General features: G+C 41.9%; 7 protein-coding genes, 1 long non-coding RNA gene and 1 pseudogene across 12 annotated transcripts in view; 7 read left to right on the top strand and 2 right to left on the bottom strand.

Annotated features, from left to right (window-relative positions):
• Positions 1–20,546: 20,546 nt before the first annotated feature.
• On the top strand, positions 20,547–31,478 carry LOC133884591 (glutamate-1-semialdehyde 2,1-aminomutase, chloroplastic-like). Of its 2 annotated transcripts, none has more exons than XM_062324057.1 (3): positions 20,547–20,727; positions 29,612–29,785; positions 30,214–31,478. In XM_062324057.1, the coding sequence occupies exons 1-3, from the start codon at positions 20,674–20,676 to the stop codon at positions 31,279–31,281; spliced, it is 1,296 nt and encodes a 431-aa protein (XP_062180041.1). In that variant the 5' UTR covers positions 20,547–20,673; the 3' UTR covers positions 31,282–31,478. The 2 variants fall into 2 exon arrangements, with proteins under 2 accessions (XP_062180041.1, XP_062180040.1); XM_062324056.1 differs by lacking the exon at positions 20,547–20,727 and adding an exon at positions 28,620–28,908.
• LOC133884592 (uncharacterized) lies at positions 20,734–21,976 on the top strand. Its single transcript, XR_009903136.1, has 2 exons — positions 20,734–20,899; positions 21,035–21,976. It is a non-coding gene; the product is annotated as an uncharacterized LOC133884592 (long non-coding RNA).
• LOC133884590 (disease resistance protein RGA2-like) lies at positions 21,317–25,983 on the bottom strand. The gene is made up of 2 exons (XM_062324055.1): positions 22,490–25,983; positions 21,317–21,736 (listed from the first exon to the last, which is right to left on the bottom strand). Exon 1 carries the CDS (start codon positions 25,907–25,909, stop codon positions 22,514–22,516), a length of 3,396 nt encoding a protein of 1,131 aa, XP_062180039.1. The 5' UTR covers positions 25,910–25,983; the 3' UTR covers positions 21,317–21,736; positions 22,490–22,513.
• Positions 31,479–33,239: 1,761 nt separating the features above from the next.
• Positions 33,240–35,784, bottom strand: LOC133885092 (transcription factor HBP-1b(c38)-like; annotated as a pseudogene).
• Positions 35,785–42,542: 6,758 nt separating this feature from the next.
• On the top strand, positions 42,543–46,089 carry LOC133885555 (myb family transcription factor PHL7-like). 3 transcript variants are annotated; one of them, XM_062325282.1, is made up of 9 exons: positions 42,543–42,772; positions 42,970–43,030; positions 43,111–43,168; positions 43,939–44,153; positions 44,534–44,610; positions 44,692–44,734; positions 44,821–44,878; positions 44,988–45,057; positions 45,403–46,089. In XM_062325282.1, the coding sequence occupies exons 3-9, from the start codon at positions 43,149–43,151 to the stop codon at positions 45,718–45,720; spliced, it is 801 nt and encodes a 266-aa protein (XP_062181266.1). In that variant the 5' UTR covers positions 42,543–42,772; positions 42,970–43,030; positions 43,111–43,148; the 3' UTR covers positions 45,721–46,089. The 3 variants fall into 3 exon arrangements, with proteins under 3 accessions (XP_062181266.1, XP_062181268.1, XP_062181267.1); XM_062325284.1 differs by lacking the exon at positions 43,111–43,168 and having other exon boundaries at positions 42,547–42,772; XM_062325283.1 differs by lacking the exons at positions 42,970–43,030; positions 43,111–43,168 and having other exon boundaries at positions 42,550–42,772.
• Positions 46,090–51,068: 4,979 nt separating this feature from the next.
• Positions 51,069–52,740, top strand: LOC133885602 (leucine-rich repeat protein 1-like). Its single transcript, XM_062325331.1, has 6 exons — positions 51,069–51,304; positions 51,785–51,856; positions 51,965–52,108; positions 52,193–52,264; positions 52,372–52,443; positions 52,547–52,740. Exons 1-6 carry the CDS (start codon positions 51,069–51,071, stop codon positions 52,614–52,616), a joined length of 666 nt encoding a protein of 221 aa, XP_062181315.1. The 3' UTR covers positions 52,617–52,740.
• A 7,607-nt stretch (positions 52,741–60,347) lies between these two features.
• Positions 60,348–63,439, top strand: LOC133885658 (SNF1-related protein kinase regulatory subunit beta-1-like). 2 transcript variants are annotated; one of them, XM_062325396.1, is made up of 4 exons: positions 60,348–60,789; positions 62,295–62,476; positions 62,580–62,739; positions 62,898–63,439. In XM_062325396.1, the coding sequence occupies exons 1-4, from the start codon at positions 60,613–60,615 to the stop codon at positions 63,213–63,215; spliced, it is 837 nt and encodes a 278-aa protein (XP_062181380.1). In that variant the 5' UTR covers positions 60,348–60,612; the 3' UTR covers positions 63,216–63,439. The 2 variants fall into 2 exon arrangements, with proteins under 2 accessions (XP_062181380.1, XP_062181379.1); XM_062325395.1 differs by having other exon boundaries at positions 60,351–60,789; positions 62,577–62,739.
• Positions 63,440–64,945: 1,506 nt separating this feature from the next.
• On the top strand, positions 64,946–66,170 carry LOC133885538 (uncharacterized). Its single transcript, XM_062325266.1, has 2 exons — positions 64,946–65,754; positions 65,857–66,170. Exons 1-2 carry the CDS (start codon positions 65,082–65,084, stop codon positions 65,937–65,939), a joined length of 756 nt encoding a protein of 251 aa, XP_062181250.1. The 5' UTR covers positions 64,946–65,081; the 3' UTR covers positions 65,940–66,170.
• A 3,412-nt stretch (positions 66,171–69,582) lies between these two features.
• Positions 69,583–69,838, top strand: part of LOC133884558 (calmodulin-2) — a 2,615-nt gene continuing 2,359 nt past the window's right edge. The window contains exon 1 of the mRNA XM_062324012.1: positions 69,583–69,767. Within this exon, the coding sequence (XP_062179996.1) occupies positions 69,692–69,767 (76 nt within the window). The 5' untranslated portion in view covers positions 69,583–69,691. The remainder of the gene's footprint in view (positions 69,768–69,838) is intronic.

The raw sequence follows: 69,838 nt of genomic DNA, 5'->3' as shown, positions 1-69,838 counted from the left end.
ATACCGTTTGCTTTAGGATAGAACATTTTTATACTCTGATGTGAAGTAGTGGCTAAATCTTCCAACCATTAGGCCAGTTGGCTCACTTAACTAAATATATAGGGAATAATAGAGTTAGTTGGTGATTCGTCACTATGTGGAAATTGTGGTAGTATTGAAATGAGGCAAATATCTTTCAATGAATCTAGCTGATGTTTGAGGTTTACCGAAATCAATCAGTTATCTAGGGAAGTAGGAAAATTGTTCTGACTAAACAATCTAAAAAATAAGGTTACGTATATAAAAACTTTTTGAAAATTCAGTCATATGATCTTTTAAGATAGATTGATGCATGGATTGTATAATGGTTAAAAAGCACTGAACGAAAAACTCTTTTCAATGAAATATCAGTGTTATGGATGGGCAGTGAAAGAGATGTGCTTATCTATTAACATGTCATTGGAGCCTCAGCAAAATCACATGTTTGTGCAAAAGAAAGATACTATACAGCTGATATGGTTTAGCAGTGTTCTAAGTTGATATGTTGAAATTGTTCATGGCTTGAGAAGTTATGTATAATGCATCATGTGATCCTCTTATTCATGCTGAAATGATCCGTGTTGTTTGGTGAAACTGGCCCTACGAGAGTGCTTTGGTGCTTAAGGTTAATGACATATGCTCATTTGGTTAATCCCAATGTTGTGTACTTTAAATTTTGAGCTTTACTTTTAGTGGAATGGAGCTAGGGAATGGATATATATATTTTGTGCTTTGTTATTTAATTTTAGCACATTCAAGTTTGAAATTGTACCTACAGGGTTGAATAAGAGAGTATGTTGTACAACTTTGTGCCTGAATTTTTTTGCGCTAAACGTGCACCCTGGGTGCCATAGTAGTTTATGTTCTTAGGGGTCGGACATTTGAGTGAATTATCTATGCGTGGGAAGAATTTGCCTGTTAAGCGTGGTTGCACTTGGACAACAAAATGTTGGGTCTCCCACCAACTGGATCATTGATGCAGGATTGAAGTGTTATCATTCTTTCCTTTTCTATTTGTGTCTTATTCTTTATCTGTTAAGTAATATATATTTTTGGAGGATAGTGTTTTTATGCCACTGATTCTAAGGTGCAAATATCAGATGCAGATTTAGCTATGTATAAAATTATGTTTGCTACTTTTGAAGTAACAAAGCTATTTGTCTGTAAACTATTGCAGTGGCTTGACCAATTCTAACTACACAGAGCTGTGAGTCAGTTGTATAAGAAGTACAAGGACCAGGGTAAGTATTTAATGTTTTGCCTAGTTTATTCTTTCATTGTGCAATGTATCTTTTGTGTATGCTCAGTTGCTCATATAGATTATTTCCTTTATGCCTAATCATGATCAATATTGTGCTAAATGTTGCTGTCAATTTGATGTGATTTCAGGTTTCGAGATCCTTGCTTTCCCATGCAACCAGTTCGGTGGGCAGGACCCTGGCACTAATGAGGAGATTGTCCAGTTTGCTTGCACTCGCTTCAAGGCTGAGTATCCAATTTTTGACAAGGTAAATTGAGCACATTACTTCTTTCTTTCTTCTTTGTATGTTCCAAGCTGAAAGAAACAATAATCAACTTGACTGTATGCAATGGCTGTCTATGACCAGTTATAGTCCTTTGATCAATTCCATTCAATGTTCTAAATAGCTACCTATAGCTGTGCTATACCTCCACTATAGCTGTTTTGGACCCAAATACTAAGCTATGAGCCAATGTTTCGCTATATCTGCTACGAGCGCTATAGCTCTAAATAGCTCCGCTATTTGCCGTATCTTGTAATAGCTCCACTATCCAATATATGTATCCATAGGACAAAATAATAAGGTAATTTGAATTTAAATTTATTAAAAGTCTCGAATACATTTCTTATAAGGTTGGACTATGAGAAAAACATAGCAAGATGTCCGGTCTTTCTCTTTTTCAATACTCTGGCTGCCTGGCATTCATATTTGACATTTTGGATTCTAATACTATAGCTATAGCTGCTGTAGCTTTTTTCCTTCGCCTTGCCACACGCAAAAATTCCAGAGTAGATGGACCATAAAACCCTTCAACACCAATCTCTAAAAGGTGCACCGGGTTTATAGACTTAACATAAGATGCCATCTCTTCTATCCATGCCTACAAGGAATCCTAGTATTAAACAATGTTTAGTGAACAAAATTAAAAGGAAGACAGAACTGCACCAAAGTAAACTCAAAATAAGGAGCTGCAGTGTGTCGCCTGATGGATCTGAAGGGCAGCATGGCTCATTAATCAGCTCCCAGGCAAGACGCAAGAATGCTAGGATCATCTTTGTAGGGCACATTTGTGATAGTGTTTATTTATGTCAAAATAGCCTAAGAAGTGAAAGAAAAATGTAACTGCAACAGTAAGGCATGACAGAAGGGTGAGAAAAAAAATTACATAAAAAATGGCTGCTATTAAAAACCCAATTCATGATGCTACGAATATGATGAGGTCTATTTCTCCGTTTTGAGACACATAAGCCGAATGTTTACCTCAACAAAAGCTTTGTAGTAGCTTTTGATTGTCGGATCAGGGAAGAAGTCATCATGAGAAGTAAGATCCAGCCCAGCCTCCTTTCTCCACCTTACTATTATGCCCACCCATTATGAGAACATCTCTAGCAGTTTTTTTTCACGAATCATATTCTCTTCACGAAGAGATTCTCGTTCATTTCGGCACTCTAACGGATTTTCTTCACGAATTGATTCTCTCTTATTCCCTCTATCCGAGATTTTTTTTTTCCCTTCACGATTCCCTCCGAAGTTGTTAGAGATGAGAGAAAATAAAGAGAATAAGAACTAGAAAGGAGATTAGAAAGAAAATAAAATGAATGAAATATGGTTAAAGATGATCTAATTTTCACAGTTATTATACAGCGACAGTATCAACCTCTTTTCTGCTTTCTTGCCTCGCTGATCACGAAATCTAATGCCTGACAAAGATGGCATACTAAGCTCAGTTATCAGTAACTGAAACTACTACACGGAGATCAGCTGTTGATTGAACGATACAAAAATTATATTGCAAACGATGGAAGATAGCAATTGTACCCACGCCCCGTGCCATTCATACTAGTAATTATACCATTTACATCAAAAAGCAGTGTGCACGGCATGCTCGTGAGAAGATGAAAAAAAAATGATAAGACCGATTCAACAAACCATTTGATCAAACACGGGCACTGGTCCACGCATTTCGTCAAACAAGCGCCGTGCACAGCCAAGGGGGCCGCGCTCACCTGAAATACCTCTAAATATTTTAGAAGATAAATATATATCAATTTCTATCTAAATGTGTTTTAGATTCATCTAATATGTCTACTTTACCGTTCAAAGATTTGCAACCTATAATTAATCATAGCAAACTACTATATGAAAGTAAACATGCAAAGATAAATTACAAGAAGTAAATACGAAAATGTAAAAATGGTAGAGAGAGTTGTTTCGCGAAGGAAAACTTGTGTCGTCGAGTTGCGTATTATAATTTTGAATGTAATATTACAGATGTACCAGTATACAAAGTATACGAAAGACGAAAGAATGTAATAATCAGAAACATGTTAACTTTATTCATTCATTTTGAATTCATAAAGTACAATTTCTCTCATTATACATATTACTCCATAACGCATACGCTATCTGACTATCTTCATGATCTGGCGATTGCTTCGTCTTGGTTCGTGGGGCTTCGTGAACCTCTCCGGTTAATTATGCCTCTTTTTGGGCTACCTCTAATTAAACTATGTTGACGGTCATTATATCAAGGTCGTCTATGAATCTGTAAGGTTGTAGTCACACGCAACAAAGACTAAACAAGGTAAGCATTAGAAATAAAGCAATAAAGAATATAATAACAGTCTAGCATGAGTTTTTTTTTTACTATTTTATGCATCCCGGTTCATCATCAGCTACATATGGCCTTAGAATTATATATGTAAGAAGAGGTAGGTTAGGAGCGTAGCACGACGCGTGGCTTCGACCGGAAGCGGCAGCGAAGCCACAACCAAGAGCTCCGACGTCGTGCTTCGCTCACTAACTCTCTTCGGGTCTCGAACTTGTCCTCATCGGCCATCTCCAAAGACAACAGGCAACGTGTCACAAAGGCAAAAGCCACACAGGCAAAAACCACACAGACAAGGGTGAACATTGTAGACCACACAGACTCCTGCCACAATGACACATATGTTTTCTCTTATAAGAGTTATCGGCCCACCACACGGCACTACACCACAAAGACAGGGTAATATGAAAAATTCACGAAGGCATCAGCCGCAAAGGCAGGGTAATCACATAACAGTCAAGGGCAGGCAACAGCAAGCCACGACTTTGGAAGGCAACAGTAGAGGGGCACCATTCAATATCAGAGCCAACACTCCCCTCCTGCATAAAACACATCAGAGCCAACAGTAATAGGCCGCAAGCAGCACAAGATCGAATAACAGGTGCTATTGCCAATATAGTCCTCTGAACGTCTCTTTCTCGTAACACATGATCAGTAACACTACCTTATAACAAAGGAGCAATGGTATTAGCAGCTATATTCTCATGGCACCGAATACCAGAACTGAATAGCAAGCCCAAACCACAAAAGAGGCAGCACCATCAGGATCATAGATCATAGATCATGCAAGTGCCAGGAAACAATCTAGTCATCACCGGCACACATATAAATGACAGAAGAATCACCCAACCAGGACCGAACCAATCTTTGGAGCACCAGGCCCTGAATCAACTAGCCGCTGGATCAAACAGAAGAGGGCTGCAATCAATAGTAGCGGCAACACACATACGGCCGGAGCACACGCTACAACGGCATGAAGCCGGAGCGACGGCACGCAGCGACGCTTGGACAACGAGATTAACCGGCGGCCGGGCTCACGTACAAGCGCAATGGCATCCAAATCCAAACCATAAATATATCGTCATGACGATAAGGCTATCATTGACTCGTGGCTAATGAACCCGGAATTCATTAGCATATGATCGGAGTACAAGACTTTGACGGCGCACAGCTGAAACCTAGAGCTTCTTACGGGCACACGGTCTGAGCTCAAGCATTCACGGCAGAAGGCCGGTCACAGAGACACCACCTCGGCACGAAGGCCAAGCATCACAGAGCAGAAGGGGGAAGCACGCGGCACGGCCAGAGCACCGGCTACGACGGCACGGTCGGGCTAAGTTTGATGACATGATATTTTACCTTGCTGATGGTGATGATGTGGGTTGTAGCTTGACCGGGGTGCAAGCCCACCAGCTCTGGTGGCAACAGGGTGACGTGGCCTTTGGCCGTGTGCGGCCAGGCCTTGGCGCCGCATGGGACGGCGCGGCCACGGGCGGAAACCCACTGAGACGGCGCCGCCACAAGCGTCGGCAGGGCCACGGGAGGCGGGGCCTCCGGCCCTCTTTCTCCTCTGCCCTCCGCCTTCTTCTTTGGGCGGCCAGCAGGAACCACGGGAGCAGGGGCAACAGGGCCTCACGGCCGGGCCTCCGGCTCATCTGCGCCGGCGGCTAGCAGGGTTCGGCGACGTGCGGGAGCATGGCGCGGCGGCAATGGGGCTCGGCGGCGCGCAGGAGCACGGCGCGGCGGTAGCATGGATCGGCCGGCATCAGCTTGTGGGCGGCGAAATCATCAAGGGCTACGGCTAGGGCTTCGCCCCAACTCACCTCTGCCCCCTCCCTGCAGATCGAAGTTGACTCCTTTATATAGGCAGCAGTACTCGGGATCGATAGGGCTCAAATCCGTTGAGATTTTGAAGGGATTACGATAGGTAGAGATAGAGTTTGTTGGGGGATTCTGTTTTGCGCGGATTTGATGCGATTTGGTGGGCGATTTGTTGGAGATAGAGGCGGAGGGAGGCATTGCTGCTGTGTTTGGAGTATGGAGGCGGGACGGTTGGGAGAAGGAGCGGCTGGAGCTTGAAGAAAAGCCCCTCCTGGGCCGGTGCGGCAGGAGATAAGTCGGCCCATGCGAAGAGAAGAAGGGAGGAGGGGTTGGCTGGACCGGCCCAACAAAGAAGCACCCTCCTGATCCGCTGCAGAGAAATGAGAGGGGAGAAAACACTTGGGGTGGGATAGAAATGAAAGCCCACGCTGCTTTTCTTCTTCTTCTCTCTCTCTCTCTCTTTTATTTTTACTTTTATATTTCCATATTTGCACGTATATGTATAGCTCCTCTGTCATGCCAAAATGATATCATACCAGAGCAAACTCTGTATAATAGATTTTAGTCCCGAAATATCAATGATATAAACGCCACTCTTAGTTTATATTGGAGCAGCCATTTAAGTTATAGCTTCTGAACGGCACCAAGTCACGACCCTTCAGCCATCATGGCCTCAAATGTGTAGAGACACCAAGGTAAAGGCTTCTCCACAAGTCTCTCTTTCAGTCACTTGTCATCTATCTTTATTTTGAAGCTTGATCCAACAAGGTAAGAGTATTCGTATCCTCATACCAGTGTTTTGTCACCGCTCTACATCAAGTTAGAGGGTCAACAAGAATGAGCCACCAAGACGGTGCTGGCGTACCATTTGGTACAATGTAGGATTACTCTTTGATCCATTCTCTAGGTAGCAACAACTCTCTTTAGATCTATTAGCACTAATAACTTTCTAATCTTGTGTTTAATTATCTTGAATGATCACATTTAGCACTTTAGTAGTTTGGATGTTTTCTCAAGTGTCTATAACCTTCCCTGAACTTCAGCACATCCAAATGACCAAGTGGGGTGTATTTATAGCCTCAGACCCGCGCACTAGTCGTTGTACCAATGGTCGAAAAAACTATAAACACCGGATTATCCGGTGTCAACAACAATACAAGCACTGGACAATCTAGCATGCACAGCAGTAGAAACTAGCCGTTGAAACTCTACTTTCATTTTATGAACATTGGAGTATTTTTCTTTGTGAACACTAGAGCATTTTTGTGAACACCGGGTTATTTGGTGTGCACACGATGCCAACCGAACCATTTTGGAGCCCTCTACAAAATAGTCCGGTGTATTCATTTTCTGAACACCGAAACATCCGGTGTGTATTAGAAACCATTGTAAAAATTTTTGAACACCGGAGCATTTTTTTTAACACCGGAGTATTTTTCTTGTGAAATTCGGAGCATTTTTTGAACATCGGATTATCCGGTGGCTACAATTTCAGCATAGCATCAATATATATTTTAAACATAAATTTTCGCTCCGAACTTTGATTTTGATGATCTTAAATTCTATGAAAAGCTTGTGAAAAGCTCTACACAATTGTATAGAAATCCATCTCATTTAACCACATCAAAATTTATGAAACATGTTTAATTCATTTCTCTCTTTGTCCCAGCTTCGATAACTTCTTTTTTGTTGCATCTATAAAATCTACTAAAATATATACTTAACCAACATGTTAGTTTAATTAATTATATTATCATTATAAACATATTGAAATAGTCATGTTCGCTATAATAGAGACGACGAAGTACATAAGTCAGTAGGTGTTGAAGATATGGACCATGAAGGGGCGCTCTAATGCCGACAGGTGGAGGCTTCGGCGTTCCACTACTGCCCACTCGTCGGCGTCCGACGGCATGACGGAGAGGGAGGCAAGACGATACGGATAGGAGAACAGGAATTGATCACACGATAAAGATCCGACGGCACACATTTTCTTGCAGACGTGGATAGCCTCCCTGCAAGCGGTACTACCGCGCTCTAATAGAAAGACTAGTGGCTTGCGCGCGCCTTGGCGCGCGGGCGAAAATTTGTAGGTTGATGATGATAGAAAAGAAAATAAAAGGTGTTTTGGTTTGAGTATGGGAATAGTTGAGGTTTATAAGCTGGAGGATTTGGTTTTTATGATTGGTATTATAGTTGTTTCGAATACTGTATGATATAATCGTTTAGAGAGTTTTGATGGTGTATGATTTAGCATGTTCAAGCTTGAAGTGCAGTATATGATATTATGTCATATGGAGTATACACAGCAGCAGGTTCCATGACGTTTTGGTTACAAAATGCTAGATAGTTTTATAAAGCGGTACATATGATGATTCTATTTTTTATATCAGTGGTGCTAGCGACCTAGTTAATCAGGTCATTACAACACTGCGACAGTCAATCGGATTGCATGGAAACGAGATGGATTGTAGTTAGTATTAGAGATGCTTATCATACAGGACGTTTCAAAAGATAGGTGTAGTTATGTTTCCAATATATACATCTGATGGGTGGAAGTTGATATGAAGCAATTACGTGGACCCTAGGTAAATGTAAGATCACACCCTGCTTATATCATATTTTTTAGCAGGCATGTGTCTAAGTGTAGGATGCAGACACTTAGCACTCTAGATAGCACAGGCTCAAAAGCAATCCAAAAGAAAAACCGGCTTCTTTTTGTGGCAAAAGACAAATACTTCTTCAGTGTGTGAATAATGCAGCTTTATTGGTTAGCTGCAAATGAAAGGTGAAGTAATGGTTAGTTTTTTAAAAAAATTTGTTTGGCTTGTTGGTGGTGGAGAAGTAATGTTTGTACCAGTGTTGTGCAGGTGACGTGAAGCGGCTACTGAGTTTCATTAACTTTTGGTTCTGGCAGCTTTGAGTCAGGAGGCGTGACCTGGTGAGAAGAGGTTCTGCACAGACAGAATAATGCAATAATGTTAATATTGTGATTGTCTATGAGAGGTAGTATGGGGATTTTTGTAGAGGAGATATTCTGGCCTGTACTTTTTGGTTGTTGATTGTGGTTGCGGGTGATCTGTCAATCTGGCATTGCTGCTTTTGCTCTTCTTATAGCTTATATTGGTTTCCTACAGAGATAAAAAAAAATTGTAAGGTTCAAAGTAGGTGTATGGGTTTTGGTGGTTTGAAATAGATGTATGTATATAGAGGGTTTATAATAAGTTTCAAAGAGCACAAGGTATATGTACCTTTGTTGCATCTGGGCTTTCTCGAAAGAGCTTTCTTTTAGCACCAGAGTGGCTAGAGGCATCAGCAGCATCCCTGTTTGACATGTGAATAAACAGTTGGTTGAATATGTGGTGTAGTGACAATAATAATACTTTGGTATATGTTGTTGTTTTATACTTACCAAAGTTCAGATTTCTTGGATGTTGATTCAGTATGGTCCAGTGAAGGGGGAAGTGTCTGAAACAATAGTGTAGTATGGTTAGAATATATGTTATTAAGAGGATATTATATGCTGTATGAGATTCTAAATGGATCATAAAGGGAAGTGGAAGCTTATATTGTTTAGTAATACGTTTCCAGTGGCTGTTCTTTGAGTATCTAATGGTGTAGAAGTCGTAGTAGACTTTGATCCAGATGGAGGAGTAGCAGCAGGTGGAGCAGTATAGGGGTCAATGTGATATGTGTCAGTATGGATACTTGGTTTGGACATCAATGACTCTTGCTGGGTGCTTGAGTGAATTGTCCTTTCAGGATTTAATAGCCCTTTGTTTTGATTGTTTCTTAGTTGTGGGAGTGTATGCTACCTCCCATAGGCAGCGATGATAGAGTTCACCTGGTATGATTTCTGCGGGCTGTAGTAACTTTGATTCGTTAGGGCAATCGCAAAGGTGAATTTCAGCGAAACTATAGCTGCAATGTCCGGTGGGGTGTCATTTGCAATTCTTGTGGCTCTTAGGACTTGTTGAACTGGTTTACCAACTATGCGCTGTCCAACTTCACCAAAAGCAACCATTTCAGCTTCAGCAGTGCCGTCATTTGCTATAAAGCATAATTTGTACCTGAAGTAATAGTAATTGCGTTGTTTAGTGATTGATATAAATTTGATTTGAGCAAAAAATAGATGAAGTAAGAGTAGGTGTCAGGTACTTGAAGCGATAGCCTGTGCAAGAACATGCGCTGCATCTATATCCGGTGCCATCTGGAGTGCAAGCTCGACTGCATCTGTTGCATGATGCAAATCACCATGCTATGGTTTGAATCAAGTAATGGTCACAGTGCAGCGACATCCATTTTCCTATAATCAAATTTTTTCAATAATTGTTAGGCAACAGACATAAGGGAAAATACGTAATTAACTGTGATGTATTATTCTAAAGGCACTATGGGTTAGTATTGTAGAAGGAGTAATCATCGGGATAAATAATAGCAAGAGTTGTATATATGATCCATACCGAAAAGTCGTATGGATTCATTGTTTGTAAATCCTAGAGCTGCTTATCTTCGAGTTGAATTAGTTTCAGTGTGGATAGAGCTTGCTTTGCGGAAGTAGGAGTGCGTTTGATCACCAATTGTTGGTTCTGGATATTGTGTATAGATGTTCGTAGGATAAAACAATAACGAGGAACATATTAATGTTTAGTGTTATAAAAGAGAACATCAAAAGGATATGAATTATTGTATGACAGTACAGATTTACGTATGTGTTGTAGAATGGTTCATCTTCTGGGATTAAAGGATTGAAATACCAGCGACATGCCGTGTTTCCACTTAGGTATTCTTCGCCTATTAAAGTCGAATAATTAGAGTTAATGATGTATATTTGTTAGTAAAAAGTATTTGTTGCAAGAGGAGTTGTTATTACCTGCAAAAGTTTTTATGAGATTGCCAACAACAAGAATGACAATCGGTGTAGCTTGTTGTTCATTATAAATTTCATCAATGGTAAACTCGGTGGCTCGCTGTCCCCACAATGTTAGTTTAATCTCAACATTGCTGTGTGCGAGTAGAGTAGTTTATTCATGTGATTCTATTGATTGCATGTATAACAAACTGGTAGAAATATTAGTGTATAAGTTTCCAAGGAATACATTTCTTACTTGAGGTCTTTAAGGATGACGTCTCTGCTTAGAGTAGGAGTTGACTGATTCGCAAGTTGTATGAAAGATGCGTCTGAAACTTGAGTAACGATGCCAATCACATCTGCAATATCCAGCATCTAGTTATTTGAAGAACTTAGAAAGGAATGAATATACAGAATTAGTAAATGATGGTTAGCAATGATACAAACCCAGGAAATTCTTGTTTTCACCAGCATAATGAGGTAGTTTAAGAAAAGGTGTGAGGTTGTAGACATATCTTGGGAATGTTTATGTGGATCTCTTGCTGGAGTTATCTTGGTGTAGCAAGTAAATTCAATCATATAAGGTGCATCAACTGGCCTGTACATGGATTTAGAATTGGACACTCTGAAGCGGCTCATAACGTAGATACCACCTTCTTCAAGCAAAGGATCTTTCGTTTCTATTTCTGAGTTTGGTATTTCAGCATATATTGCATTACCCTGTAGTTAACATTTTGATATAAGTATTCTAAATTACCAAGTAAGTATTCTATATATATACATGGGAGTTGAATAAGTATTTTAGATTGCAGGGTGAATATTGTAGAGGTATCCATGTAAGCTAAATAATGGTTATATAGCTGCAAGGTAAGTAAGAAATTATGGCAGTATCTGTTCATCTGCAGGAACAAGGTCAATGTGGGCTATTGGTCAATCGTCGATGCCACCACGATACTCCCACTTGCGTGAGACACGTGCACAGATTGTCCAATGTTTGGACTTTGGATGCAACGTCGGGAGAAGATCAAATGGTGTGTTGCGATCCTGCAGATGTGTTATTCAGAGATGTCAGCTTATAAGAATTAGCATGTATTACAGAATGGGAATAAAGTGTTTGAAGCAACTAAATTTCAGAAACACTCCTGTATACAACCCTGTGAGCTGTAGATAGCCATTGGAGTGTTTGCTTACCATATGGATGATTGTATCCAAGTAGCACTGATTTCTCAGTGTGTAGCAATATAATACAGTGTAATGTGATTTTGGACAGCAACATATGTAGCTTTGTGGTGTCGCAGCAGGATTGAATCTTCTTCAAAAAATTGACATTGAAAGCCATATTCACATAGAAATTTTCTACGTGTGCATAGATGTAGGAAGAATAGACTGTAGGACTTCTTTATAAACTATATTCCGTGTAGTATCAGTACACCTGCCATCATTGTCCTATATCAATATCTTAAGACCATGTTTAGAAGTTACACGTGAAACAGCCACATATAGGTGACCATGGCTAAAAACTGGATTTTTTAAGTAGATGCCTACTCTATCAAGCGTTTGACCCTGGCTTTTATTAATGGTCATGCAATAGCATATCTTCACAGGGAATTGACAGCGTTCAAGAACAAAAGGAAGATTGGAGTTTTTCAGAGTTAAAAAGATATGAGGAACGAATATATTTTGTCATGTGTGTGTGCCAGTGATGATTTGTGCTTCAATAATTGTATCACCCATGGCTGCCACTATCAAGCGTGTTCTGTTGCATAAGCCACTAGATTGATTCAAATTGCATAGCAGCATTATTGGAACTCCTATTTTAAGAATCAGTTTATGCTGGGGAAAATTGTTCCCGTTCAACGAATTCAAAAACTCAACAGGGTACAAGAGATCATATGAATCATGGACACCCTGTGCCTTAGATATTTTGTCACAACTTAGATACTCTTTTTCATCACCAGGTATAAGAGATACTATATGCGAGTTAATTTGATCAGCTACTTCATTAGTCAGTGTTAATATAGCTCTTGCATGAAGATACGAAATATCGCAAAACTTTGTTTCTAAATCTGGGTATATAGCATTGATTAAACATGTAATTTTTTCATGGTCAGTCATAAGAAGTAGATCATGGGGTATTTTTATCCATGTAGGTTCCAATTCACCTTCTTTTGCTGTTGCTTGCAATTTTCCGTCACCTAAATCTAACACCCATTGGCTAAATTCTGCAATTTCTCGTTGAGCTTGTGTGTCTAAATTTGGGCAGCAAAGCCTAATGTTTTTACTCAATATTAAAATTGTGACATTTTTCCAAAGGGGTGAGTTTACTATCACTGCATTTACAATTTGTGCCCTCGTACCACCCTCAATAACATGTAGTATTTGTTTCAAATCGCCTCCCAGAACAACTTTACCACCAAAAGGAGTGTCTTTTGCATGGGGTGTTTGAGTTGACAATAAATCATGAAAAGTTCTATCTAGTGTTTCAAATGCTATTCTGTGTGTCATGAGAGCTTCATCCCAAATTACTAATGATGTTGCCTCAATAAGTTCAGCTAACATAGTTCCTCGTTTAATATCACAAACAGTGGCATTATCTATGTCACAAGGGATTTTGAATCTAGAATGCGCTGTTCTACCACCTGGCGATAGCAAGGATGCGACACCAGAAGAGGCGACTGTGAGAACAATTTTCTTTCATGCTCGTAGGTATGTAACTATAGCATTCCATAAATAGGTTTTACTAGTGCCTCCATAACCAGAAACAAAAAATAAGCCACATGTATTATTTAGTATTGCATTTGTTATAGTATCAAAAGCTTGACGTTGTTCGTCATTAAGATTTGAAAGTAAGGGATCAGATTCAAGCAACAAATATTCAATGTCGTATGAAAGTTCATCATCAATAAGTCGATTTCCATATGCTACATGAGATGCATTTGATCTATGTGGTAAGTTATAGTCTCTCATTCTCCCTCCATTCTTCGTAAATAGTGTAGATAGGTCATCAAGTAAATAGTCTCTTAATTCATTGTCAGATAGTTGATAGCTTGGGTTGCCAACAACTTCTCTGAATCTATATTGGATATCATCAACTAATGCTCGCCAAACTTTTTCAAAGAATGTATGTTCGTCGTTAACCTCGCAAAAGAGAAGCATTGTAACAAACAATTGCCTAAGTTGTGCAGAAGTAGCCCATAATGCTGCTTCGTCAAAAGCATTGTACCATTCTTAGTCATCACCAAGGAGGCCACGAGTATTGCATGCTTCTTTAAATGTTGCATATGTGACACTGTTGTGTGTTTTGACATCATCATAATTTTGAGCACCTTTAACAACCATTAACAACATTCTAAGGTAATATCATTCACCAACAAATGGATGTACATAATATAGGTGTCCTATTTTTTTTCCTATTTGACTTGGTTTCCATGCTCTTGATGTTTCATCCCAACACCATTTTGAGGGGAATTCATAGTATATTAGCTGTCTTGCTTGAGGATGTATTTGATTGGTTGTGAACCATTCAGTTAGCATGGTTCTACGCAGAAATTCTACAGAGATGATATCGGCTAAATTAGCATCAGCATTGTATGTTAGATTGTTTTCATTTGGTAAATGTACAGGCAATCTCTCTACAGATGAAAAGTGTCTATGTATGTCAAAGCCAAAAACACGCTAGCATGCATCTTGTTCACAGATGTAACAGCAATCTAGGTATTCTTTAACCTCATTTGTAGTTCGTGTTTCATCATCATATGGTGCATCTTGGCCATTCCTTATTCTTTCAATATAAACTTTGCCGCAATCTGGACCCTTTGTCACATACTTGAATAGGTATTTGATGAAAATGCTTTTGTCGCACCATTCTACATTGATATGTGCTTGAAATTTCTTAAGTAAATTGATATTGTAAGGCATTATCCATCTGTTGTTGAACTTTACATTTCCTTTTTGGATGTACATGTTATTATCAAGTCTTTTGTATATTGCAAAGCCATTTTGATCAATAGTGGTCTCAGCATGAAAAGGTTTAGGGTATCCTTTTGAACGTTTACCGTTTTTCATGCAGGGGTTGTCCTGATGGGTCTCTCCACATGGGCCATGCGTCATATGTTCAGCAACTAATACATAGCCCAGGGGATCAACTTTTGGATCAGGAATTTCTATGCTTATGTACGTATCAATGAATGTAGATGATGGTTGTGTGGTGTCATGGGACACCCATGTAATAATGTGTGCGTGAGGGAGGCCGCGTTTTTGGAATTCGATAGTATGCAAGACTAACAATGGGTGAAGGAATCCGAGGGGGAGGGGAGAGGAAAGAGAAAGAAAGTCAGTATAAGTATATTTGGAATAAACATAGGCAAATTTTGGAAAATTAGGTTATAATAATTAGAAATGCATACCTGCGTCAATCGGCCCAAAAACCACACCTTTTTTATGTCCTCTAGAAGTTCTTCAAGCTTCATATTATATGCTCGTACAATGATGTCGGCCCTATCCGTGGATTTTTGGCCAGGCTCAAAAACCAATGCTTCAGAGATCTTTGGCCATTTGGAATCATATGTAAACGTTGTGAAGAAGTCTGATGGTCCATACACTCTACATATCGCTATTCCATCATGGTAATTTTGGATCATGTAGCGTCTTCCACCAGCGTGTGAAGCCGGTAATATAGTTTTTCCAATGTGATTGCCGTCTATGCATCCACGGCTTACAACATCTGTTATACCTTGTAAGTTTTCTACTTTAATTTTAGCTTGGTTTTTAAGTATGAACCAGAGTCTTATTTCATCTATGCAAGCACGAGCATCAACTTTAGCTTGACTGGATAGTGTGCTGCAACATAAATATGGGTTTGGCTGATTCTTTCTATAGTGGAACATGTAACGGAAATAGTCATGCATTGTCATTGTAGAGCATGTTTTTTCATGAAGTAGATCAACACCGCTATAAGGTATACCAATCTGGTAACTACGTTCACCATATGGAAAAAGCAGAGGGTACTGGAGCGGCATGAAAGCAGGATGCAAAGCAGATATTTGATGAAGTTGTCATCATGAGTTTGTATCACAATGTTCTAGTGTGAAATCACCAACAACAAGCATGGCAAGTTCATCAGTTATAGGCAAGTTATATTGTACTGGATCACCTTCTTTTGCCCCTATTATTCTAATAATGAATTCCTCATCATTATGATGTGTGTGTCTATCTCTTGCAAGCCTAAATTTTTTTGCGAATGGATTATGCACGTAAAGCATCTGCATTAGCTCTTCAACAATTAATGGATCTAGTGGGTCTATAGGCCTTTCATCTGGGTTCAAAGCATGTATTCTATTTCTAACTTTGTTGGCAGTATCGTATATATATAGTTGTATAAATTTAGGAGGGCTTCCATCTTGTGGAAGCAAAGATCCAATACGGTGATAGACTTGACCATTAATTTTGAAGACTGGTGGGCCTTGACCATCATTCATAGAGCGATCTATGTTTGCTCCTATTGATGTAAAAGCAAATAGACAATTGTATTGGCGTATATTCTTCAAAAACTTTTTGCAACAAGCATCGCTGTTAAATTTACTTAAGTTGGCTAGGGGCTCAGGTCGTTGTCTAAAAGGTGGTATTCTAATCTTGCCTCCTCTACAGCAAGAATTGTAAATGATTGTATTGTTTCTTATGGATGAATCAGATTTAACTCTTTCTCCAAGCCAAAATAGGGCATGGCAATATCTACATTCGTATTCAGGTGGCCCAAAATAAGAACGATGGGGATAAGAAGCTGTGTAACAAAATGTTTAAATTAGGATATGTGAACCGAGTGTAGCGTGGTAGATGAAGGTGGCAACAATCCAAGAGGAAGCAACAGCGAAGCTTAATCAGTTAGCAAAAAGATGTAACTAAGAAAATTCAGCTGTAAAGTGTTTTTTTTTTTAATTTTGTTCCATTAAAAAAAACATGATGCAACACTGTATTCTACAATGGGATTGTGGAGGGCACAAGCGCAATATGTCAACCGCACATACTTTTTAGAGCATCGATGTAATCTTGGCTGAAGTGGCCACATTCTAATGATATTCTATTACCATCTAGCGTTGCTACAACAACAAAGCAACAATAATAGTTTAGACACCAAAGGTATATATTATTGTAGGTAGCTTATAAAATTTAATGATTCTACAAGGTGGTACTAAACACCTGTCTGCACCAATCTCTGCTGATCTAATAATCTCCGCCGTTTGCATTGACATTCAGCTGGGCTCATAACTAAAGGTGAGTGATGTGCAGCATCACCTGCCACATCACCTTGTACGAGTAACAGATAGTTACACTACTTTTTGTAGCAACTCATCACATGAGCTTAAGATATATGGGAAATAAACATACTTTGCTCTCTGCGAGCTCCACGCCTAGATCGTGCGTGATGTGTAGATGAAGATGTTGTATGTTATGGAAATAGTAGGGAAAAGCATGGTAACCAAGGTTTCAATTTTGTAAGCATATTCTAAACGCAGGAAACAAGAGTAGCACCGAAAGAAAGAAGCGATGAACATACATGGTGAAGGATCAGTTTCTTGGTATGCCTGAATTGCATGCGGCTGCATTGACTATCGAAGCAAAAAGGAATGTACATGAAATGCCAGTAGCAAAGTAAATAATAGTTGTAACGGCTTATCGTGTTATAATTTAGACAAGCACATGTGGACAGGAGGGGGGGAGGGGACAGAAAGGGGGTGAGTTTGATACCAGTGGATAATATAACCCACATTCATTAATAAACATACTGCAATATTTAACAAGGAACACATACAACAACAGGAAGAAAATGTACATAGTGCACTCAACAGGAAATTAGACAAACAAATGTAGGGATGCAATCTCTTTTAAGAAACAACGGTATTCTGCCTCTAGGCTATCATTGAATTGTAGACTACCCTTTCTAACAGATGCACCCATACCAGCTAAATGAACATCTCTAGTAGCTATACTAAGTGCAGCTTGAGCAATTCTTCTATGCAGAACTAACCCCTGGAAATTATAATCAACCACAAGGAAACCATATATGGCTTGCAGGTAAGCAACGACCTGAAGAGCAGACTGCTCATAAGCTGCTGTGCATCTTGCTTCAGCACATGACCAAAAAAAACCTGTCACGAGGTACCTTGTGAACTCATAAAGGGTAACTCTATTTCTACCCCACAAAGAACACTTCTATCACCAGCAACCTCACAGAGCAATGAAGCGTATGGTAGGTAGCACTTATCCACAACAGCTTGCAGGAGGGAAACATACGACGCTCCAACGATAAACATATGGGTTGCTTGATTTAGTCTGATCAGCCTAGTTTTTTTATAAAAAAAAAAGGAGAAAAGAAAAGGAAAATGAAAGAGGGCAAATTCCAGTAAGGCAGTCAAGGAGTAAAACGGGGAGAAGGGTAAAAAGTAAAAAAGAGAAGATTTAAGTGCGTTAGTAGTCACGTATGTACTAAAGCATAGTGTAACATTGGAAATTAAATACAGCACAAACATATACATTCATACATATATATATATATATATATATATATATATATATATATACGTGTATACATATGTGCATTTATATATTTCTTCATGTATGGTTAGTAAGATCCGGTGACAGAATTAGCAGCATGTGAACATGCACACAACAATAAGCATCAATGTATTTCAAAGGCAAGTCATAAGAAAAAGGGTTTATGGATCTTACTGTGGTGGTACAATGAAAGTTTGCGGGCTACTTCAACGACTAACCTGGAGCAAAAATTTAAAATAAAATAATTCTGAATTAAAATACTAGCCTCACATTCATAGGATAGATAAACAATAGCGTATATTATATATATATATATATATATATATATATATATATATATATATATATATATATATATATATATATATATATATATGGTGAGTAAGATCTGGTGACAGAATCAGCAGCATGTGAACACACATACAAACAATACAGATCAATGTATTTGAAAGGCAGATCATTAGAAGAAGGGCTCGTGGATCTTACTGTGATAGCGCAATGGAACTCTGTGGATCACTTCACATTGATCAAGCGACGTAACAAGCCAGGATAACAAAAAACCTGGAGCAAAAATTAAAAATTAAAAAAAAAACATTTGAGTTAAAGCAGTAATCTCACATGGCTAGTGTGTGGGGTATAGGAAGAAAGCAAAACACCAATGACGTTGTACCAAATGTGTCGAACAGCTTGTTCTCCGCTGCAAGGAAAATACAAGGAAACCAACAAATCATAGATTATCATCGAATAAAAAAATCAAGTAAACAAATAGATTATAGGTTAAGTCCAAATTCGGTTCATTTTTTTTTCCCCTCTCCTTCTTCTGCGCAGATGATGAGGTTAGTAATAACCCGAAAGGAAACCAATGAATCACAGAAGGGCAGATTCTGTCATTTTCCCTCTTCATTCCTCTACGTAGATGACGAAGAAGAATGACCGGGTGGGAACAGGAGGGTGGGAGCAGGAATCACATCCCATTAGTGTGTCCCTCATATTAGAAAGCAGTATAGTAAAGATGAGCAACGAAGGAAAGGAAGGTGGGAAAAAATCCATAGATGTACCCGAAGTAACAACAAAATCATAGATTCGGGCTACAAAGAGTAAGAAGGCAACCATATTCATCCGCATGGACGCAGCGGCTCCAGGGGAAAACGAACAAGTGAATATAAGAGAAGTAAGCCAGGGAAATAATCAAAGCGGCACACGAAAGATAGAATACATGCGTAGGGAAGGAGCAGAAGAAGCAAATGATGGTGGTGTCGCCGGCGAAGAAAGTCAGAAAAAAACATAGAAGAAGAAGAAGAAAGAAGAAAAAGAAGAAGAGGCGGGGGGGAGGGGAAGGCATCCGTAGATCAGGTAGGCAAAAGCAGGAAAGAACAATAATTAGTCGGGGCAGCGGAGAAGAAAAAGAGCGGAAGATATAAACAGCAGCGTGTGGAAAAGCGTGTGGAAAGTGCTGAGGTAACTAAAGTATAGGTGGGATAAAGCTCTCTCTTATCACACAAGAAAAGCGACCATGGGTAAAAACCAAAATCCTAAATGGGAAAAATCGCACAAATCCAAAAACCCTAGGGGACCGAGGAGCCGGAGGTGCACCATGAAACTCGCAACGAGCTGAAAGCGAAGGGTGAAGACAGAGGACAGAAAGATCTTTCTTCGTGTTTTCCTTCCCCTTATCTCTATCTCCTCTTTTTTTGTTTTTTTTTTTTTTTTGCGCGCGGCTGACCACTGCAAATCGCGTCTTGAATCGACGCGTGCACTTCCACGAGAACCTTCCCCGCCACTCTAGCGCTATCGTGCACGTGAGCGCGGGAGGCTCCGCCAACGAGGCTAGCCACACGCCAGTCTAGCGCCATGGCGCGGCGCGAGCACGGGAGGCTCCGCACACGAGCCGAGCCACACGATACACATCAAACGGTGGAAGCAATTTTGGCCGACGTGGATAGGCTAGGTGGCCACCGACATTCCCTGCTTTCATAAGTAGTAATATTGACTGGGTGTCTTTAATCGGGAAGATAATCGTACGGCATCAGCGGCTCATAAAAAACTTATGCGTAGAGATTTATACGAAGACGAGTGGCATTGACCTCAGTTCAGTCCCTCTATCCATTGCTTTTCAAATAGAGCTTTTTATTTTTTTATTTTTTTAAAAAAATTACAAATATATAAGGCTGTTTAAAAAATTGCAAATCTAAACTTATATTGGCGCGATATAAGTCTATTTGCAATTTTTCAAAAATAAAGTATGTATTTGTAATTTTTTATTTAAAAATATAAAAATAAAAATTTCTTTCAAATGGACTCGATATGGAAACTACAATCCACGAGCCCATACTGTGTGGCTTGATGGGCCGACCATCTTGAGGACGGGGAGGGGAGATTGAAGGGGGACCCAACCAAATTTAGCCCTCGTTTGTTGGTCCCAAAAATTGCTGGGCCGGACTAAAGCTTCGCGTGTCGTCCCGACGCTCACCGGCGGCGGCGCACGATTGCAGCAGGCCAGCGGCCACACTACCGATGCCCAGCCAACACCCCGCGCGACGACGCCGGCGCGCACCGCCGCCACAAATTGGAGGCCCGGGAGGATGAGAGAGGAAGAAGCGCGGGGATTTGGCAACGTGCCCTTCGTTTTTGAGACGGTAAGTTCGTCGGGTTTTTTCCGCTAATCTCGGATTCGCGGTTTGCTGATTCGTAAGGAGAGCTATAATCTCCATTGGCTTCCGCCATCGAATGATGCATTATTTGGGGCGCTATTAATCCCCATTGGCTTCCGCTATTGGATGCACTCGCCGTTCTCCAGACCTAGGCTGCGTAATATACTCTCTCTCTCTCTCTCTCTCTCTCTCTCTCTCTCTCTCTCTCTCTCTCTCTCTCTCTCTCTCTCTCCAGTATAACACTAGTTTCATTGGGATGATCACGATCATTGGATCACCTTTTTTTTTTCAGATTACAGGTTAAAGTTGCCATCCCCTGGGAATTAAATAGAAGTAATGATAAAAATATCTAGATGCGTTCGTTCCCACCAAGGGGGAGAAATTTGATGATCACCGGCAGTAAAACAAAATTTTGGGTAATGGTTGCTTGGCTCTTGAAAGTTGCAATGACACAGTTGGGTAGTTGAGTATCCTTTGTGAAATGCTAGTGTTCAGGAGCAAGACAGAGAATAGATTGAAATTTTAGGATAAGTGTAGTCAAAACATATACTGCCTGATACCTCGCCTCTTGCTGTCCCACTCCACCCTGTCACTTCTGCTTGCCTGTAAACTTGTTCTCAGTTTTGCAATACAAATGTTCAGGCCGGCCTAACAAGCCCCCCATAGTTCCTCAAAAAAAGAAAAAAAAAGAGAGAGAGACAAAAATAAACAAATACTAGGCGACATGATGATACTATTAAAAACACAGGTTCCCAATGTTTGGAATGTGGTTACACAAACAGAAAGAACCTGACATAACTACATGCCAGTATTGCCTTTTACACTTTGTCTGCTGAAACTACCTATTTTTCTTCAAAAGTATCGATTGAACCATCTAGTCCTTCTAGTTTTGTACATTGGACTACTGCATTCTGATGGCAGGTGGAACACATACAGTATAATGCTCTTGAAGCATCGGCATTGTCCGAAAGACATTCAGAGTCCAAATGATGATCTGAAAATAAAGACAAGAAGTTATACAAATGAAAAATCTAAATCCTTTTTAGACAGGTCGTGCATATTCAACAGAGAGCTGCACTAACTTTAGTTATCAAGTATGGGATATTGTCATCGATATTTTGGCAAATCTGTTGGTACCCTGGACAGTTTATTCTGTAAGCCTGTTGCTGTGCATGCACGCATGAGCAACTTTATCATAACATTTTTTGGAAGTAGGTTGGAAGTTGGCTTGCTACTGACTCCACACTTTTGCACAAACTGCCTATTGTACCCTGTTAACCCTAAACACTGTTAAAATCTTGTTTTTGTTTCCTGAGAAGATATGACCTGGCCATGGTTGGTGATCTGAAGTAAACTGTTGAGGATAGGGAACTTTTCGAAAACATTAAAAAATAGGTTTTAATGATAGAAGAGGTAAACAATGTTGTCCTTTGTTGGTTCATTTTAGTTTTGCTTATTATACTGTAATTGGCTATCCCTGTTCTAAGGTATAATGCTGCTTTTTCTTCGAACACAAAGCTTGCATATACTATGTTGCTGGCTTGCTGCTGATGTTTAGTACGGGTTTAAAGCGTACTTCTTACTTCTCGTGACTTGACATATAGAAGACATTTAGAGATAAGTATGGCTAACGTGCAAAATAGATAAAAAAAAAGGGAGTACAAAAGCACCGGCCAAGGATATGTTTGAGTTCGCTGTAATATGTATGCAAAAAGAAGAAGAAGCAGAAGATGCATCTAGTTGGTACCTCTGTTGTGTTGCCATGATGCATTCAGGATAATCTTCTTCTTATGCTCCTGTCAGTCAAGGTACTATCATCTTCAATATCTATGGTTGGTACATGAGCAATTTTAGGCCAATCTTGTCCACCATTTTCTTGGCAACTCTCTGTTAGCAGCGGGCATTCCTTGATGTACAATTCTTTCAATGATTGTGGGAGGCCCTTTTCTGGCAAGCATGGTATAAGAGGACATTTCAAAATGGTCATAGCTGTTAAACGTGATGCCTCTTCTAGGCCAGGAGGCAAGCATCTCAGATTACTGCAATCGAAGATCTCCAATTTTTGCAGAGTGGCAGGGAGCTTTACTGGAAAATAGTGAAGGCTGGCACAATCAGTGATGGCAAGATTTGTCAACAAGGAGATCTCGTCAATCTCTCGAAGAAGACGGTTGATAAGATTGGAGCATGAGCTGATGCGTAGATCTTCAAGCATGGAGGGCAGCAAGCTATGCTGTCGGGATCGGGATGGTGCCAGCTTTGGACAGTCATAAATATGAATACTCTTAAGAGCAGTCAGGGTTCTGAATCCTTCAACTGGCAGGTGGGTTAATTCTGGACAGTCAGTGATGGTTAATTGCCGGAGAGCCAATAATTTCTGGCAAAGCAATCCTTGCTCTAAGGATGTAAGATTTGGACACTTGTGAATCTGTAGGCATGCCAATGATGATGGAAATTGAGAACTTGTATGTATTTCTGGAAGAATAGCGAAACCTGTTTCAAAAATTTTGAGCTTCACTAGTGTCGAGGGGAGGGATGGGAATTCCTTTAGTTGAGGGCAGTCAACCACTGCAAGTTCTGTGAGGGACGGAAGCAACTGACCGTCTTGTACAGAAGCCCACCTTTTGAGATTAGGCATGTCGTCAAATACGAGTTCCTTCAGTGATGGAAACCCCTTAACTTGACTGGTTCCTGAAAAGTCTTGGTTGATTTGAATAATGGCATGAAAACCCCCAATATCTAAACACTTGAGTAGAGGGAGCGCTCCAAGCGCTGGTAGAATTGAACAGTTTGCACAGTCAGACAGGTGGATGGTTTGCAAGTGTGCGAGACTAACCAACCAATTTGGAAAGTAGAAGCCTGCAAATGCCTTGACGGTCAGCTCAGTGAGTTCATGATGTGGTCGGAGGTATCCAAGTATCTCTATTTCTCGATCTGCTTCTTCTGAAGTCAAGCGCATCCTATCAGACCATACTAGGTGTAGAGCATTGATCCATGTCTTCTCGCTTAGCAAAGCTTCCTTTGCCTCTCCCACACTAGACACACTCTCAAGATTCTTAATGCAAATACGCCCTGTGATCCCCTTCATTGCCTTCAATTCACTGATCTTGTATCCTTTGTCCTTACGGACAACAAATTCCTCCAACTGTTGAAGGCAAGTCAAGTTCCCTATTCCAGCTATGCCAGTGATCAACTCTGTTCTTGCTTCTAGGCATCGAAGATTTACGAGATTGGTTATGCTCTTTGGGAGGTAATCTAGTGCAAGGCAGTTTTGTAACTTTAGTGTTTGCAAGCTGAAGAGCCTGCCAATTGATGAAGGCAGCATTTTTATTCCAGTGCCTGAGAGATTCAAATATCGAAGCAATTTTAAGTTCCCAATAGAATCTGGCAGCTCTGTAATGTCTCTTCGGTTCAGATCAAGCACATGGAGGTATTTTGCCTTGAGGAACAGATTACTGGGGATAGGGCTTGTTATCGATTTATATCCATTCAGTAGTAGAAGTGTGCGTGCTCTTTTAAATCTAACAAAAGCTTCAAATGAGGTCCAGCTTCTATTGTCACAAGAGAATGACAGGTGCCTGGCATTTCTTGCAGGGCTGCTGATGTGTGGAGGGTCAGGAAGCCTTAGGCATTCATCCAGTCTTAGGCATTCATCAATTGAGACAGACTGTGCTAGGTCATGCATGGCATCGTGCATCACATATCCACTCTTGTGATGTTGGAAAAAGGATCTGCTTAGTAATTCATCAAAATAGTTACTCCCAATTTCTTCCATCCTTCTCCTTCCTTGAGGCTGAATGAACCCAAGGGCCATCCAGATCTGGACCAACCTTCTTTTCTCAAACACATAGTCTTTTGGAAATACTGAACAAAATGCAAAACATCGCTTCAATATGGCAGGCAAATGACTGTAACTCAATCTCAGAGCTGGCAATATATTGTTCTTATCTGACGGTAGTTTCCACATTTCACTCTTTAATATGTTCTTCCAATCATCTTCCGTATCCCTGACACATAGCAAACTACCTATCATTTTTGCGGCCAGCGGCAGGCCTTTCAACTTCTTCACAATTTCCTTGCCTATTAGTTCCAAAGTTGGGTGTGCACTGGAGTCACCATCTACAAATGCATGGTTCTTGAACAACTGCCAGCAATCATTGTCTGATAACCGCTTTAGATGGTAAGGAATCATCCCACCCATTAGTTTCCCCACATTTTCGTTTCGTGTGGTAACTACAATCCTGCTTCCCTTTTCCCCAGTAACTAGAGCACAGCGATATCTATCCCATTTTTCAGGGTCCTCGTTCCATACATCATCAAGGACTAGAAGAAATCTTTTACCTTGCAGCTTTTTTGAGAGGTCTTCTTGAAGCAAGTTCATGTTTGTCGTGGCCAATGAGAACCCGCTGGCAACTGATTCAATGGTTTCCTTGGTAAGCTTCATCTCATCAAAATTTTCAGAAACACACAGCCACACCCTTAACTGGAAATGCTCCTTTACTCTTGCATCATTGTAGACGAGCTGTGTTAGAGTCGTCTTTCCTAGTCCCCCCATACCCACTATGGGAAGAATACAAAGGTGTGTGTGGTTTGAGTTATTAGGGGTCAGCAAAATCTTCACAATGATCTCTTTATCTTCTTCTCTTCCAAGCACACTTGAGTCATCGATCAGTGAACTTGTCTTGGGCCTCTCTTTTATCTCCTGCCTATCAGTCCCACTGATCATGTTTGGACCAATAATCTGTCTTTCTTTGATAAGCCTATCGAGCTTCTCCTCGATTTTTCTTATTTTCTGCACTATCTTGTGGTTAAATAAATAATTGTCCAACCAAAAGCAGCAGAAACAGCTCCTGACCTTCTTCAGATGATCATGGTTGGCTGGGCCTTCTAGTTTGGATCGGAGGGCCTCAGCTGCATACTCATCAAGCAAGTCATCCATCTCATATGCAACATCCTTCAGCCTGGCAAGCCACCTGCGTGCAGCCTCATCCTTCAGTTGCCTCTCCTCAGCATCTTCAACATGAGCTTGAATTGTTGACAGGCTGCTCGATAGATTCTGCAGCTCTTCAGTGATGTCTCGAGGGAGTTTCAGCTCACCCAAAGCAGCAGCAATCACTTTTTCGAAAAGTGCCTGCATGAAGGCAGACAGCACAGCTTCTCCGATCGCCATGGTATTTGCCTCTTTGGTTGTCTACTGTCTCCTAGAGATGCAAATGGGGGGAAACAGCTGAGGAGGCTTGGGGGCACACTTCCTGGAAAGACCAGTGAACTGGAGCATGGTGGACTAATACCATTCTATTGTAACTAGTCAACCCTGGCTGGCCGGCATTGATGGAGAATTTGGAAAAGAACAATCAGGGATAGCTACTCTCGACTTAACATTTTTTTAAAACGACTCTCGGACTTAACATCGTTGAATAGATTATGAGGTGCAGACAAGCCTCAGCTCAGTGGCTTAACATGTCTTATGGATGAAGGTGCGTGCTTTGTTATGCTTTCTTTAACGTGCTTCAGTTTCACACCTGCTAACCTAAGCTTTTCTTAAATGTCCAAACTCTAAAGTCAAGTCTCCGTTTCAGTCGCTCTTTCGTTCGGTTTGTTCTTCTTTCATTCTTTTCTCTGTGAGTTTTCCAGTTCGTTGTTTAACGAAGAAAGAGTGCAAACACTTCTGCCTCGATTGTACATTTATCCATTTAATCGCAGAAAGTATAGTACCTCTGATCATGAGCTTGGCTCTCTGTTCCGTTTTTCCTTGTTTGAGAAAAGTTGTGCTTTGTTTGCCTTACGCTAAATCCTTTACTGCATGCAACTTCCAGTTTCCATAAATGAAAAGATCTTATCTCCTGAATCATACAATAGTAAGCTCTTGCGAGGAGTGTGCTTGACCTTTAGAGCTCTGAACAGGACCTGCCCTTTCCAGCCTCTGTTTAGAGGAGGCCAGGTTTTTTTGGTGTTTGCTCGGTTCATTGATGTGAACGGTTGAGATCCAGCATGCTCCATGTTATTGTAACAAATCTGCTCATATTTTGGCCAGTATTAGGTCCAACTCCATCATGTCACCTGTTTCTTGGTCGGGTAGCGTGGTTAATGGAATCCAATGGGTTCCAGATTTTATTTTCCTTTATTTATTAAAAAGGAACTGTGCTTAACGAGACCCATCAACTAGAGCAGTATAAATTTGGCCAAAATTGTTTAAACTTATACCTGTACAGATCTCTTACATGTACATGGGGTATTGGTAGTACATTGTGTATTGTACAGCAGAAGAGCACATTACTACAACTTTTGTGGCGTGCATTGTACACTACTACACTGTACGTGTCATGCATACAAATTTTTAGAATTTGGCCCTTTTTAAAAAACTTTTTCTACACATAGATTTATGGGAAAATAATATCGAAATATAGAATATTTTTACGGTGTCACGACATTTGATATGTAATTGAATAGCGTGGCATCATAACAATTGATGTTATGATAACTATTACGTATGATCTAAATAGAAGATCGGTAGTAGGGCACCAAATATCACAGCGCCGTGCTACTCATGACGCTATGCAAAAGGATATATTTTTAGAAATGATTTTTGCAGGGATCTACTGGTAGGATATGTTTTAAAAAAAGTTAAAATGTAAAAAATTTCACCAAATTCAGTAGACGTGTCCTCACATGGCCCAGCGTCGCTGTACACGAGCCGTGCGATAGCTTATAACCTAGGCGGGCTTTAGGCCCGCACCTCTGCCTAGTGCGGAGGTGACTCGACTGGCTGCAGGCCGCCTTTTAAACATGCCGCCCCCATGCTAGCAAAGCGATGCGGGACAAAAGTCTTGGCCCATATTAAAGGTCTGTTTGTCACAGATTTAGCACTTAGATTTATGCTGAATCTGAAGTTTGTATGATAAAATAAAGTTACCTAAACTTTTATTTTTATCTAAAATAAAATTAGATAGTTCAACTAAATACCTTTAATCCAACAACAACTTCAATTCTAAGATTTTTTTAAAGCTAAATTTGATCAGCTTCAAAAAGAAATCTTAGATACATAGGGGTTGTTTGGTACAATTTTAGATCCGAGATCCATACTGGATCTGTAGTTTGTATAATAAAATAAAATAATTTAAATATTTTTTTATCTAAAATAAGAAGTTTGTATAATAAAATAAAATAATTTAAATATTTATTTTGTATCTAAAATAAAAACCAAATGACTTAACCAAATATCCTCAATCCATCTACAGTTTTATATCTTAGATTTTTTAAAATAGGATATGATCAAATTAAAAAATCCAAGATCTAGATTTCTATCAAATAAATCCTAGCTATGTCAAACGGAGCCTCAGCTTAGGAGACATTTGGATGGAGACACAATAATGGATGGGAGATGGCGGCCTGATTTTCTTCGGTGTTTGGTTGAACGGCAAAGGCCGGACGGGATGGCCATCAGAGGAATATTTGATCAATGTACGGGACGGAGCCATCCAGTCCCTTGCGTATGTGTGTTATGTTTTTTTATTTAATTGACAATTTTATTTGGAAGTATAAAAGTGATCTAAATTTTTTAAATATTTTTATAAGTAAACTAATGCTCACTAGCAATTCATTTTAATTGGTTTGATAAAAAAAGATTAAGCCAATATTTAATTAAAATTCTAAAAAAAAGTATACTCTCATCTTATACATTTTCATCCTATCAACCAAATAAAAAAACTAACTTATACTGTTCCCTCTTATCTCAATAAGAAAAAAAAAACTGACTCGTTCCATCCTAACTAAAATTGGATCATCTTTTCCCGTAGCCTATGCGCTCCATACAAACGCCGGCCTTTCCTTCCGCGCGAGAGAGAAAGAAAAAAAATAGAGAAAGGGATCGTGCGCTGGTGGGCCCTGTTTAAGACCCAATCACACCAAACCCCTCCGAAATTTCCTTATCCCCCCTCGTCTGCTCCGCCTCCGACCTCGCGAGAGAGGAGAAAGCCCAGCACGAGCATGGCCGGAGCAGCAGCCGCCGCCGCCGCCGTGGCGTCCGGTATCTCGGCCCGGGTGGCCGCGCCGAGGGGGCCCTTGGCCGGGTGCCGCGCTCGGTCCGTGGTGCGGGCCGCGGTCTCCGTCGAGAGGGGCGAGAAGGCGTACACAGTGCGGAAGTCCGAGGAGATCTTCAACGCCGCCAAGGTACCGTTATCCCTGCTTCCTTCGACTTTCCGGCCTTAATGCCGCGCGTTAGGGTTCCCTTTGGTTCGGGAGAGTCTTGTGGCTCTTTTAGGTGCGAATTCTGAAAGAAGAGACGTGCGCTTGCGGCGAGCTGGAGAATTGTTCGCTTGTGGAAATTGTGGCCGATTGGTGTGTTTTTTTCTATTTCATTCTGCCAATGGAATGCATTGTTGGGAAACCAATTAGAGGTGTATTGTCAAAGAAGCTTTGGAACTTGGAAACCGGGGGCAGGGAGTGGTCTGGATGGGGCTGACAGTGTGAGCTCATAGTTAGGTCAAGGTCAACTACGTTCTTGAACCAAATTGCCACATGAGAGAGCCATACAGATGGAATGATAGCCGTAAGCAATTGTATCGAGATAGAAATGCCTAGGTGCAGCACGCATTACATTTAATATGTAAAAGCTAGCAAAAATACTATAGTTTTGTGCAGTTCATTTCTTTGTGAGTCATGCTTCAGATCTTGGATCTGTAGTTGGTATATTACACCGATAGATGTGAGTGCAACCCTGATTGGGTATAAAATTCTCATGAGATGGCGGAGTCTTATTATCACCCAGACCAGTTTTAGGATCTCTCTCCATTTGAGATCTCGGTCAGTTTTGGTTGTCAATTTTCCTTTTGGTTCGGGATGTTTTATTGATCGGTGTTCCACTGTTTCGCAGGAGTTGATGCCTGGAGGTGTTAATTCGCCAGTCCGTGCATTCAAATCTGTTGGTGGGCAGCCTATAGTTTTTGATTCTGTAAAGGGTTCTCATATGTGGGATGTGGATGGAAATGAATATATTGATTATGTTGGTTCCTGGGGTCCTGCAATCATCGGTCATGCGGATGATAAGGTACATCATTGTTTATATGTTTTTTTTTAAGTTATGATATTGAATGTTAAAGTATTCTTTTGTTATCTGATCAGTGGATGACTTGAGTGTTCTCTCAACTAGAATGGATATTTGCTGGTCAACGGCTTGCTTTCAATATTTTTATATTAATTACATGATTAATTTGACTAATTGTAATTTTCTTTTTCCAAAAGAGAAAGGGACTAATTGTGTTGAAACATTTTCATGTTCAGATTATTAAATCAAACTTGTGAAGCCCATGATTATTGTACTTCATCACATTCAAATGTATGTCAGTTAAAATCATGAAATTTGAACCGTTATAATATTGAACCAAAAATGTTTCAGGGGCATTTGAATATAAACTGCTTGCGAATTGAGAATGCCATATCAAAATCATCATACTAAAATGTTGTATTTGAATTCAGGTGAATGCTGCATTGATTGAAACTCTGAAGAAAGGAACTAGCTTCGGTGCTCCATGTGTGTTGGAAAATGTGTTGGCTGAGATGGTCATCTCTGCTGTACCAAGTATCGAAATGGTCCGCTTTGTTAATTCAGGAACAGAAGCCTGCATGGGAGCACTCCGCCTTGTGCGTGCATTCACTGGGCGGGAAAAGATTATCAAGTTCGAAGGGTGCTACCATGGCCATGCCGATTCCTTCCTTGTCAAAGCTGGCAGTGGTGTTGCCACCCTTGGCCTCCCAGACTCCCCTGGAGTTCCCAAGGGAGCCACCTACGAGACCCTAACAGCACCATACAATGATGTCGAGGCAGTTAAAAAAGTGTTTGAAGACAACAAAGGGGAGATTGCTGCAGTCTTCCTTGAGCCAGTTGTTGGCAATGCTGGCTTCATCCCTTCACAACCTGGTTTCCTCAACGCCCTCCGTGACTTGACCAAACAAGATGGTGCACTCCTGGTCTTTGATGAAGTGATGACTGGTTTCCGTTTGGCTTATGGTGGGGCTCAAGAGTACTTTGGGATCACCCCTGATGTGACAACCTTGGGGAAGATTATCGGTGGTGGCCTCCCAGTTGGTGCTTACGGTGGGAGGAGGGACATCATGGAGATGGTTGCCCCAGCTGGGCCAATGTACCAGGCAGGAACTCTCAGTGGAAACCCTCTAGCCATGACTGCTGGAATTCACACGCTTGAGCGTTTGACGGAGCCTGACACCTACGAATACTTGGACAAGATCACCGGTGATCTCGTTAGCGGGATCTTGGATGCAGGTGCTAAAACAGGCCATGAAATGTGCGGAGGACACATCAGAGGAATGTTTGGCTTTTTCTTCACAGGTGGCCCTGTTCACAACTTTGGCGACGCCAAGAAGAGCGACACCGAGAAGTTTGGGAGGTTCTACCGGGGGATGCTTGAGGAGGGCGTGTACCTGGCGCCCTCCCAGTTCGAGGCAGGTTTCACCAGCTTGGCGCACACCCCCCAGGATATCGAGAAAACCGTGGAGGCTGCTGAGAAAGTTCTTAAAAGGATATAGGGTTCTACCACGAGCTAGATTGCAGCCGATCTGCTATTTCCTTGCGTTGTACTCTCTTGGTTCTATGCCACTGAAGTTTTGTATTGTGCAGTAGCAGCAGTGCACCGTCTGTAGCTCTTATTTCTGAGTTAGTGTCTGTATTTTTGCAGTGCCAATAAAATTCTGGTCGACGATTACGGTTGTTATACTGATGTTCAGATACACCTTGTTTCACCATTTTGCTCCTCTTTTATGTTTACCACTTACTAGGTTGTGTGATGCAACAAAAATATAAATATTAAACGTGGCAACATAAATCACAAACGTAAAATATAAGGATAGAGACGTGGATGCGCAGTAGTAGCGCCGAACGAATACGTTGAGAGCGATGTCGTAGTTTTATTTTAGTTGGGATCTAAAAAAATTAGAAGATTATTTGTTAATTTTCTTTTTAATTTCTTTATTTATTTTTATTAGTAAAACAAGTATCGTATCTATAGCCAGAAAGATACAAGAGAGGCTAGAGAAATAGGATGAATGATAGAAGTAAATAAATTATTTGAATTTTAAGAATTTTATTATATAAAAAATAGTAGAGGGAAAGGTAACACAGGAATCCTCGTAATTTATAGAGTAGAGATTGATTATCTGCAATCAAGAAGCCAGCAAACACAGTGCAGATCAAATCACACTTTGCACCGTTTGTGCTGATTGAGTTTCGGCAGGACTTCAGCCAGCCCTCGATTCTGGCTCTGCCCCAGCGGCCTAGCTCCACCATACTATTACCTAAAGACGTCCAAATGGGCTGTGTCTATTGGGTCGGTCCGAGGCACGGCACTGTAGGCACGGTCCGATTACCGACGGGCCGAGCCGTGTCTGGGCCGAGCGCGCGGCACGGTCCGGCCCGGCACTATTTTCTATTTTTTATTTATATTTTTAATTTTTAAGCTATTTTTAAATATTTTTTATCTATTTTTTATATTTTTATCTATTTTCTATATATTTTTATGTATTTTTCATATTTTTTTATCTATTTCGGCCCGTCGGGCCGACCGGGCCGTCGGGCCGAAATCGTGCTCGGGCCGGCCTGACATGGCACGGTCACCGACGGGCCGTGCCGTGGGCCGAGGGGAAGGCACGCGGGCCGGCACAGCACGGCCCGTTACTGTAGATGGGCCGTTTGGGCCGTGCCGAGTCGGGCCCGTGCCGGGCCGGCACGAACGGCCCATTTGGCCATGTTTGTCATTACCCCGTTCTGTCAGCGGTAACGGCTAGCGTGAGAGCGCGTCCCACCATACCATTAGCCCATTGTGGTTGTGCGTACGCGGCCTGGGTTTGAGCCGCTGTGGTGCGGCCAGCCCACGGGTAGTGATCCACACGACCACACCAGAAGCGTGCCCGGTGCCTGTGGGTCGCTGGCCCGCTTCTGCCCTTGCGCGGAGCGGTGAGACGCGACCGACCCCGTGCACCGCTCCGCAATATAATACGATCTATCTCGATTATCTATTTCTTCTACCAGATACTTATCTATTTATTTAATTTTCTTATTTATTTTATAATTTTTTTAACTATTATTCTAGCACGAATGCAAATGAACCGTTGGTGCGGAGTTCCTGAAAATTTCCCTTCCCACGTCGTGGGTGCGGAGTTCCGCCCGGAGAGGAGGCTCAGCAACAGGACCTACTTCATGGTAGGATCACAGTTGACAGACAGAAGAGAGCTGCTGAGCTTCAACTTTTCTCCACTGTGATCACATAGCAAGATCCACAGCTCGGAACATCAAGACATCACCAACGCATGGAGGTCCTTTACTAAGCTCATTTTGCTGCAATATGCGTTCACTTTTTTTTACATTGTGAGGGCCAAGGAATGACTAAATTCCTGTGCATAAATAAAATTTACTGAAGATAAAGAATATCGTAGTACCTACATTTTTGTTCTTTTTCCCTAGTAACAACCAATCGATGAGTCAACTCAATTCATTCCCATGGGCGGGCAATCCAGAGAACTCAACGCGCGTAGCCGAGAGAAATAGTCACTGATTACAAGCAGTGCTCGTGCAGATTGGCGAGTGATCAATATGCGCTGCATTTGTTGAAGAGTCTGGAGTCGCAAATTGTCAGCCTGCAAAAGAGGATATTCTTCATTTTTTTCGGGGGAAAAAATCTGAGATGGTGCTGCAAATATACCACGTACGTATTAAGCAACAAGAAACAACATGTCAAGCAACAACAGGCTCCATGGTTTGCAGAAGTTACCTCGCGTAGGAAGTTTTCTAGAGTGCCAAGCTTTCCCATTGCCACTGCCATCTGGCCCGTGCAATCTGCGGCATTACCAGAAGAACCTGCAGGCAGGGATCCTGATGCAAGGGTGTCTGCGACCGACTGTTGTAGCGCCTCCACTCCCTGTGAAAGATCCTTTTCAGCTTGTTGGGAGGATTGTTGCAGGTTGCATATACTGGCAAGCTGCTGCTCTGTAAGGGGTTCCAGATGACTTGCCAGTAACTGTGGTAACAGCATCAGTATAAGAAAGAAGCATGGAAGTCTTTAATCTTTGACAGAAGTACATTAATACAAAAAAGAAGAAAAACGAGAGATCAGAAACCTTAAGAAGCTCTGATGGTTGGAATCCACCTAACCACAGAAAACACCTCTCTACAGGGGTTTTCCACATTCCTGACAGCGCATGAAAAGCATCTGCCCTGGCTGCTAAACCCTTAAGCCTGAAAGCTTCGCAGCAGTGTGCCATGTTGCTGTCAACAATCCTCCGAAGATCATCATCACCGGAATGTGCATTGACTGCGGCCGTCAGTTCATTTGTCAGCTCGTTGTGCTTCTCCAGCCACCGTGCATACTCTGTGTCAAATGCCAAGGCTCCTAGAAATTGGAGTAGCAGCTTATCTCAAGAAGAAACTTCTTTAAGATAACGCACATTATTGCCTAAATATTTTACACATAAAATAGTAAATTACCATTTTCAAAAGTTGAATGAGGCTGATCTCTCGAAGTCGAAATAAAAATGCCCTGAAGAAATAGGAAAATGTCAAAGAACCAGTATATTCAACAGGAGATGCAATTTTTTCCCAAATCCAAAAATCAAAAGATGAAGAGCATACCTGTCGGCGAGCACGCTGAAGCGCCTGCTCCAACTGAGTAAGTTTCAGCCTGCTAGTCTCAAGTTGTTCGACATATACCTGAGAAGGGAGAAACAGATAAACAATTTAGTTTCAGAGCAGTCCTTGCAAACATGTGCAAAAAAACATTTACACAAAGACAGAATTATGAGATCCACCAATAGGCACATGAAAAATACCTTCTTTTTTAAACGGCTTTTCCTAGCAGCTTCACGATTTTGGGCAAGACGGCGGAGTGCCTACCATTAACTCGGCGAGAAAAGAAGTCTGAAACAACAGAATCTTCACATGATCCATGCAGTAAAAGTGTAGAAATCAGATACCTTTTGACCTAGCTCGTCCTTTGATTTATCACCAGAATCAGAAGCTTCACGGACAGCAAGATGCCCTAGTTCAAACTGAAAGTGGACAAGCTCGGTATGTATCAAGATACGAGTAAATTAGTTGAGTGCAAGCTGATTGTTTCTATTGAAGCGAGACGTGCATCACAATAAAGAGACAACCATCAGATGTTTTTTAATCAGGATGCATTATTGTTCTTAAAAACATTATTATCATAGAAGTAAGAGAAATTTCAAGTTCTGCTCGTGTCAAAATTACAGTGTGCCTTGTAAAAAAACATCCACATCAGAGGATTGAAAGTTACATACCATCTACGTAACAGTACAAAAGATTTGAATTGAAAATGGTAAGTACCATTTCATTCTTCTCGCCAGTATCTGGATCTGTTGATGTATCAGTCCCGGGGCTTGCATAAGCCATATTATACTCTTCAGTTCTTAACGTCAACCTATTGGTTAGAACTTGAAACAGCCGGATTTGGTTGTGCTCCCCTTTGCTGTGCTTCTGGCTGAAGTTCAACTTCAGGTGGTGCAGCAGTTCCAACAGTTCAAAGAATTGACTGCAATGGAAAGAAATCTATAATTTTGAACCACGTAAAAGCTTTAAAAAGTATTGGATATATTCTCGGAACTAGAAAACAGCCATTGGATCAGTGACCCCTCACCAAGTATGATCAGTGTATACGAGACATACCTTACTGTAACTACCAAACAGAAGGGTTCAGTTTGCTTTGGATTGAAGAAGGAATCTGGAGGGAACAGAAAGCTAACCAAGATGCTCATTCAGGCTTCACCAAAAATTTAGCTCCTGAATTTCCTCAAAACAAAGAATGCACGCTGCTATAATTGAAGCGATTTGGCCAACAAAAAAGTTCAAAGCTGGGATGCATGGACAACGAAGAATTAGCGGCATACTTGTGATCAGGTTGGCAATGCCTTCTGCACGAATCTTGCGGACCGCTCAATACCAGAAACCCGAGAGGGTTGGATGCTCCTTGCACCCGTGCAGCTGAAAGGAGTTGCAACTTCCGATAATATCTGTATGTGTGGTATATATGTACATTGTGGCACATACATCCCCCAATATCAGTGTGATATCTCCATGCTTGCCATACGCGTCCTACACCCAACGTGCATTCCGTAACCATCACGAATGCCGTCTATCACAGAAATGCGTAGACGGTGGCAAAACTTCTTTTCCCTCCATAGCGAGCGTGTTGCAGTCTTCAGTGAACAATTATGTCGATACCATAACATAGTGGCATGTGCCTCCGAACTTACTTTCTCTCTAATCATTAATGGGGCAAAAGGGACTAAGTAGATCAGGCTGCCTAACCAAAGTTTGATGAACCTGATGTAAACTGAAAATCTGGAGAAATCCTGCCAGAAAAGTTTGCAAAGAGCTACAGCCTTATTTAGAAAGTGTCCACGCTTGCAAAGTCCACGTCTACTTCACACGCCGAACTCATGCTATCATGCACCAGGCAATGGCGAAGGATGAGATGGAGCAAGCACGAGTGCACGGATAGATGCGACGGAACATCAAGAACTGTCGCGCACTTACACGGTGTGCCCAGTAGATCTGCGTCGACGTCGGCGTCGCCGCGCCTGTTCGCGCCGCGCCTGATCCCCCCCCCCCCCCATCCGCCGTCCTCACCTCTTCCTGGGGTGACATGACACAAACGCCAGTCTCCAGGCACGATTATCTGTGGGAGGGTGAGCGGAGACACTTGTTTAGTAATAACCAGCAGGAAAAGTATCATTATCGGTTATTAGGCTCTACATAAGGATCAGTAGTGGTAGTATTTATTATTGTTGGTTTGTATAGTGATAATATTTTTATTATTGTTAGTTCTTTAAAAGACGTGTATTTAATAATAGATAATAATAATTTTTATCTTAATCGGTTCGTATTTTAAACTGACAGTAATAATATTTATCACTACCGATTTTTAAAAAGATATACGAAAAAAGATGTGTCTTTAATAATTGACGAAGATGAAACGACACTTATCACTGCCGATTTGTAATCCAAAACAGTAGTGATAATTTGTCTATAAATAAAACTCGTCTCTCACATACTCTCTCACCTAATTTCGCTCTCCTAAAGCCACTCCCGAGGGACAAATACAGTCGCAGTAGAGCGGTGGTCGACTGCATTGGAGCGGTGGTCACCGTCTCCACCGCGGTTACCTCTGTTCCTTGTGCCCAGCTTCAACGCATCATTATCGTTCGTCCAACCGTAACCACCTCGCTGTCCGTAGAGCTTCGAGCTATAGCCATATCATTTCGCTCTCTGCGTTGTGCTTCGACTCGTCCTCCGTGCCAAACTTAGAGCCACCTCACCTTCTCATGAACAACCCGTGTGGTCACACATCTTCCCAGTTTCCTCATCTCCTCTCCCATGGTCACCTCATTTTCGTTCCTCATCTCCTCTCCCGTCTCCACTGTGAATGTAGATTTAGATAGACGTCTTTACTGCACGCACGAATCTTGTATTAAGATGATTGTGACAATAGGTAGATCTAAATGAATAGCAAAAATACTATTTATCTATTAGTAACATTTTAACGTAGGATCTTCTGTCTTAAGTTTGAGTTTCTTGAACTTGAGATAGATTCTTATACTGAAAATTTACTGATAGAGTATTTTTATAAATGCTGAAGGATTATCAATGTTGGTTCATATTACGAACGGGCGGTGATCGTTGAGTTATCGCTGTCGTTTCAAGATATAAGCCGTCAGAGATAATCCACTATGGTTAATTTATTATCAGTTTAAAAGTTAGTAGTGATATCAATTTTAAATTAGCAGTGATAACGTATTAGCGAGAGCACAGTGCACGCGAAACCCACCCACCTGCCCTCTTGCATGGCGCCTCGAATGATGAGTGGAGCAGGTCGTATGTGAACGGCATGTTCTGCCGGACGCCTTCCTTTCCTCTTGCAGTCGGCAGCGTGCGCGGCCGAGGGAGGGCGCGCCCTCGAGTATGAACCGGCGACGTGCCCGAGGAGGAAGAGGCGGCATTGGATGGCGCGCACAGCAGGTGGTTCGGCTTCTAACTAAGCAGCAACTCGTGTGACGGCCCGCCGGCCTTTCGTAAAAGAGCCCGTGCATTTAGGTGGGTGGAATCTCGGCCCAACTGGTAAGCCGGCGGTAGGCCGAGCGCCCGAGCCCCGCCGCGCGAGATCACACGGGCACGTTCGTAGGCCGCTGCCTCTCCCGCGTGTCCTGCGCCGGTGCTGCGGCCGGGATTGAGCTCTCGACCCGTCGGTTCTGCCACTCCGCACGGCATCTGCCGCCCGTGCGCCCGCGGACAGGCTCCGCACGGCCGTCGTGCCCTTGCGCGCCGTTTCCCGTGCCTGCCTGCGGTTTGGTAGGGTCCCGTCGGGCTCTTCGGTTCGGTACGTCGGTTGCTGGTTCTGATCCGCCGGTCCGAACGCGCAAGCGTGCCGTACCAAGTACTCAGGATTACGACGTGCTCGTCGTCTACGGGATTCTTGATGGGTCCTGATGATCTTCGGATGGACGCTTTCTTCAAGCTGCGTGTAGTTGTAAGGCTAGCATGTGCGTGCGTTAGGTGTGTGTGGAGTGGATTCGTGTGTGTGGGGTGAGTTCGCGCGCTCATGTTTAGATACTACACCTGTATTCAGTGGTGAAGAGTCAAAAAAAAAAGTACTCAGGGCTTTCACAGATATTCCAGACCAGCTCTTAAATAGAATTAGGCCACTTCCAATACTATTTTATTAAATATTAATTAGATGTTCATTAAAAAAAATAATGTGATAAGTAATTTAAAGATGAGAGAGAAAGACTTTATTTTTTTAAAAAAAATAGCTCTTTAAAGAATGCTAGATAAGTGTGAGACAATATATTATCTTGGAAATCCCAAAAAAATTTACAACACACATGCATATATTAAAAACTTGTTTCTTAACATCAATTTCTTACTCTATCTCTTCAATTAGACATCACATAAGATATAAAGCATTAGGAGTGACCTTAATAGGATCTTTGCCAAATGTCCGTTTGCAGATTTAAGTTCTTATAATGATTTCTTAAAATGAACTAAATACTGAAAGTTAAAAAACTAACTTTTTATTATTCACTTCTCCGTAGAATTACTTTGTTCATAAAATTTATCATATGATAATCATTTTTCTTAAAGAATTACTTCATCCAAAATATTTAAATAAAAAACTCATTCAAATATACCCTCAACTGTAACTTCGGAAACTGTAAGGTTCACGTGAACAGATATTCCTCCTGCCAGAAAGATAAACAAGGAGAAGAGCTGTGTAAGCATTAGTTCGCTGTTCTGCCGTTTGAACGAAAGCTCTGTTTGGAACATGAAAAGTTCAAACTTGGTAGAAAACATCTTCCACGATTCCTTCAGGGGAAAAGTACGGACGCTCTTACCATGTTTGAAACGGGCTATACACTACCACATTGGTTACGTAGGCAGACTGGTAGAGTACTTGTATTGTTCGGCATACGGGCTTAGGCCTGTTTGTTAGGGTTCTTTTTATTCAAATTTTTTGGGAAGAGTAATATTTTGGTAGAAATGATTATATAGTTGAAAATAATTTTTTAGATTCTTTAGTAGAGAAAGTGATTCTGTACGAAAATTGAATTAAAGAAATGTATTTTTTTTATTTATCAGTTTCTAGTTTATTTCAGAAAATTACTCTCAATAATTCTACTTAAAAAACTAAAAACTACTGTTTAATAAAACTTTTTTAATTTTAATAAAAAAATTGTTACGAGAGTTTTGCTAAACAGTCTGGTGAGAGTCTGGTGGCCTGGTGGGAGTCGATCAAATAAAGTCACCCGTACAAGATTGTTTTTGGATCCAAAGTTTTGGCGGTTCCGTCCGTATCAGTCTCCATCGATCTGACACGGGGAGGCATGGGCGATGGGCATGGCCATGGCCATTGGTCGTAGCGCCAGTCGCCACAGCTGCTAGCTGATTGGACAACACGCACTCTATCGCGCATGTTTCAACACCACCTACAGACGCATCACGGTTGCCTCAGCTGCCTACCATGGCGTCGTACAAGATTGTTTTTAGAGGCCGGAAAAGTTGATGATTTTTAGTGCCTGAGAAAAGAGAATGCTAATGAGAGAAAATGCACAACATAAATGTGCTTTCTTTCTTGTGTCTATGGATGATTAATATCTATCATAATCTGCCTCATAAAATAAATTATTTAGATTGTTCTTTTTCTCAATCAAATAAGGTTATTGAAAATAAATAATTTTAATAATATTTATAAATTATAACTGTCTCTTTGTTTTAAAGAGGAGAGAGAAAATAAAAAAGAACTAACACGGCATAGCGTTAATTTATGTTGCACGGTGGTCTTACCGTCGTGTTACTAGGACACCTAAAACGTGCTCGTGAATGACATTTTTTATAATAAAAAATAACTTTACTCCAATCAATTACACACTATTCATGATTTAAACCTAAGTCTCTTCCACATGTGGTTCCCATATTGCACTGGCACCACAAGCCTATCCAAAAGGGGGAAAGGACAGAATGAAAGAAGAGATTAGGCCAGAGCTTAATTGTCCATCTGGAGTAATATGCATCAGCAGAGCATCAAGATCGGCTCTTGTAGTATTTCTCGAAGCCAAAGAAGAGTGACTGAGCAATTAACACATCATTAGATGGGGATGGCTTCAGGCAGCATTGGTAAGCAGCCACGCTCTCACTTTCGGACGCCAGGACCTGGACTCCCTGCCTGACCAGGCGGGTTTTAGTTACCGTTTACAAACGGTTATCGGTTTTGGTGGTAACTATGGATAACTATATAATAATTTAGTAAAATTTGGTAGAAATTGGTTATATTTTATCAATTTTTTAATTTTTTAATTTTAAATTTGAGTTTGATCGAAAATCGCTCGGTTTAAAAAACAGTACGGATTGAATCGTTTGGTAACCGCGATAAACAAACGGTTATCGACGATATTTATATCAGTGAGACCAGGGAGGGATTCAGGACAACAACCAAACAAGTCGCAGGCAGCTTCCAGGGTTGGTCCAAGCCCGGGGCAAACTTCTTCATGATCCGAACCAAACAGCCCCTTGGTGCAGTTGTTCACCGCTTGTGGTTCACGGGTTGCTCTTGCTCCCCTAGTCATCGACGACAAAGAACAAAGCCACCATTGCTTCCCATCCATCGCATAGAACAAGGCTCTTCCGCGGTCCAGCATCCGTTTCGTAACGAACAGAGGAGGGCTCTCGTTTAAAAAGGACACATGGAGAGTGATCGGACCTTGCTGCACATGTTCTGCTGCTGCCCTTGAGAGTGAGACAACGTGAACAACGAAAGTTGCCAGCCAGCTTAGCCGCCACTGCAGTTTCTTTTGTTTCTTGCTTAGTTTACTCTCTCCGTTTAGTTATTCTTAACAGTATTATCTGAATATTCATATCTATTGTTTTTAAAATCAGATATCTTGAATTCGAATTGGATTTCAACGCTCGAGTCGGATTTTAAGTAGTGTTTCGTGTGTTAAAGTTTTATTTATTAAATTGGACACCCCGTGTCCGTGCTTAATTGTCCAAGAACTGAGCTAGCTTGGTCTGCCTGTCGCTCGCTCGTTCTCTTCGGTGGCTTCGAAACTCCGTGGAGTTTGTTGTGTTCCTCCCCGGATTGTCGCATGCGAGGCGAGGGACAAGGTGATCCAGCAGCGGCCGCATCCTTCAAACGTCAGGCTTTCCGCGACGCTTTTCTAATCGATAGCATCGCTGTCCCGGCCGGCGTCTGGTGCCACGCATGCCTTTCCCGTCATAAGTAAATTTTATAAAATTCTATCTAAAAAATTCTAATGAGATTCCATCCGCATCATTTATTTCATGATATAATTACTAAATTAAATAAAAGAGAGAGAAAAATAAATATATATTATTCTCCAAATATTACATACGAGGCACTCAGAGGAATTACTCGACGTGTCATCTTAGGTGTTAACACGATGATTTCACCAGACGCTTTCCCTCTATTCTTTGCCGGGAGATAAGGGAATCATGGCGTCCCCCCCCCCCCTCCCCCCTCCTCGCAGGCCATGATTTCACCAAGATGGCTTGCGTTGCTCATACTTCTTATTTAATCTCGCTCCACCGCTTCGCAGGCCCTGTTCTACTTTCAGTCGTTTGCAGTGCTCATGAGCAGCAAAAAAAGGTCTGCGTTTCCTCCCGGCGCTGAAATGGTAAAGTAGACAGAAAAAAATAGCATTTCCAGTTTCTTTTCTACGTTCTGCAGCATGACCTAACCCGAGGGTCTCACCGTACCTTCACGGAGCAGGCAGCAGATGAAATGACATCCGGAACCTGTCAAATACATATAAAAAATGAGCTCTAAAAAATAGACTCTTTGACAAAAGCTTGTGAGACCAGGAGAGCTGCTCCTCTGTCCCCCTGCCTATCCGGTCAGTTCTTCAGCTCACTTCACTGACAAAAGCTAGCAGCAGTACTACAGTAGAAGACGGCGAAGCTGAGGTCCCCGGGTAGACCCGGTCCAGCGTGCGCTACTGGATTTCAATTCCGTTTTACAATTTTTTTCACCGGCGATTAACCGAAATTTAGGAAATTTTGATGAATTTTAGTTATTTTTTATTCTCTACTATGTAGGTTTCAAATATCGATGAAAGAAAATTTCAAAATTAAATCTTTTATTTTCCTCTAAAATTCACAAAAATTTACTGAAATTTTGACTAAATTTTAATCCCTGCTACCCCCTCCCGCTCTCTCGGCCACTTCGCGCGAAACCCTAACCACCGGAGGAAGAAAAATCGCCCAAATTCCCAGGCCTGCCCCTCTCTCCCCTGCCCGCGTCGCTTTCGCCGGACAGGCGGACACCACCACCTGCCGCTTTCCTCTCCCCCGCCCGTCTCCTCCCCGTCCCCCTTTTGACCTCGGTTCCCGGTTGGGAATCCGCATCCACCCGCAGCGGCATTCAATTCCCTGCCCCCACGAGCACGCCGCCCTGATTCCCGCGCCCCAACGAGGAAGCCGGCGATCCCGGGACCGCTGGTAATCCCGCTCCCCTGCCTCGCTCTCGCCGTTGTTTGCTGCAGAATCCGATGATGCGCGTCCGCCCGTGGCGAGTTGCCTTCCACGGCGCAGGGGTGTTGTGCTTTGCTGGTTTCCGGTTTTTGTGAGCTTCACCGAGCTCTTATCGGGAACCGGGGATGTAACGTTGGTCTGACTTACTGTGTTGCTCGGTGTAGATGGGCTGTGGATCGGGTAAAGAGTAGCGAGAAAGGGGATTGCGTTTGGGTGGTGGTTGAGGTGAGCCTTGATTTGGTGGAAATGGTTTCGATTATGAGGTTTTTACATTTCTCTTATAGTTGCTATGGGTTTGGATTAAGATTTGTTCGTGGATGCCAAGTCTTGCTCGAATTTGAGGATGGAAAGGATGGATTGGAGGTTGGTATTTGCTTAGGGCTTGTGATCACGTTCCTCTCCAGTTTAGTTTCCACCGTAATTGTGCCCAGGTACCTTAGTTGTGCATGTCGTTCAACATTTTAGTGATTATCTTTTGTTTGAAAAACGTAGCTTGGATGTGGCCCAGCCTTGGTTGGGTGTTGGAACTTCTTTGGCAGTTTGAGGTCGCCAAAATTGCTTCTAGCCTTAGCCATCTGGCAGTTCTCAAGTGTTCTGTTATTAGTTTTTTTTTCTGTCGAACTCATAGTTTCAGCTCCCGCATCTATGCTGGTCTATTGATACTGGAGTAACTGGACTTGTGAAAGGTAGCTGACTATGCTTGTTTTCAATTGTTTCTTGCCGAAATTGTCTGTCTGCCATGTGGAGATCCGTCGTCAGGCCATCATGGACTCTTGTTTTTGGGTGATTTTGAGTGTTTGTTTTCCTGTAGAGGTTTGCACCTATTTTGTATATGGCAGTAGCTCTTAGAGTTGAAACATGTTGATTTAATTTTAAATTATAATGCTTGGATGTTTAATATTGTCCTTGTTCACTTGTTAAGAACAGCATTATAGCTGTACAAAGGGCAGTGGAATTTGCTTGTAATGAAACGATGCAAAACATGCATTTGCTGTTTTGTGATTTTACCATCAACTTGATGTATTCAATGAGACATAAACGTGGGGCATTTATATGTAGACTTATTTATCGTAAATTTTCTCACTTCACTTGGCCTTATTTGGGTGTATGACATCTCCTTGTGGTTGTTGCAGCATTCACATGATGTATCATGCTAAGAATTTTTCTGTGCCCTTCGCTCCGCAGAGGGCTCAGAATAGTGAGCATGTAAGTAGTATTGGAGCTATCGGTGGATCCAACATAAGCAACCCTGTTCATCCTGTAGGAAGTGGCAAACAACGCCTTCGATGGACTTCAGATCTCCATAATCGCTTTGTGGATGCCATTGCGCAGCTTGGTGGACCAGATAGTGAGTATTCTCTGTCGAGTATTACTGTATTAGTCATTGTGGTTGAACTTGGGACATTGCATGATCTATTATCTAAATTATTTGTTCAATTTCTGTTTGATATCTGATATGTCCAATGTTTAGGATCAGATTGCAACATGCTTTCCGTAAATTCCGAATAGTTGTTGTTCATATAACCCTCTATAACTGTGTCCAATCTCATTGGAAAATGTCGTGCCTTGAAAACCTTAATCCTTGTCAATAATTGGAAAGAACTTTTAGTATTGCATGTGTTACACATCTGTTTGGCTCTATTATGAGGGCAACTAATTTAGTTTGGTGTTCAACAACAGCATGTACTCTGTTTCTAGCGCTTACTTGTTTTATCACCGTGTCTTCAGGAGCAACACCTAAAGGGGTGCTCACTGTAATGGGCGTACCAGGGATCACAATTTATCACGTAAAGAGTCATTTGCAGGTGAGGATCTCCCCTCAAATGACACAGGTGGCAAAAAAAATCATTGCAGCTAATACTTTCTTTTCCTTGGTGCTTGTGTAGAAGTATCGCCTTGCCAAGTATATACCGGAATCTCCTGCCGAAGGTAAATATCCTTCTGTCCTTCAGCATCTCGCTTCTGTCACACCTAGGAATTTTGGATTTCAATGTTACAACCAGCATCCCATGTAGGTTCAAAGGACGAAAAAAAGGATTCAAGCGATTCCCTATCCAACACAGATTCTGCACCGTAAGTGATATTACTCAGTTGGACCCTGTAGCATAGGCTTGTGTGCCGGCTAGTATCAGGTTCTAATGTATGAAACCTAGTTGACAAAATATTCTGGCATGTCTTTCAGAGGATTACAAATCAATGAAGCACTGAAGATGCAAATGGAGGTTCAGAAGCGACTTCATGAACAGCTCGAGGTCTGTTATCATAAGACATTAGTTATTGTAAATCATGATGTTTGTTTTTTACACGTTTAGTTTACCCACCCCCACCAATCCTACTTGCTAACTGGGACCTGGGTTTACTCGAAGCAAATATTTTGCACAATTTTTATTTTCACTTGTTTTGCAAAGCTACACTTATGGTGGTTCATTATTTGTCAGAGTTAGTCCTCTGTTACCTCATAATACATTTTTTGTTTTCTTTTTACTGTATTTTTTGTTAGTAGATTTGCATTTTGTCAGTCTTTTTTCCCTTTTAGATCGACCCAAGTTTTGTCCGAAACTCTTCAATTAGATGAACATCATATGTCGCCTTTGCAGGTTCAAAGGCAACTGCAGCTGAGAATTGAAGCGCAAGGGAAATACTTGCAGATGATCATAGAGGAGCAACAGAAGCTTGGTGGATCAATTAAAGCTTCTGATGCTTCTGAGGATCAGAAACTTTCGCATTCACCTCCAAGCTTAGATGACTACCCAGACAATGTGCAGCCTTCTCCCAAGAAACCAAGGATGGATGAGCCGTCACCAGATTCTACGCGGGACATCACACAACCAGAATTTGAGTCACATTTGATCGGTCCGTGGGATCAAGAAATCTGTGGGAAAAACATATGTGGTGTTGCATTCCCAGTGGATTAGTTCAAAGCAGACCCTGGTATGAGCAAGTCATAAAGCAAAGCCTTCCTTGACGGGAATTCTTCAGAGTTTGACCCTTCCACCGGATGATCGTTCGCTTGTGAATATATATCACCTTAACAGAATCCTGCACGGATCTTCGGATCCACATATGATCCCATCAGCCACGGTCACACGATGATGTTGTCACTGTAGTATTCACCATACAGCTCTTGTAATTACGAGGATGGTGTTAAAAATGTTTCAAGCTAGCATTTCCTTCCTTTGAAGGAACAGTTCTGAGTTGAACCATGTAGCAAGAAACAAGACACGTTTACACGCAATACATTTGCTGTGAAGAGGGCATGCCCCTGGAGCTACCAATTTGAGGAATCGTTGATTCATACAATTGTTCACCGTGTTTGGTTGAAAAGCTATATAATTGATTATCGTGCTTGGTTGAAAAGCTAGCAGTGTGAAGTTACCGTGTGTGCCGTGGCGTGAATTAATAATCCGGCACATGGAAACTTTAAGTTAGAATCCAAGCTAGCAATGTGATATTTTTTGTGTGGTGAAGATTTGGTTGTGGACGGAGCACTGAACAATGTGATATTCAATATGGCATTTTGATTATTTTAGTAGGCTCCTGAGTTGGACCGGACACAATTTCAGTTGTGCTGCTCGGCAGAGATTCTACCTCGTTGACATATTTCACTGGAGGCCCCAAACCATTTGCGACATCAACAAACTAGTGGCAGAGAGCATAACTTTTCTTTACTCAATCATTTTCACTTTTACAATGGCAGTGAAATGCTTTCATACAAAGCATCGATGCTATTACCCTTTTTTACGTGATATTGCTTCTGTTTTGCACACTAAAAGTGTGTTTAGATAAAGATTTGGATCTAGAGCAATACCCCTCATGCAGACACGCGAAGTTGTTGCCATTGCTGAAGCCACAAATTTAGCATTTGCGAGGAAAAAAAGTTGTACATAGGCCCAACTAGCAATCGGGGTGCAAAACGCACACTAAACACGAACCAGCAAGAGCCACTACAACATTCCAAAGGTGGTCCAGTGGCAGAACATGTTCTGCAAAACCAAAATCTCGTATGAGAACCTTCCCCTTCTTTGAGAATTATTTCACCTTCCACCGTTGGAGAAATCCATGGTCCATCATAGATTGGTATTACTATAAAACAAAGGCATGCTATCCTTCCAAGATTGTTGATCTGAAACATCAAATCTATGAACAATGAGCAGTGCACTGTGCACAAACTGCTAATAGTGCCTGTGTGTTTCTCATAACCCTTGGTTAACAGAGAAATAGAGCTTCTACTCGTATAAACATGACACGAAGTTACAATGCACAGACGGAATGGTGACATTCAGGATCAAGTGATCCGAAAAGTCTAAGAGGAAAATGTTTGTTGGTGGCTCATAAAGTGACTCGCATACTCTTATATGTTTTCTTATTCTTTTTTTGGATGGCCTTAGTATAGAAGGCAAGGACAATTTATGTGCCACACTCATATCTTCATGTGTTATGTACACATATCTCCACTGTTTTTTGTTTGGGGAACTGGGGTTGATCCTAAAAATCCCAATATATATGTGAAATATCAATTCTATGCGGTACATGCCATACGGTTGTAGCTAGTGTTGCAAATCTGGAGCACTTTTTAATTTAAAACACAATGACAATGAGAGTTGTTCATACACAGATAAACGAATGTGCGCACAATAATACGCACAATTCTATCAACAAGATCATTGATAGCAAGGTGTCATTTGTTCGATATCCTTAAAGGGGGGACACTTTTCCGTGAGTCATGATCACAAAGGTCTAGTAGTGAGTGCTCCCAACGCATTTCATAAGGGCCGTGGTGACGTAATTCTATAAAGACATATGTTCGCAGGTAGCAAGAACATTTAGTCATTTATGCACTCCTAGCAATCACACACATGTTACAAACATGTGGAATTAATAAATATTGTAATGAGAACAAAAAAATTGAAAGTGTGCATGCGTAATGCATCAAATTATATTTTCAGCTCTTATTACAATATTTATTGATTCCATAGTTGCTAGTGAAGATTATAGTCATGAAGAAAAAATAGCACAATTTACTAGTAAAATAAGAAAATTAACGAAAGATAGACCTACAAGTAGAAAATCAATCAAGGGTATGACAATCCGAAGAAGTAAAAAAAAAAACCTATTAATTAAAACATGATGCCTCTTGTGTATGTTGTTCATCCATGCATTAAAATCATAGCATGGCTGTGATATTTAACCATATTTTAACCAATTGTACACCAAAGAACCACCCCAGAAGAATCAAACATCTGAAATTTAATTAAAATAAAATGTGGAAATTTCTGTTGAAAAAATACAATAATCGGAAGTTAAATAAGTGCATATCATTCGAGTCTAAATGATTCCATATCTGAAAAGTGAAAACACTTTTGGATGATATCTCGTGCCACGTGCTAACTAGGATCTTGCACTATCTTTCATTATTTTTCAATTTCAATCTTCTGGAGTAACAAGAAAAAAAATGAAAGCGTTTGATGCATGACCACCTAAATATAACATAGCAAATAACAAACTTTTTTTTCATATAGATTGTGTTTGGCATATGAACTCAAAATTATGGCATTTTAACAAATAAGATATGTGCATGAGCATCCATAGAAGTTATAACCAACAAAACATAGGAAAAAAATAGCCTGATACACAAGAACACAAGCAATCCTACAGATCGTAAATCAAATGGCGAAAGGGATGCCTCACCTCGCAACGTGGGAAGGAGGTGTCCGCTGGTACAGGATCGCAGCATGGGATGACTGTGGATGTGCAACGATGGCGTGGGATGATCATGGTCCCCCCGGAGGTGGCACATGTGGAGTGAAGTAGGAGATCAATATAGGCGCATATGTGAGAATGTGATGAGATAATTGTGACGTGAAAGAAAGACTTATGAGAGTGGGGGTTTCTAAATTGATCATGACTAATTGATTGGAACAATATTTGGAAATATATTAATTGATTTGAGCGGTATTTTGGAAGGCGACTAATTTATTTGGGCAATATTCTGGAAGGTTACATCTGCGCATCTGAGCCGTTAGATGCAACGGAACATGTTAAATGAATCCTGGTTATTGGATTAAATTGATGGGATGGATATAATGGTGTTGGTTATTCCGTGTATATTTTTTTGAGTAGACATAGTATTATTTGCATTCGCTGTTTTTAGTACAGACTAGTTGATCATGCACATGTGACACACATGTGCAGCTCTGCAACCCTCCATATCTATTATAATCAGACCTAACAAATCAACTAATTGATACAATCATGTATGATTTGATAAGCTATCCTTCCAAGATTGTTGATCTGAAACATCAAATCTATTTATGGCCAATGAGTAGTGCACTATGCACAAGCTGCTGATGGTGCATATATGTCTGTCTCATAACCCTTGGTTAATAGAGAAATGGAGCTGCTAATCGTACAACGTGACATGAAGTTACATTGCACAGACGAAATGGTGACATTCAGGATCAAGTGATCCGACAAGTCTTTAGGAAAATTGTTTGTTGGTGGCTCATCAAGTGACTTGTATAACTCTTACATTTTCTTGTTCTTCTTTGGATGGTCTTTTTATAGAAAGCAAGGGCAGTTTATGTGTTATACACATATCTTTCTGTTATATACACATATCTTCACAAGTAGCGAGAACATTTAGTCATTTATGCTATTCAATCAAACCGATGGACCAGCAACATCATTTCTACATCCAACAACACACATTTTAGTCCTTATCGATTGTCATGCAGTATGTCATGGACTCATGGAGTACAATTGTCGCACTTTTCCGACGCAAAAAAACAAGTAGTTTTCGATTCCAGAGAAGGAAAGTTTCTATGAGGGAACAAAGTGTACATATGATTTTACCACTGGGTCACCGGCAACCAAACTTTATCGGTACGCCATACCTTTGACCGAATGTTCATTATCAGTGTCATGCCATTCTCTCAAATCGATCGACCAAAATCATTGATTTTAAATCAAACGGTTCAACTTCTTGTCCATTATCAGTGTCATGCATTATGGCTTGGAGTATAGTGTCACCCACATTTTTTTACAGGGAAAATACTCCCTCCTGTCATGACTATTCGACACTTTGATTAAGATCGGATCAAAATTTTAAAACTTTGATCATCAATAGTTTTTAAAATATTTAGTTTTAAAATATAAAAATTATCGTGTAAATTTATTTTTTAAAAAATATTTTTATAATATTATATTTTTATTTATTATAATTATATCCTAATAGAAAATAGTGATCAAAGTTTCACGTCGAAGACTGTAAAAAGTTAAAAACATCATATATTTTCGATTGGAAGGAGTAGTAGGTTTGCGGCCGCAGAGAAGGAAGTTGCTACGCATGTCAACAAAATGTGCACACCATTTCATCACCCAGTCACTAGTAACTAAGTCCTTTGATGTGATATAACTTCGGCCCATCCAAAGGCACACTATCAGTGACTTAACGGAAAACTGCAGGTAGAAAGGTAATTGAAGCATAGCACCCCTGGTCACTAGATTTTCACGTTAAAACCCACCTAAAACCATAAGTTCAAAGCACACAATCAATCGTACAGTTGTCTCCCACGATTTTTTACGAGAAAACAACTGGTTTTTTTATTGTAGAGAAGAAAGTTGTTGTGCGGGCGAAAAAAATGTACATACAATTTTGCTATCGTTGCATCAGCAAATAAACCTAATGTGTGCGCTATAAATTTAGTCAAAGCCCCACTGTCAGTGACATAACAGGATAATATGAACGTGTTCCACGCACGTTTCCTTGTGCTCATAACATTTTCACCAAAATAGTAACTGAAGCCACCCACCCCACTCCATAGCCACCCACATTATAAACCACCAAAACCACAAACTCAAAGCACACTATCGATCAACATGCATTACAGCCTAGAGAGCAGCTGTCGCCCACAATATTTGACTGGAAACAGCTGGTTTTCGGTTGCAAAAAAAGAAAGTTGCTATGCGGGTGAGCAAAATGCACACACAAATCCACCACAGAGTCATCAGTGACTAGGCCCTATGTAATTTCAGTCGAAGGCCCACTGTCAGTTATACGACAAAAAATATGACATATTCAGGGCATGTTTCTTCATACGCATACCATTTCGGCCAGAATGGTAACTGAAGCCACCAACCCCGCTCCCTAGCCTCCCACATTAAAAACCGCCCAAAGCCATGGTTCAAAGCACACAACACCACAACAACGGCCCTTGCAACCCTCGTCGCTCATCTCGCCCTTTCGATCAAACCACTTGCCACCATGGCGTTCACGGCCTCTGAAATCTTAGCCCTTTGCTCCACCATCATCCTCATGGCGGTGTTGGTGGCATCCTTCGCGCCGGCCGTAGCGAATGAGGAAGGTGATATTCTGACGGCCTTTCGTCAAGGCCTGGAGGTACCCGATGGTGCGCTTGATACTTGGGAACCGAACTTGGTCAATCCATGCACTTGGACCCGTGTAACCTGTGACGACGACAGCAACCGGGTCGTCCGTCTGTGAGTAATCTTTGTTGCCATTTTACTTAGATTGCTAATTTCTTTTGTTGCGAATTAGTCAGTCGTCCGAGAGAAAGTGATAGGGTTTGAGTGATTTTGGCCTGGGTAGGTAGCGTAGCTTTCTTGTTAGATTGCTGATTGCTGCTAGCTAAAATGATTTTCACGCCGAGAAAAAAATGGTTTTACAAGGGGAAGATTGGGCCGTGCATACTACTTGGATGGATCGGGCCTCTCCCAACACGGATGGGCATGGACGATAGTGTGCGTCCCACATTTCACGGGCTTAGATGGGGCAACTGTTTTTTTTTTTTTTTCAGAACGGATTAACCCTAAATTTTATTACACAAAGGCAACGAAATTACCATCAGTTTTTTCCTCCGGACCGAAACATGTACAACAAAACGATCTAAGGATGGGGCAAATGTATTTAGGAAGCCATTTATTCATCTAACTGTTTGCTCAAAACTGCTTCTCTGACAGAGATCTTTCTGATTTGAACCTGTCCGGTCGTCTGGCGCCCGAGCTGGGGAAACTGGAGCAGCTGCAATATATGTGAGTTCTTCCGTTGATTCCATCCATCATTCTTTGGCTCTGAAAATTGCCTGTTCGTTGTCCATGTCAGTGAAGGCAGTATTACTGACCCTTTTGTCATCTGAACAGGGAACTTGCCAGGAACAATATCCAGGGACCAATCCCGTCGGAGTTCGGAGACCTGACGAACCTGATCAGCCTGGACCTGTACAACAACAACATTTCAGGGCCTATACCCAAAACGCTTGGGAACCTGAAGTCCCTGAAATTCTTGTAAGTCTGAGAATCGATCGTTCTTTCTGAGCTTCTGTAGCCTTCTAAATCTAACACATGGATCGCGTGAATATGCATTGGTAGGCGAATTGATCACAATCGCTTAACCGGGCCGATCCCGAGAGAACTGGCTGGGCTACCCGACCTGGTAGATGTGTACGTACAGCGGCCTGAACTTCCAGTGTTCTCAGTGTTTCCAATGTTTCTCTGCACACTTACTTTCGTCCATATGGTACTAACATTTTTCTCCGTTTCTGCTGCAGAGATCTCTCGAGCAACGACCTTTGCGGCACGATCCCGACATCCGGAGCGTTCGAGAACATTCCTCTCAGAAGGTTGGTAGAACTTCCTTCATGATGTTCATTCAGTTCAGGCTTGAGACATGCTGTCTGAATAGTTCAGCTCTGCTAACAATCCTCGTCTCTTGTTTCGTTGCAGCTTCGACAACAACCCAAGGCTGAAAGGTCCCGAGACGCAGGGACCGGGCGGGGACGACTCCAGCTGCTAGATGGCGGCGTGGACGGAATAACGGAGAAGCAGCTGGAGCAATGGCGGCGCTGCGCTCGTGTCCAGGTCTCCAAGAACCGGGACGACCGATGTAGATTGTGTCAGGGGGAGGAATGAGCATGAGCATGTACTGGTCCGCGAAAAAAGAATTCAATAACGTCGCTGTTTGTCAGAGCAGAATTTTAACTAGTAGGATCAAGAATCCGAGCATGAGCCTGTGGTTGATCGATTGCCGTAGGCCTCCATGGTCGAGACGCCGGCTGCTACGATCCTCTATAAATAATGCCGCTCTAGTTTGAGATGCAGCGTTTGCTGGCTTGGCTTTCTCCGTTGACCTGAAGGGAGCGGTGTAACGCGCGTGGCCTAGCCTAGCTCTCCCATTCCCCTCTTCCGCTCACTAACGTGTGGGCCTTACTTGTCATCCCCCTCCTATAGTGTGCGCAACCATAGTCAGAAATCGCTATCCCCACATCCGCCGCACCCCACAACCCCGAACCCGCAACCGTCGCCCTCCCTCGTACCTATAAAGCCACCCACTCTGCCGCCCTCTCTTTTTCCCCTCAACCTGCCGCCCTGAGTTTGTTATCGTCGAGCTGTCATTATTGTCCTCCGAAGCTCAGCCGCTCGAAGACCGTCGTAGCTGAGCCCTCCCCGGTTTGTCTGAGGCTGCCACCGGCTTCACAGGAGCATGAGGAACCTTCTCTGTCGCTCCTCGACGTCGCTCTGTCGCCGCAAGATAGCCCATGCGCGAGCTCTGATGAGCACCGCCGCTACGCGCCGTTGCTAGCTTGCCCCGTTGCGCCCCGAGGTTCGCTTACCGTCTTTTCGGCTTCGCAGGATCTCCAGCAAGCCTCTTCGACCCTCAAATTCCTCTCTCCGCCGTCGCACGATCGTTCCCATCAAGCTCTGGCCCGTCGTCGCCATCTCACCGTCCTCAAGCCTTCCTCGATAAGCGCAAAGCCCTCAGTGAGATGTGCATTGCCCCTCTCTGTTTTGCGCCGTTTCCCATCTTGTTTGGTAGCTCATAGCACGATCGTGCATGACATTGGCGATGCTCCAACGAGACTCGAGGTGGCGTCGCCATTCTTCAGTTGTCGTCAGCCATCGATCCCCTAATCTCCCAAAGCCATCCGATCTAAAACCTAAGGGCAAGATCACTTACCCTTTCGTTTGTGTAATCGGTCCGCCATGTGCCAGTGGACCAAGTCAACTCCTTCGGTCCACAATCCTAATCATGAGCCACGTAGATGCTATGTCAGCACCTTGAGCCCGGTCAGCAGTCCAAAAAAGCGATAACATCAGCATTACACAATAATTAGGATTTTTATTACAAAAATAAATCCTATTATTATCTAAATTAGGTTTTTTACAATATAACCCCTAAACTTTTCTGTTTTCACAAAAGACCCTTGTCAGTAATATTATTTTTAATTTAGCCCCATGTAACTTTATTTTATTTACATATAAGTCACTAAAGCTTTACAAATAAGCCCTTAGACTTTTCTATTTTTACCAACAAGTCCCTGCTTTTTTATAGAAAGACCTCTGTAACTTCAAACCTTTTATAACTTTTTCATACAAGCTTCGTTTTAGACGATTCTTGCGCTCATGCGATCATAGCAGCAAGTACTTTATGTCATTAAACTTTTTATAGCATTTTACTACTGTTTGGAATAGTATTTTTAGATGTTTATGGTTGCTTGTTTCTGGTATTCATGAATGTATTATGAGGTGAGGAGTTCGTGAATCTTTAGGACTAGGCATTCGAAGAGTTTGAGCAACCTGTTGTTGAAGACAAGCACCCTTGATTACATCAATATCAATATACTAACGGTGGAACAATTCTCAAGCTCTCAGAGCCCCTGCTACTGTTGCACTGTAGCAGTGAACCCTGGGTATGTATATGCATGTATATGTATGTATATACGTGTATATATATGCATGTATTTGTATATACATATGTATATATATATATACATATACATATACATACATATTTAATTTTATTTTTTGGGGAAATCTAGAAAATATCAAAATGAATATTAGTTATATTAATAAATCAGCTGAAAAAAAAATCTAAAATGCAAAGAAAAATATCTAAAACTCAAAAAAATATGAAACAATTTTTTGTAGGTTAGTATTACTTTCACCTACATGTTAAAACTATGTGCATGTATAAAAGTACTATTATTTTCTCTATAATTAATTAAATGTGTTTAACATTAATAATTTCATAAATAAATATTGAAATATACAAAAATTGTGAACCTAATTTTTTTAGTCTTCTTTTGTCGTGCTCCATACAAAAAAATAAAAAACAAGCGCGGCTTAGATGCGCTAATCAGACTAGTTGAACCTATTATAGGAAAGTGTGTATTTTACTTTTATTGCATGCTTGTCAATATGAATCATATTGCTAGAGTTTACTAGATTATTCCATGATTATCCTTGTTGTATGTGTTGTAGTTTAGGTGTTGAGGGTAGAAATGCTTAGGTGTCGGGTGGTTTAATTGTTAATTTGTCTAATGGTCTATGTAACATGAACTTGTCTGGTAATTTTGGTAGCAACATGGGTACCTAGGGACTTAGGCAAGTGGACCAAGCTGGTTGCGATGTTATGGTTATCTCTGGTTGACCTGTGGATGTGTTCCAAGTGGTTTGGTTATTCTGGTATTGATGGTTAGTTTACCCCTATGGTTTGCTGTAGTCTTGCTCAGATTGATGATTAAGGACCAGTTCATGGACATATAACCCGACACAACAGCGTAACTACAAGGCTGAGTACGTCATGGCCAGGTAATTAGATATTCTCCTAGTATTGTATGGGTCATATGGTGGTGTAGGGTGTGGAAGGGCCTGTGTGGACTTTCATGGAAGGAGCCTGTGTGGACTTTCCTTTTACCTACATACGCAAGAGGGGGTCTCTGGGTGGAGTATTACTCCACTTATGTACGACGATGAAATCTTAGTGGGCAAATGTATTTTGAGAGATGCTTCGAAAAGGCCTTGTAATGACACACAACTGTATACCAAAGGAAGTGTGTAAGTGCTTTGCGGACATAGGCATACGAGAATCATGACTCGTGGGTAAAGTGTGCAACATCTATATAGTATAAAATTGATATATCTGTTGTGCTCACGGTCAAGAGCGACCTTGAATTTCTTCATAATTGGTGAGAATCTTAAATGGTTGATTTTAGTGGTCGGGTGGCGGTGACCTGATGAGTTGGTAGCTGGGTATGAAATACTTGGTGAGTTGGTAGTCAGATAAAATCTTATAAGCTATATCTTTTAAAGTCTTATCATCACACATAGTAAATATAACTACTATGTCTTTTGGAGTTCTATGTTAGGATGTCACAGATGCAGTAAATCTGAGTTAAGTCTTTCTTATCTTAAACCATCATATCGTATTTTCTCATACTTGTTGAGTACTCTACATACTCCCTCTTTTCATATTCCCTTTTCCTGCTGCGGCCAATTGTTGTTTAGACCTTGGTGATAAAGTGGAGTTCCAGGAGTAAGGCTTCGATCCGGAGACCATATTTCAGGCTGATGCTCCCTGGACAATGCTTATGGATGATAAAAGATCCGCTATCGCTAAAGGCTTCTCTTAGTGTTTTCTTTAAGACTTATGGATCTTTTTATAATAAATCCTATTGTTATGTAATGACAATGTAATGATTTCTCTTATATCATCATCGTATGCATGAAACATGATCCTGATATATATGCAGAATGTATCTAATTTATTCTTTTGAAACCAGATGTGACAAGCGGCAACTGTGGCATTGGTGTTGGCAGTGGCCTACGTGCTGCACCTGCAGCGACCGAGCAGTCATGCGGTGCGGCTCGGCGTGACCGTCCGTGTGCGTTGTCAATGCTATGGCCCGCGCGCAGAGCTGATGGGGTAGAAGCCAGAAGGAGGGTGCGGATCACGATGATCCTCGGTCATGCTCAACACAAGTAAGAGCATCCACAACCGTATTTCCTTCATTTTTTTTCTTCTGATTTTCCTTCTCTTCCTCATTCACTTTATTTTCTCTTATCTCGAACAGCTTTCCTTCAAAAAAATTTATGAAGAAAAAGGAAAGAAAATCCCGTCATAAAGGAAATAACATTGAGAATACTTTCGTAACGAAAACCGTAAAAAAAAGTTGTTAAAACTTTAAAAAGGAAAAAATATTTTTAAAAATTATTTTAAAGGAAATCACTTACATGGTCTAACCCTGTCCAGCGGGCCGGCCATTTCCCAAACAGGAAGTGCCTTGCATCGCGATCACACCAATGGCCGCGGCGTCGTTTTAGTAGGAAAAAAAAAATCGTTCTTTTGCCCCTTCGGCGCTGGACGCTCCATCGATCGGTCGGCCTCCAGTTGCAGACTTGAAGCAGCTGATCTAACCAACGGCGGCTGGAGCTGGACGCTCACGGAAAATCAAGTGGCGCCCTTTGGAAAGGCCAATTAAAAATGCTGGCTTGGAGTGCAAGCGAAACGACGGCTTCTTCCGCCGGCCTCGTGCGGCTCATAATGGCGGCGGCTGGCTGCCCTGCTGTCGATCGATCGGCCTCCAGTTGCAGACTTGAAGCAGCTGGTCCAATACGGCCGTTCTCTCATCGTGCGGCACCTTGCAATCATCGACTGTGCTCCATCGATCTCACTCCGACGAACGGGGCCGGATCGCAGGGCCGGCCATCTTTCTTATCCCCATCAAACAAGGCTTGGCATCGTTACCTTGTCTTCTTTCTGAGCAGCCGAGCACCTGTTCATAGCCGTGTTACCTGACACCTTGTATTTTTTTTTCTTTTACGGAATTTTGTATTTTACGTGTTTATTTTTTACCAAATTAGACATTCAAATTCAAATCAAATTATGGCACATGTGTCCGTGTTAAACAAACACCGGTTCATAGTTACAGGGTCATTGTCGCAAAGCATGAGGTTGGCTGATCTTACCGTAGCTCTGATCTCTAGAACTAGGATTGGGCACATTGGTACCGAACTGAACAAACTGAACCGAACCATTCAATTTGATCGAAATGAAGCCCTTTTTTTTTCTGGATTTATAAAATTGTATATATAGAAAACTCTAAAGAAAGAAAAAGAGACTCATATCGTGATTTTCAAATCTTTTCTGCTTTATAGGTTTTTAGTTTTTGACTAGTTACATAGAAACTCTAGCTTTTTAATGTTCAGTATTATCAGTATTACCGACTAAAAACCAAAACATACGAAGAGTTATTACCCACGTGGCCACTTGCCACATCCCACGTGGCCACACACGCATGTCTTTTGACCTTGTGTCTTGCTGGTTTATAGGTGTTGCTTGTTGGGCTGTTGGCTTAAGTCTGCTTCATACGTCAAGTCCCTCTATTTGTTGCTTTGCTGGTGCTGGCCTGTCTAGCTATGCCCTACTAGGTTGATGCAGACCTGTAGTGATGCTGAGTGCTGAGTGTTAGTCACTGTCCGCTAGCGTTGAGCCGCTGAGTGCTGCAGCCTATTGGTGTTGTTGTGCTCATCAGCAGACAAGCCACAATAGTCAACATTCAACACTGACAAATGGTAATCAACAACAATATTATATTTCATATTGGGTCTTCTCAATTCACGTTAATTTTGGTATGAATAATATTTATCCACATTGAACCAAAATAATTTGGTATTTACCGATCTCAAACCATATTTCTATAAACACCACATTAACAAAATAATAATGCCATATTATACCAAAATAATGAACGCACCGAACTGAAATAACCGAGCGCACCGAACTGAAATAACCGAGCGCACCGAACAAACAGCCCTATATGGAACGATGCAACCTGCAAGCACAGACCGGGCACCACACAGCCACGCGCCGCAGAAGATCGCAGCGGAAAGGCAGAGTGGATAAGCGAGCCCCCCCCCCCCCCCCGGTTTCCGACAGCTGATCCATTCGTTCACTGCGGCTGCTACTCATTTTTTTTTAAATTGAAATCGGATTTTTGCTGGACAGGGGCCCTGTTTCTTGGCAGGGAATGTCCATTCTACCCTTGCTTTTCTCTGTGGGCCTGCGTTGTACTTCCTTTGCCCTTGAAGTTTCCATCATATGGTTTTTTCCCTAAGTGGCTAGAGATACTGCTAATAAAAAATGATTTTTTATCCGAGGGGAAAGAGTTTCATTCATGTTATATATCCCTATTTTATATTCTCTCCCTAACAACTGAAAATTGTAACAAAAGATATCTGTAAATTTTATCCTCTTTTTAATCTTCCACCGTAACCTCCTTTGACAAGCCGGAGCCTACGACACCGGACACTATCCTCTCTTCACTGGAGATGACAACAAGACCCAAACTTTCAAAAGCTGCATCAGCCAGCGACACAAATGCACCTCCAGCCACATCTAGGATGTTGAACAATCATCGGCAGCCACTCCGCTAAACACCGTAAGGGACTTCAGGCCGATGCCACCAACCACCACCTTGTTGGAGACGGAGGCCCGACAATCATTCCCGCCACTGATGAACACAACTTCGATGGCCTAGCCACCAAAGGGATGGGGAAACCCTCCCCAACACAACTTCAAACCTGTAACAACAACCACATACACTCAACCACGTCCCTAGAAAGATCAACGCAACCGCCAATCTCACCGGAGACAAGCAAAAGGAACAAAATTCACACGGGCGTCACACATACGATGATTTCCACGGCAATCAGCTCGCCAACCACCGTTCCAAGGGAACAAGAGATGATGATTTGGAACCATCAAGTTTGATCACTGATTTGTGTACGTTGTTCCTCCCATGTTATAACTAGACTTGTAACATGTTTTGCTATCGCTTATTGTAACTGACTTGTATGTTGGTTCTTTTGGTATACACGATGATGATGCTCGGCAATTGCTCCTTTCTTTTAGTATACACGATGACGCTACTTGTCAATTGCCCCTTTCTTTTGGTATACACGATGACGCTACTTGCCAATTGTCTAATATGTCGAGTAATATCTTATTCTTTTCAGTTGATAAATACGAGAGGTAATCATGGGACCTATCTAAATTCAACGTCTAATCTCCATAGACATTCTCAACTTCCGTTATTCATTTCGAAAGGTATTGCCCTAGTTAACGTCGACCTAACTTCAATACCTCAACCGATCACAATTTTCATAGAACCCTATTCGCTTGAAACTCACATTGCTTTTACAAGTATCCTCTTTTCCAGCCGCGTAGAGAAAATCAAATTATACGAGCAAGAAGTGCTCCAAGTATTTCGTATCATAGTTAGGAAATTTGATCGCGGTAAGTATCATAATCCTTTTTTAAGAACCGAGCCCCTTTGTCCAGAACCTACATTAAAAACTAAATCGGAGGTGTATGACACCCAGAAATCGAATCCGATAGGCATGGTGTAGCCACATTGTAACTTTACCATCGCATTCCGTATGGTTTGCATGTATCATAATCCTATTCCTTGAGAAAGCTATCAAAATACTTTCTACAAAAATCTCAGCATATATAAATCCCAAATGTTAACTTCTAGACCCCTGCCCCAAACCAACGTCAGCAAGAGTAGAACTAATCCAAGACCAGGGGCACTCCGGTAATTACTCCAAGGTCCATTCATGCACGGACGCGTCTGGGCGGCAGAGATGGCCCGACTAGCCAGATCTAACGGCCGAGAAACAAATGACGGAAACAATTCCTTAAACACCCGTGAGACGGCGTGCGGGTCACGTGCGTCGCCATCATATATTTCGCCCCCCTCCGCCTCCGTCCAAGCAGCCGGTTGCTGCGCGCGCCATTTCTGGCTACTCCGAGCGCCGGTGGTTCGCCGGCGTAAATTGACCCAAACTAACGTGGAATTCTCGAAGGCGGTAGCTTCCTGCTCGTCCGCTTACTTGCTGATTTCGCCTTAAATCTTGCTTAGTGGCGGTGGAAGTACTACTCGAGGGCTTGATTAGTGGAGGTGGGAGAGGGTGTTGCTCTGCAGGCCTGTGGCGGTGGCGATCCGGCCATGGGGAACGCGAGCGCCAAGGAGGGAGAGAACGGCGACATGGGGGCGTCACCGGAGCTGGCGGCTCCCAACGGCGGCGCCGGAAGCAGCTCGGCGGATGCCGCCGCTGCGCGGCCGCTGTCGGACGCCGTGATGCTGGAGCAGCCTCCGCCCGTGCCCTACCTCTTCGCGCCGCAGGTGATGATTTATTACCCGAAAGGGAAAGGGAAAATAGAGAGAAACCCTTGCCTCCTTTGCTGGGGTTCGTGTGAATTGTGCGTGATTACTGCTCCGTTCAATCGGTGGTCGATTATTCCTTGCTCCTGCTTCGTGATTAAGTTTAGTTTGGCCCGCTGCGGAGTTGCTTCTTGTTCGTTGTGAAAAAAGTTTGGATGCTTTTTATGCTTGGATCAGTCATAGATAGGTCCAACATGGTGTTTAAAGCTTAAACTTTTTCTCTTTTTTAGGAGAACTACGAGGGGGGACTGGGGAGAGTTTCCCCGCAAAGTTAACTTTGCGGATGCTAATTAAGTTTGTTTCAACTGTAGCAGCAATGCGTAGCACAAACTGTAACTTACAAATCTGTAGCTAAACTGCAACTTCTAGATCTTTCTGATGTTCTCAAATACTAGTGGATTCTTGTTCATGATGTTCTTGTTCATGATATGGCTAGAGCTTGCCAGTGCACCACACCCGAAAGAAAAGTTATTTTAAAAAAGAACTTGGCAGTGCAAGTTGTGCAACTAAAAGCTTGGGTAAAGACGAGTTGATGGATTTGAGGGTACATCCTGATCTTGTTTTGAGGGCATGTGGTTTCGTTGAAAACATATGTGCGCTAAGAGTTGGCCAGTTCAATGTACATGGTAGAACAGATTCCTTACTCTTTGTTCTTGGATAGTCCCCATTGAAGGAAAATAATGTTAGAAATGCGATTCGCGATTAGAACAGTTCTTGGAAAGAATCTTGTCATTGAACACAACTGCAGTACTTTATTCAGTGGATCAGCCCTTAAATGTAACCACTAATTTGACATGCAATGGCACATTGGAGTATTTGACTACAGTCAGTTGATTATCCCTTCACCTGCCATTTACATGAAAGACAAATGTGCCTCTTGGAGCATGTAGGCTAGTACTTCTAGTAGGATAAGTTTTTGAGTTAGGTATTTGCTTATATTGCTATTGTAGATGTGTCATAAAGCAGAGGTTATTATTAAACATGAACACCAGATTTGAGGCACCGTGTTCTAAAAAGAAAAGATTTGATCTGGCAACAGTGCATAGTCCTAACAATTGTGCAGTCAGACATTTTCCGTCCCTTGTGTTTTTAGTAACTTTGAAGCCATCTTATCACGAACCAGTGGGCATAGACATAACCATACAGTCTTTACATGGTTAACCATTTGACTTTCTTCTCGCCAATTCCATTTAAACCTTTGAAAGTTATGCACATTGTTAACCCTTTCCTTTTCTCAATAGCATTATTACACGTTTCAGATCCTGTAATATTGGGAGATATATGCATGGACTCATGCTTCAGATTGCTCTGAAATCTGCGTATCATGACAAGTTGGAATATATTACCTCTAACTAAGCATATTTCGTCACAGGATGTTTGCTTAACTTATTTTTATCTAGTACAAGTCACATTTATTGGCATTATTGCCGGTCCTGCTTCCATTGACAGGTAATTGCACCTTGCAGGTTCCAGTGACTCCATTGCAGAGACCTACTGAATTTTCTCCTGTTTTTAACCATTCACCGACAAATGGCTCAGACGAACCCACCAACACCCCCCAGGAGAAGGGGATTCCAACTTTGATTACATGGAGTCAGGGAGGAAATGAGGTGTTTCTGGAAGGATCGTGGGATAACTGGACATCAAGGTATATGCTTTCCCTAAGTCAGAAGTTGCATCTTCAAAAAGCATTTTCTGTTTATCCCAGTTTCAGAAGTAAATATGTTAACACGGTGTGTTAATCTCAGGAGGGCATTAGAAAGGTCTGGCAAAGATCACACCATCTTGTTGGTTCTGCCATCCGGAGTATATCATTACCGGATCATCGTGGACGGGGAACTGAGATACGTCCCTGAACTACCTCATGTAGCTGATGAGAGAGGACTAGTGGCCAACCTCCTCGATGTCCATGTCAGTAAGGATGATATATTTCTGTTTGAGCATTCAAACTTGTGAAAATCTAAATAGCAAATCCAAACAAATTACTGGGGTATTTGCTCTATGCCGTCAAAAAGGTGTTCCAGAATGCTGGTTCTCGTGTCATCTGAAGACATCTTTGTTTTGAACAGGATTATGTTCCAGAAAGTCTCGACAGCGTAGCAGAATTTGAGGCGCCTCCATCACCCGAGCACAGTTATGACCTGCAATATCCGGGAGATGAGGAATTTGCCAAGGAGCCGCCCACCCTCCCGCCCCAGCTTCTCATGTCTGTCCTTGGTGATACCAATAACACTGATGAGCACACTCCAAAACCACAGCACGTCGTCCTCAACCATCTGTTAATCGAGAAAGGGTGGGGATCGCGGTCGCTGCTCGCCCTCGGAGTCACTCACCGGTTTGAGTCCAAATATGTGAGCTTTGTGCTCTACAAACCGCTGAGGAGGTGACAATGCTGTGAATGGTGACTAGGGGTGACTAAGGAGGTGACTACTGATGGAAGTGAATAAGGGGGTGTAGCTGACATTGTATTGTAGTAGTGTACAGAAGGGAAATGCAGGAGCCCCTAGCTATCCTTTTTTTTTCTTTTCCTTCTGAAAGTAATAAACTGGTTCTTGTTGCCTGAGCTCTATGAGAAAATGAAACAAGAGAGTTGGAAACTTTCCTCCGTGCATTCGTCATGTAAATGCTTAAATTTGTGTGATCTGAAAGTACTCATGCATGGAATTGTGCAAATGTTTGGTCTTGTTCTGTGATGTGGAAATGCTGAAAGAAAGCAAATGGTGAGACAAGCAACTCAGTTGTTTCATACGGATAAAGTTGATGTGTCCATTTGCTGGAGACGTAGATAACCAGGACAAGGAAAGGAAATGATCGATGTTTGTGATGTTGATGCTCACCATACAAGGACGATAACGTTGTGGAATCACAAGCTACCTGTTTTTGTCAAAAAGGCTAAACAGCGACAATGAGATGTGAGACAGAGAAGTGTAATCCCAGCTGATCTTCTGAAACCAAGACAGACTAAGAGCTGCTTGTCGGGAGCAGTGGATCTTTTCCGTTATGGTAGCAATTCATTCAGAAAATAATGAAATAAAATTTTATTAGCAAATAGTTTTTGAAAAAAACAATATTTTCAGGTTTCTTCCAGGCTCCGGGCCTAGCTTTGTTGGACCGGGCTGGGTCTGGCCCTTGCTTTCAACGCCCGTGGAGGCCCGAACCAACGTGACACATCAGTGACTAATACACACCATGTAGATGTGCAACACGATACGTACGTACATGTTTTGACTCAATAGGAGAAGTCTAAAACCCAACCTGCTTCGTACAAGGCGAAGCAAAAGTGTCCAGGATAATCCAAGAAAACAGTCATATCTCATTACAGCAAACTTTCAAATTTACATAACGACGGCAACATTTTTTAGCATCAGGCTCTCGATTTCAGAAATGCCGGACTCTTGTAAGCTACACCTACAATGTCCAAACTTGACAATATAACCTATTTGTCCAGAAATTTATTTGGCGGTTCAGGACTCCGGAGTCCCATGCATTATTCAGTGTAGTTGTGATGAACACAAAACGTTACCATGTATATCTTCTATGCAGAAAAAATGGTACTAATTTTACGTTCTTAAGATCAACAGGACTGTAGGCTGGTTTCAATTTCCTTCCGTACAGGTAGAAGAAACTATGGATAGAACATCAAACTCGTTAATTCTTTGAAGCCAAACTAATCGGAAGCAGTAGTAAAGGATAAGAGTCCAATCTTATTACAGCAAACTTCAAATTATACACATCGCTGCCAACAGCGTTTCAGATATAGTCATATAGAGCACCAGGCTCTCAATTTGAGAAATGTCGGACTCTTGCAAGCAACCATGTCTGAACTTGAAAGCAGCATCTACTTGTAAAAGAAATAAATTTTGGCGGTTCAGGATTAACTCAAAACAGAAAGTACCCTTACTTCGTCTGGACTGAACCATGAATATCTGTCCAATTTACCTGGATAAAAAAGGTGCAGATTTTACGTTCTTGAGTTCAGCAGGACTCCATGCACGCTTCACCGTTTCTTGTCGTACAGACAAAAGAAACTAGAGACAGAGCCTCGTACTCCTTGGACTCGTTAATCCTTTGAACGCAGATTAATCAGAAGCAGCAGTAAAGGATAGAAGTATAATCTGATTGCAGAATGTTTGAATTCTTTATCTCGAAGCCATCAGCACTATAAATTGAGAACCAACCCACGTCGCCCTCCACAGAAATCAGCCAAAGCGCCATAGCTTCCTAGCTCCAAACCACCAATTCCAACGTAGGAGATGGCGTCGTCCAAGTTCTTGGCCCTCTTCCTCGCCTTCGCCCTGGCGGCGGCGACGCTGCAGCCCTCGGGAGCGACGAGGGTCCAAGGATTCGAGCCCGCGGCCGCAAACCAAGAAGCAGGAGGAGGAGCCGAGCCATGGTCCAATGGCGCCCCAGCAGGCGGAGACGCGCAGCGTCCATCGACACCGCCCGGCTTACCGGGCGTTCCGCCGGTGCCCGGCCTCCTCGGCATAATCCTCCCGTTCTTGTTTCCGCCAATCGCCGGCCTCCCCGGCTTGTTACCACAAATCCCCGGCCTCCCCAGCTTGTTTCCACCAATTCCCGGTCTCCCCAGCCTGTTCCCGCCACTGCCGGGCTCTCCACCTCGGCAAGGCGGCGTACAGGGAGGCAGCTCGTCGCCTCCGCCGCCACAGCCGACGGAGTGCATGACGCCGCTGGTTGGCATGATGCCGTGCATGGACTACCTCACCAACATCACCGTGCTGACGCCCCCGGGCGAGTGCTGCGACGGCTTCAAGTCGATCGTCAGCGACGCGCCCATCTGCCTCTGCCACGGCATGAACGGCGGCATGAACCAGTTCATGCCCAAGCCCATCGACCCCGTCCGCATGGCCATCCTCCCGCTCGCGTGCGGCACCATGCTGCCATTGCAAACGCTCTTCATGTGCAACTGTAAGCTACAACTTTCTCATGCATATATCTTGCATTACTTCCACAGATTTTATTCTTGCAAGGGGATTAATCAACTTGTTTTATTGTTTATCTTGTTGACAGCGCAATCAGTGCCGCCGCTCATGCTTCCTACCCCGGCAGAGCCGCCGGCGACGCCTGATGCACCTCCGGCGGTGTCGCCGTAGTATCAATCGATTGATGGTTTCATCAAGATTAGATATTGATCCACATAGTCCAAGTCGATGTCTTCTTAGGATTAAGATGGTTTTTTTGGAGAATCTGTTTAAGATGGTATTAAGGATAGTTTAGGAAGTCAAATGTGAGTACAGAGTCGAGTGCTACTTATAAGTACAGCCATGTAATAATTCCATGGATGATGCAATAGTTGATGGAGTATATAATGCCAAACAAATGAAGGTTTGCCTTAATGTTTGTTACATCCGTTTGGATTGTATATCCTTCCGTGCTTTTTTTTCCTCTGATGTTCTTTGTTCGTAGATGTATTTCACCTTAAGATTATTGTTTTCTATCTCGTCGAACCAGTAGCGGTAATGCCAGGCAGGCTCGTTGCAAGCTTATGATTATTGTGTTACTCTGAAAATTATTCAGTCATGCCGGCGATGCTACTCGTGCAGTTCAACTATGCAATCATAGTGCAGCGTTTTCAGAAGCCTTAAAAAATATTCTCGACTTCTCAACTTCATCTGGATCTTGAATGTAATAGTTAGGTACTCATATATTTACTTACATTATTATTAATATAAGTCAAAGGATTTTTCTCTAAAAAGACTGAGGAGTGTTCATCTAAACAAACAAAAAAAGCTAGGTAGTGTTTGACCAACGACCGCTTGTCTTCATCGTTGTGTAGACATGGGTGACGGGACACAGCGATCGTCCAAGCTTAGCTCACTTCATGCTTGACTTGTAAGTCGCTCCTTACAACCCTTATCTTATTTGTTTCTATCAAGGATTATAAAATATAATTTATATATTGTAAAAAACTAAGGTCCCGTTTGGTAGAGCTCTGAGAGCTGATTCCGCGCTCCCAGCGTTGCCAAACGGGCTGGTTGGGGAGTGATTTCGTGTGGGATTCACTTCCCGTTTTGTATAGCGAGGTGGGATATGAAAAAACTAGTTTCTACCTGAATCCTGACTGATTCTCCTCGATTTCAACACAATATTCTCTCAGGAATCACTTCCATCACTAACATACCAAACGATTTTACAAACAGAATCACTTCCACCACAAAATCACTCACACTCCACTTCTACCATAAAATTACTCTCACTACAGAATCAGAGCTCTACCAAATAACTCCTAAATTTAAAAATTGAATTATGCAATACAGTCTTTAGGTTACAAGGATCTAACAGTCTATCATTTGTTTCAGTTTTTATAATCTAGCTTATTTATTTTAGATGGTTAGATTGTTATAATCCGGAGATTGGATTATATAATCCAGTTTTTACAATACAACTTGTTTATTTTAATTTATAAATTATTATCATAATCTGTAATCTATAAGCATAAAACAAATATGCCATTAAGATGCCGCATCACACCATAAAAATCTGAAAGGAAAACCACGAACATTTTGCGCTCCAGGAACGGATGATAATCCGGAGAAAATAAAAGGCATGGAGCTGACAAGTGCCGGAGCATGTAGTGCCGTCGTGTAAGGCCAGTTTTGAAAATTCGCAAGGCGTACCGGTATTCATGCTACGCTACACAATATATGAACATTTACCATGATTAGTGAATGCTATAAATTTCTATGCAGAGAGCGCAACGTCAAGCTAAATAAATATAGGTCGAAACCAGTATCATTTAAAAGGCATTATAGTAACTTTGGAAGTAGTCGACTTTAAAGAAAGAACAAAAGAAAATGACATAACAAAAAAGGTAGACGCCTTTTTCTATACTTCAGCCGGCTTAGAGCATCTCTAAGAGACACCCTATTTTACTCTCTGTAGTTAAATTTAGAGATTTTAGTTAAAAACACCCCCAAACAACTCTCCAAATAGGATCTATATTTTTATCAATCCTCTAAACACATTTCCATCCTAGTTAGAGATAGAAAACCCCTCTCATATTCCCAATCTTATTGGGCTCACGTGGATTACTCGTGGGTGCGACGGACACGGTTCTCCCACTCCGTCGTCTACTCCAACTCCAGCAAGGAGCATTTTCGACGCGTTCATTGAGCATTCCAAACGCGACGTGTGGCAGGCAAGCTAAAAGATCGTGCAAAAAGCCAGCAGAGGCACGAGTGTATAGCTGTAGCGAGTAGTGCGCGGCTCTGACCGCCTCCGTGATCATGTCTGCCTATCGTGCCCACGCTTGCATGCTTGCTAGTCAGAACAGTCACCGGTTCCGATCGCTGCATAGTGCCGTCAACTTGATGTTCCTCAAAAACTTGCACGAGGCAAGGGGAGCCGGAGCCTAGATTGGTCTCTACGTAGCTCCGCCGCTGGTGCTGGGCAAGTTGAAACAAAGGAACAGAGATGATAAGTGTGGTCCATCCGTCGGTGACACAATAGAGGACATACAAGAAATAGAGTATTGAGAGCCTATTGAAGATGAAGAAGATTTAGTGAGAAAATATTATCTTATATAAAAATATAGAGAATAAGTTTTAAAGATTCTTTTCAAGATGCTTTTAAAAAATTAGAACATCAATGCTAAAACAGTTGCTTGACAGTTTCTTTCTTTTTAAAATATGTTGTGCCTTTATACACGTTTGATGTCAGTCATCACTCTGTTACCCAAATCTTCTCTCATAAAGCCAATCACTAGTAGCCTAATAGCTCCCCCACCTGGTCGACCAGGGCCACTCTTTGGCCCATAGTTTCGTCACTCGCCGCTCTTCGCATCTTCTGGTTAATCCTATATCGACATTGCCAATAGAAACCCACCCAAATTTGGACGAATTCTAGAGAAAAATCAGTACACCTGTAATTCAGTAATCTGGTCACAATGTCAAGGTCAAGGTTTGTTTGGTAGAGCTGTTGGGTGAGCTCAAAGAGCCGTTCTCTAAGTAAAATTAGCATGAGCTTTATCAAATAATAGTTTTTAGTTTTTAATTTATAGAGTGAAATCAGTGAGAGTGATTTCTGGAAAAGAACTAGATATTGAGAGTAAAAAAGTAGTTTCCTTTAATTCACCTCCAACACAGGAATCACTCTCTCCGTAAAATTTACCCTAAATAATCATTTTTCAGCTACAAAACTACTTTTCTTAGAGAATCACTCCCTCCAAAAAAAATTACTTCCTCCATTTACAACTAATTGACAACTTTGACTTTATAAATAATAGACAACTTCCATTTTTAAACATTTATAAGGATATGATGTTATAAAAGTACTTTTAATAACATATCAAGTGATATTTATGTTATATAAACATTTGGAAAAATAGGATTAGTCAAAATGTTAGTAGTAAAAATTAAAATTATCAAGCATTTGTAAAGGGAGGAAGTAGATCAGGCCCTATGAAGCACAGGTTGGAACCTGGAATCGTTGATTGCCGAAATCCACAAAGAAACGAAGAAGAACAAAAATAGGCAGGAAAAACCAAGGGAACCAGATAAAAAATAGAAGAAAATTATATGAGATCGGATCTCATATAAAAATCTCCATCTTCATATAATATATATCCTCTACTTCTTTCACATATATTCTATCAAACTATTAAATTCAAACCGAACAGCGTGAATCAAAATCTTATAAACACCTTTCTGCAGGGATCTCATATAATTTTATTCCTACAAACTACAAAAACCGCTGTTCCAGCAATCCGCAGACCGCACCGCTGCCTATAAAACCGGCACACGGACCGGCCGCCTCGTTCCCCATCCGCACAGGCCAACGAGTGAGACGAGCACGAGCGCCCCCCTCCTCGTCGTCGTCGCGTACCCTAGCCGCAGCAACCCCTCCCATGGCGGACCAGCTCACGGACGAGCAAATCGCGGAGTTCAAGGAGGCCTTCAGCCTCTTCGACAAGGATGGCGACGGTACCCACCTCCTCCCCTCGCCCCGTTAGGTTCCCCGATTTCTCGCGGCCGGATCTGGATCGAGCTCGCAG

This window comes from Phragmites australis, chromosome 11 (assembly GCF_958298935.1).
Source record: "Phragmites australis chromosome 11, lpPhrAust1.1, whole genome shotgun sequence".
Taxonomy (NCBI): Eukaryota; Viridiplantae; Streptophyta; class Magnoliopsida; order Poales; family Poaceae; genus Phragmites; species Phragmites australis.
Note: the sequence above shows the minus strand (reverse complement) of the source record. Positions and strands in the feature narration are given on the sequence as shown.

Coding starts and splice junctions, on each gene's coding strand:
- LOC133885658 (XM_062325395.1), top strand. CDS start 60,613: ATGGGGAACGCGAGCGCCAAGGAGGGAGAGAACGGCGACATGGGGGCG. Junction 60,790..62,294: donor CCTACCTCTTCGCGCCGCAG/GTGATGATTTAT, acceptor TGCACCTTGCAG/GTTCCAGTGACTCCATTGCA. Junction 62,740..62,897: donor CCAACCTCCTCGATGTCCAT/GTCAGTAAGGAT, acceptor TGTTTTGAACAG/GATTATGTTCCAGAAAGTCT.
- LOC133885538 (XM_062325266.1), top strand. CDS start 65,082: ATGGCGTCGTCCAAGTTCTTGGCCCTCTTCCTCGCCTTCGCCCTGGCG. Junction 65,755..65,856: donor AACGCTCTTCATGTGCAACT/GTAAGCTACAAC, acceptor TCTTGTTGACAG/CGCAATCAGTGCCGCCGCTC.
- LOC133885555 (XM_062325282.1), top strand. CDS start 43,149: ATGGAAAGGATGGATTGGAG. Junction 44,154..44,533: donor GCAGCTTGGTGGACCAGATA/GTGAGTATTCTC, acceptor CCGTGTCTTCAG/GAGCAACACCTAAAGGGGTG. Junction 44,611..44,691: donor ACGTAAAGAGTCATTTGCAG/GTGAGGATCTCC, acceptor GTGCTTGTGTAG/AAGTATCGCCTTGCCAAGTA.
- LOC133884591 (XM_062324056.1), top strand. CDS start 28,726: ATGGCCGGAGCAGCAGCCGCCGCCGCCGCCGTGGCGTCCGGTATCTCG. Junction 28,909..29,611: donor AGATCTTCAACGCCGCCAAG/GTACCGTTATCC, acceptor ACTGTTTCGCAG/GAGTTGATGCCTGGAGGTGT. Junction 29,786..30,213: donor TCGGTCATGCGGATGATAAG/GTACATCATTGT, acceptor ATTTGAATTCAG/GTGAATGCTGCATTGATTGA.
- LOC133885602 (XM_062325331.1), top strand. CDS start 51,069: ATGGCGTTCACGGCCTCTGAAATCTTAGCCCTTTGCTCCACCATCATC. Junction 51,857..51,964: donor CTGGAGCAGCTGCAATATAT/GTGAGTTCTTCC, acceptor TCATCTGAACAG/GGAACTTGCCAGGAACAATA. Junction 52,109..52,192: donor CTGAAGTCCCTGAAATTCTT/GTAAGTCTGAGA, acceptor ATGCATTGGTAG/GCGAATTGATCACAATCGCT.
- LOC133884590 (XM_062324055.1), bottom strand. CDS start 25,909: ATGGCGATCGGAGAAGCTGTGCTGTCTGCCTTCATGCAGGCACTTTTC.